Source organism: Lygodium microphyllum, chromosome 16, assembly GCF_053477565.2.
Source record: "Lygodium microphyllum isolate KBCC chromosome 16, Lygodium_microphyllum_v1.1.10, whole genome shotgun sequence".
Taxonomy (NCBI): domain Eukaryota; kingdom Viridiplantae; phylum Streptophyta; class Polypodiopsida; order Schizaeales; family Lygodiaceae; genus Lygodium; species Lygodium microphyllum.
Genome location: NC_141150.1, coordinates 35,098,481 through 35,170,569, shown reverse-complemented (window position 1 = coordinate 35,170,569; position 72,089 = coordinate 35,098,481).

The window sequence follows — 72,089 nt, the reverse complement described above, 5'->3', positions numbered from 1 at the left end:
GTGTTGAAGAAATGGTATGATAGGGAGCATGTTTGCTACCCTTCCACCTATGTCTTTTGTCCATCTCTTTCTCTCTCTAAATTCTAATATGGTATCTGAGTAGACTGTTGAGGTTGAGAGCATGTTGTGCTCCAAGAATTCAATGACTCACAATAGAGCTCAATAAATGAGCAGTGTGACTAGCATATTCTAAAGAGCAGCAAACACATCAAGATATTCCAAGTTCCTAGCTTGAGAGGACTGAGTCTATTTGGAACTACTTGATACTTTTGGGTCCGCGACCAAAACTGATAATCTTTCAGCCATCCAATTGTCAAAGAAAGTAGCACAGCATGGAAGACGATGAAAATGTCAACTCCACCTTCCCACATGCTGCATTTACTAAATCCAAAATTTCTCAAGGGGTTGACCACTTGCCTTCATAGTGACCTAGGAATGCTCAAAACTACAGAGAAGACCCCCTGTTGTTTTCAAGATGTCAACGTGGACAGAGTGTGATCTGTTGATGGGATGAGTCCTATGATCATAGTTTTTGAGAAGCTAGATAGTTCAGAGTAGTCACCACATCACCAGTCAATGGGCGTGTTGTGGCATCTTCTTGCAAGCACATGGCAGCTACATCAATGGCTTGATAAAGACCCCACATAGGATATCAACCTTGCAGTGAGGGGTCTACCATGTGGTGAAACTTATTTCAATCTTTGAATAAAGGACGAACCCAAGAGATGAGATTATGCTCTGTAGAAAATCGAGAACTGTCAATGGCTCTTCTTCCAATGATCAATTCTAACAAAACCATCCCAAAGCTGTAGACATCAAACTTCATTGTCACATTGCCTTTCTTTCACACTGTCTGCAACATTTGATTCCTTCAAATTTTCCATTCAACAACTATGAGCTATCCAACTCTGGTAGTCTTCCTGATGAGGAGTAGAAGATGGCACTGATGTTGGAGGTAGGGTGTCTCCTACTACTTCTATACAGAGGTTCCACTACGGATGTCATTTTGCATCAACCATGTCTTATGTACATTCAGACTGTGATGTTGGATTGGAGAGAGAAAAATAAGAGGTTTCTCATTGAGGGTTGTAAAATTTTCAGTCACTTCTTTTGTGAATGTCTTCCCTTGTCTTGATATACCATTTCAAGGGTACAATTGGTATCAGTGAATACTATTTGAAGCATGTATTTGGCTCATGTTTGCAGTAGTAGTGAATGTATCAAGCAGGCTTGAAGCTCACTGAGTCTAGCATGAAATGTACTTGATTCCCTCTTATGCAATGGCAATGATTAATGGCAGCTCATTGCTGATGAATGGCATACTTGTGGAGAGTATGATGACTGATTAAAGCTCTCATGGATAGGTCAGAAATGCTATGAAAAATATGAATGTATATGAGAAGTCAATTGAAGGAATACTGAGTATCTATTTTCTGCATGTATTGGATCATATGCAGTCATATAAACTAAAATCTATGCAATTTCAGAATTGCATGTCTTTGTGGAGTTCAAGGGTGCTGATTACAGATGTCGATAGTATGGCACTAAATGGTCAGTGATAGACATGTGCATATTCAAGAGCATTGCATGCTCAAACTTGACTTCTATGAGGCTAATTTGATAGATTGCTAACTATTTATAGTTTTATAGAGTGGAGGTTGGAAATGTACGAGCAGTGATACTTATGTTATGCAATTGGGATTCTTCTAAAATGTCCTTCATGTACTGACATTTGCTAGATGTTTGAAATGAGATGAACTGGAATAAATTTAGAATGTATGAGTATTGCTTGAATATATGTCAATTGTGACTTATTAAAAAGACTATTGGTTGTGTGTAAGGAGTTGGGCATTCATACCTAGAAGACTGAACCGAGTTATTTCAGTTTTGCAGACATGGCAATTGGAAGAGGCTATTGGGACCTAGTCATAGATCTTGAAGATGAGCCCAAGCTATCACAGGATAGACCTCCAACACAGGATCAGTTAAAGGCACACATGACTTGGTTGGAAAAGGCCAACAAGGACTTGCATTGGCTGTCGTTATGTGTGTCAGACACAAAGGCCATGCAAATTGCAAACTGTACTTCCCCAAAAGATGCTTGGGACTTATTGATGAACAATTATGGGCATGTCACTCATGCGAGAAAGACACAATTGAAGCAAAAATTCAGCCACATATCTAGGAATGGAAGGTCTATTAAAGACTATGTCAGTGAGATCAGGTCCATTGCAGAGCAGCTAGGTCAATTGGAGCTGAAGTTGAGGATGATGATTTGGTGGCTACTACCCTCCATGGAATTGGACAGGAATAGGTGCTAGAAATGCATATGAAGCTCATGGACATCAAGCTACTAGATGGAAAAATAGGCAACCTCAAGAAAATAGAGGTGCTTCAAATTCTCATGGAAGAGGGGTTATTCAGCTAGAGGAAGAGGCACTTGACAACAGCCTCAAATGAGTCATGGATAGCAATTAAATGCAAATATGCTATAATAAGCAGAATGATTAGAGAGCAAGAGGGAAGCAACATGGTAATTATGTTTTTTCTAGTGGTATGCAGGAGGATGACAGGTTGTTTGCTATGCAACATGTGATGAAAGGGTTGCCTACACAAGACAAAGCAGATGATGTATGGTATATAGACTCAGGGGTATCTAACCACATGACTCCTCATGGAGAGTGGTTTGGCACATTGGTAGAAGGTGCTCATGGATATGTTTTCATAAGGGATGATACGCAACATGACATTATGCATACAGGTATTGTTCCCTTGATGATACATGGTGACAGGAAAAAGAGTCTTTATGATGTGTTACATGTACCATCCATAACCAAAAACTTGCTTTCTGTGGGACAAATGGTTGAACAGAATCTACAAGTTAGATTCAATAGACATGGATGCTCCATTGAAGAGTATGGTCAAGGATGGAAACTCATTGTTGCTAAAGGCAAAAGAAATAGCAGGATGTTTACATTGGATACAAAAATTCCAGCATTGAATGCTGCTATGTACTCACATGACAATGCTACAATAAGGGACATTGAGATGTGGCATAAAAGGATCGGTCATGTAAATATTCAAAAGTTGAAGAATATGCAGCATAAGTAAGTTGTACTTGGACTCCCTAATTTCAAGCATGTGGAATTGGGACATGTATGTCAGTCTTGTCAATTTTGGAAGCAATCAAGGCTTCCATTTATGAGGAATGTAAGAACTACTACTAGATCGTTACAATTTGTACATTCTAATGTATGGGGACCCTCACAGAATGCATCTCTTGGGGGATCATGTTACTATGAGTCAATCATAGATGACTATAGTAGGTACACATGGTTGTATGTGCTGAAACACAAGAGTGATGTCATGGATGCTTTTCAGGACTTCAAGAGACATGTGGAGAAAGAATTGGCTTGCTACATCTCATGCTTGAGATCTAATACTGGTGGATAATATGTCTCTAAAGACAACCCACGAGATTAAAAGGAAATTGACATGCAAGTACTTACCACAAAAAAATGGTGTGGCAAAAAGGAAAAACCAGATGATCATGGAATCTGCAAGAGCCATGTTGAATGAGAAGAGCCTACCAAATGCATATTGGGCAAAGGCTGTAATGACTACAGTGTATGTCATGAATCATACACCAACATCAGGTATACATGAGGTGACTCCTCATGAGAGGCTTTATGGGATAAAGCCAAACATTAGCCATCTTGAAGTTTTGGATGCTTGGCATATGTACATGTTCCAAATGAAAAGAGGAAGAAGCTTGATCCAAAGGAAGAAAAAGTCCATCTTTATTGGGTATGCACACGATAGGAAAGCGTACAATGCTACAATCCTTCTACTCATGAGACATTGGTCTCAAGAGATATAGTATTTAATGAGCTGAAATCATGGCATGAAAAGAAGATCACCTTGATCAATTATGATGATGTTTGTCAAGAGACTTATGTGCATGCAGGTACAAATGAAAGTGCAGAAATTTCTGGGCCTTTTAAAGATGCCACTACATTCATTAGTCCTTGGACAGGTAGATTGAGGACTACAACATCTTTGTCCACTAACACGAGTATGTCAGTGAGGGGGAAAAATGTAGATAAAGGCAAAGGAAAACTTGATGAAGTTACAACACCACTCACTTTTGGTCATGATTCACCTGGCACTGACAACTTGGATAGTGAGTTTGGTATTCCATCAATTGTGACTCTTGGTGTGAGACATAGATATGTACCACCTCATGAAAGAGGAGTCTCATACTGCACTTGAGTTGAGGATATAAAAAAGAGTCAGGAAGGCGGTGGATAGGCTTACATATAGCGGTTATGTAGTGAGGCACTATACATATATGGCAAAAGCAGCTTCAAGGAACCCAAAAGTTTTCTGAAGCCATTTTGGATGAGCATTGGTGTAAGGCAATGGATGAGGAATATTCAGCATTGGCTGAAAATGACACTTGGGATTTGGTTGATTTTCCTGAAAGCAAAATGGCTATTAGTTTTCCAATGGATATACAAAGTGAAGTGCAAATTAGATGGCACATTGGAAAGATACAAGGGAAGACTTGTGGCAAAAGGGTATGCACAACAATATGGTCTTGTTTATGAGGAGACATTTAGCCATGTTGCTAAAATGGCAACTGTGAGAACAGTGATTGCTTTGGCAGCATCTAGAGGATGGAGTATGTATCATATGGATGTGAAGAATTCTTTTCTCAATGGTGATTTTGTTGAGGAAGTATACATGGATTAGCTTGAGGGCTATGTACATCCAGATTTTCCTACACGTGTGTGTAGATTGAAGAAAGCATTATATGGGCTGAAGCAAGCACCTAGAGCTTGGAATGCTAAGATAAGTGCATGCTTACAGAAACTTGACCGCATCTTAGCTATTCAGTTGGATTGATTAACCAATTCATGCAGAAGCCTATGAAGCCACACTTGGATGTAGTGAGGAGGATCTTGAGATATGTGAAGGTTATTTTAGATTGTGGTCTATTCTATGAGCATGGTAAGCCCTTGGAGCTTACAAGATATACAGATGCTGACTAGGCAGGAAGTACCTATGACAAGAGATCTACTGGTGGGTATGCATTTTCCCTTGGCAGTAGTATGGTCAGCTGGAGCAGTAAGAATCAACCTATAGTTGCACTCTCAAGTATTGAGGCAGAGTATAGAGGTGTTGCATTAGCTGCATGTGAGGTAGCATGGCTCATGAAGCTTCTTGATGATTTGGGCATGCAGGAAGTCAGTCATGTCACACTCTATTGTGACAACATGAGTAGTGTGCTCCTAGCCAGTAATCCTTTCTATCATGCTAGGACTAAGCACATTGAGGTACACTATCACTTTATAAGAGAAAAAGTGATTGCAGGTGACATTGATTTGGCCCATGTGAGGACAGAAGACCAAGTTGCAGATATCTTTACCAAGTCATTGGGTAAAGATAAGTTTGTGCATTTTAGAGAGCTACTTGGAGTGAAGTACCCCACTTGAGTTTGAGGGGGAGTGTTGAGATTAAACCTTATTAGTCTTATGTTAGTTGTTTACCTTAGTTGAATAAGGTTAAGTCACACTGACTTAACCATGATTAGATTTCGGTATATTGATCTTTATATGTGTGTAGTACACATAGTTGACTTTAGTGAGAGTGTTGAAGAAATGGTATGACAGGGAGCATGTCTGCTACCCTTCCTTCTATGCCTTTTGTCTATCTCTTTCTCTTTGAATTCTAATAAAATCTCAATAACCTCTTTCAATTAGGAAGTTTTGCACTCTCAACTTCCATAGAGCAAAGTTCTTATTGTCAAGCTTCTCCTCCACAATCTGAGTGATATTATAAGTTCCTACTACATTAGCCATAATGCTACCAGTTCAAGACAATGCAATGTCTTTTCAGCTAGGCAACAATAGTATCTTCAAACAGTCTCCACAACCTTGTTAGAGTTTACTAGTTGTAGTGACAAATATCATTATCTGCTCAATACATAAACCAAGTGTATTTATGACAATCAGTGGTACTTTAACCAAGCTCCAAGTTAGAAAATGTAGTTTAGATTTGTAGCTTAAAAATGCCCATAAAAATATCCATACATGTACATGACAGCTAAAGATTCAATACATCCACTAGAAGTACTTGATTGATATCAAACCACTTTATGGATGATCTATAAATTATATTGCAATTGAAAAATAACAATTTAATTGAGCTCAACACAAGCCCGAATCAACTCAGAAATATCTCATGACATCACCACAATATCCTAGCGTCAAAACATATCCATACGAGCACTAGTAGATGCATAGAGCTCATGCAAACATGAATGAGATCCTTGCCAAGAATAGTAATCCACATAAGGCCTACTATAACCAGTAATAAAACACCTCTAAACTAAGAAAACAATGCTCATCAAGGCATCAAACATTTCAATATAGAAGCATTTGGAGCATGTAAAGAATAAATCTGCAATCATTGTCAAGAATAAATCAATGTCTTCAGGCCTCAGTCGATGAGGTACAACAGCAAAATATCACCTAAGAGCTCCAATACTCAATGTTTACCATTTGTAAGAATTCGTAGACATTTTCCAAACATTTTAGTGACATCTCAAGCCAAAATGAGAGTCCTATCCATTGCTACTGTAAACAACACGTTTGCACACGCCTGTGTTAAAATCTCAAAATTGGTGTAGAATTTGGAAAAAAAATTCTTATACAAAGTTGTAGATCACATTGAAATGGTTAAGGATAGCGAGCCATTTCCACAAACTCCATTTTTGGAACAAGATCTTTGTAAAAAAACGGATTGTTGTAGGGTTTCTCAAAAACTAAAGGTTAATGGACTAAAAGTCAAGTCCAACTCCACAACTCTAGTTCTCATACCAAACTAAGCTCAGATACCATGTTCAAGAGAGGGGAAGAGATAAACAAGAATGGGAGCCATGAATAGAGATCAATACTCTCTCTTCTTCCATTATTCATTCATTGTGTTACATGCAAAAGATTCTTAGTCTAAGTCACACATATAGTGCATGCAAGAAGGTCACTAACTTACCAAACATCTCTAACCTAAGTTAAGCCTGACAAAAAATGCTACAGTTGTACTGAGTAGAGAGTTTGTGACAATACCACTAATGAGCTTGATTTCTAACATATAAGAGTAGTGATGATCATGGGATACATAAAGAAAATTGTAGCAAATAATGTAAACTAAATTAACATATTGAGGATATATCTAGACCTCAAGACCACAAAGAAAGCAGTAGAAGTTATTATCCATGGAGTGATATATTGAGAAGTGCATAAAAGAGGACATAAATTGCACAAGAAAAAAAACCTATGGGTGAAAGTTTTGAGGATGAATCCATGGATGATGATTTTAGCATAACACATGTAAGAACTCTAGGGATAAAGAGTACAAGAAAGCATGTCCCACCACATGCAAGAATAGTTGAAACACCATCTACTACACCCTAGTGTTGAGGAGATTAGATAGAATGTGGCATCTAGTGTATAGATTGACATATAATGGCTTCATGAGGATATGCTATGTATACATGGTATTGTATGTTCACCATGTAGAGCCCACTTGTTTGGAAGAGGCAATTGGAGAAAAAGATTGGAAGAATGCTATGGATGAAGAAATGGAAGCACTAACCATGAACAATGTATGGAATCTAGTTGAGTTGCCTTATGGCAAGAAGGAAATTGGATGCAAGTGGGTATATAAAGTCAAATGCAAATATGATGGCTCATTAGAGAGATACAAGGAAAGGTTAGTTGCAAAAGGTTATGCTCAAATATATGGTTTGGATTATTAAAATATATTTAGTCTAGTGGTGACTACAATGAGATCAATTATTGTATTAGTTTCAATCTATGTCTCAAAATTATACCGATTGGATGTGAAGAATTCTTTTTTTAATGGTACATTGGAAGAAGAAATATACATGGATCAACGAAAAGGGTATGCACACCATAAATATACGTATTATGTGTGCATGTTGAGAAAGGAATTGCATGAATTGAAGTAACCACCAAGAGCTTGGTATGAGAGAATCAATAAGTTCTTATGTAGCATGGGATTTCAGCAAAGAATGGCTGATTATTCACCTTACTTCATATGTACAAAAGATGGAATGGTTGTTGTGGTCATTATAAATACTCTAGAGAGAGAGAGAGATTACTAAAGTAAACCATGGGCTACAAAAGAGTTTGACATCAAGGACCTTGGATTATTGAGATACTTTCTTGGCATTGAGGTGATTGACAATCCACATGGAGTTTGGTTAATGCAATCCTCAATGGAGATGCTAGAGAAGTATGGAATGATAGGATGTAAGCAACTGAATAAACCATTGGATCAAAACATTAGGATGGTGGATAATAGATTGTATGTGGAGTGAAAGGTGAGAAGGATCGAAGCTTGCACGCGAGCTATGGCGGGAGAGCAAGAGCAAGAAAGAGAGAGACAAGAAATGGGAACTCCAACAGTCACAATGTGTGACCGGGCCTTCCTTTATTCAAACTGTCACTAAAAGAATAAAGAATAAAGTGACGTGACGGGCGCCCGCCACCTGCAGTGTGCAGTGGCGGGTACTGTCAGTGTAGTAATACACGGGGCGGCATGGCGGAGGCGCCTTTACCCCCAACAACCTCCCACTTAAAGGCGAATCTGCCCTAGTGAGAGAGAAAAGAAAAAGAAAAGACAGTACAAATGTACATAGGTGAGGAAAGGTGACATCTCATCCAACGCCCATCAACCTCCTGAGAAAGGCAAAGCGCTCAGTAGTGAGGCTCTTCGTGAGCAAATCTGCAGGATTCTCGTCAGTGGAGATCTTGACAAGGTCAACAGACCTGTCCTCCACGACACCACGTATGAAGTGATACCTCACCTCAATGTGTTTCGTCTTCGCATGGAAGACCGGATTCTTAGCCAACTGAATGGCACTCATAGAATCCGAATGCAGTGTAGGTGTAGCATCAATCCCAAGGTCAGCAACTAGACGGCCTAACCATATGGCCTCCTTGCAAGTCTCAGTGGCTGCAACATACTCGGCCTCAGTGGTAGACAAAGCCGTACACTTCTGAACCCTGGACATCCAAGAGATAGCCCCTCCAGCATAGGTGAATACATAGCCAGAAGTGGACTTCCTACTATCTGCATGTCCTGCATAATCGGAGTCAGTGTACCCCACGACCCCTGTATCCTGGCTGCCATAGCAAATACACATATCTGCTGTGCCCTTCAGGTACCTCATGATACCCTTCACGGCATCCCAATGTTTGCTGCCAGGTGTAGCCATATAGCGTGCCACAACACCAACTGCATGTGCAATATCTGGACGAGTGGCTATCATGGCATACATCAAACTGCCCACGGCTGATGCATAAGGGATCTTAGCCATCTCGGCCCTCTGCTCATCTGTCTGTGGACAATCGGCCTGTGATACCTTCACATAAGAAGGTAATGGACAGCCAATAGGCTTTACGTCCTGCATGCGGAAGCGCTCAAGGACTTTATGAATGTACTCCTGCTGTGAGAGATACAAAAGTCCCTGATGCCTATCGTGCTTAATGCGCATCCCAAGTATATGTGAGGCCTGTCCCAAATCCTTCATCTCAAAGCTCTTCTTTAGCTGAGATTTAAGAGCATCTAGCTCATCATGAGCTTTCCCTACTATCAGCATATCATCAACATAGAGTACCAAGATAAGCAAACTGCCATCACGGGCTTTCTTCATGTAAAGACACGGATCCATAGCACTCCTACTGTAGCCCTCTGACTGCATAAAGGCATCAAACTTATGATACCATTCCCTAGGTGCCTGCTTCAAGCCATACAAGCTCTTCTTCAACTTGCACACTAGGTGCTCCCTGCCAGGTTCTGCAAAGCCCTTAGGCTGATCCATATAGATCTCATCATGCAAGTCCCCATGTAGAAAAGCCGTCTTGACATCCATCTGATATAGATCTAAGTCAAGCTGTGCAACCAAAGCCAAGACTAAGCGCAGGGTGGTCATCTTAACCACAGGAGAGAAGACCTCATCAAAGTCCACACCATGTTCCTGCTTAAAACCCTTTGCTACCAATCTAGCCTTGTATGCCGGCTTGGGGTGTCCAGGGGTACTTTTCAGCTTGTACACCCACTTGCATGGCAAAGCCTTCTTGCCCTTAGGCAAGGCAACCAAATCCCAAGTCTCATTCTTATGCAGGGAGTCTATCTCAGACTGCATAGCCCTCTCCCAGGAGTGACTGTCACCCCTGCGCATAGCCTCATCATAAGTGAAAGGCTCTCCTGCATCTGTAACCAAAACATAATGCATAGAGGGCTGAAATCTGTCAGGTGGACGTCTATCTCTAGCAGACCGTCTCACCGCAGGCTCTGCTGCCTGTCTAACTACCTATCCAACATCCTGGCCCTGTGGAGGAACTGCTGCAGGCTGTACTACTGGCTGTGCTGGAGCTTTAGGCTCCTCCTAAAAGATCACTCTGCGGATCTCAACCACCTTCTCAGGCTGCCTGTGCATCTTGTCTTCATGGAAGACGACATCATGGCTGCGTACTATTTTCCGCGCCTGCGGATCCCATAGGCGATAGCCCATCTCTCCTGACTCACCATAGCCAAGGAATATGCATTTAATGCTCTTTGGATCCAATTTACTCCTCTTGTCCTTGGGCACATGGCAGAATGCCTCACATCCAAAGACACGGAGATGCGCATAAGAGGGTGGCTTACTAGCCCAAACTTCCTCTGCAACCTGGAAATCCAATCCACTGGAAGGCGATCGGTTTATGACATGCACTGACGTACTAACTGCCTCAGCCCAAAAACTCGGGGGTAGGCCTGCATGGCTAAGCATAGAGCGCACACGCTCCTGAATAGTCCTGTTCATGCGCTCAGCCAAACCATTCTGGGGTGGGTTGTAAGGGGCGGTCAACTGACGCTTAATACCCCTGTCATCACAAAACTGCTCAAAAGCATGCGAGACATATTCTCCCCCATTATCTGTCCTAAGGCATTTCAGCCTATACCCAGTCTGGTTCTCAACAAGAGCAAGCCATCTCTGAAAAACTGCCAAGACATCGGACTTCTGCTTTATGGGATAAGCCCACACTTTCCTAGAAAAATCATCAATGAAGGTAACGAAGTACTTCGCGCCACCCATAGACATGCAAGGCATAGGCCCACAAACATCGGAATGCACCAATGCCAAGGGCTCACTCATGCGTGGCCTACCCGATTTCTTATGCGTAGACCTATTCTGCTTACCATAAAGACAATGATCACACGAGTCAAAACATGCATAATCCAAAGGCGGAAGATACTGCAAACCAGATAACATTTTCATTCCTTTCAAAGACATATGCCCCAAACGGGCATGCCAAAGTGATACATGTGGGATAGAGCCCACTGCCAAAACATGGTCTACAGAAGACCCAGATACAACAAGAGGATAGAGGCTGCCAGCCTTGGCGCCTCTAGCAAGCACAAGTCTGCCTTTGGTAATCTTCCAGGTAGAATCCCCAAAACAGACATGAAATCCTGCATCATCCAACTGTCCTGCAGACATAAGACTACGCGTAAGCGCAGGTACATGACGTACATCCCTGAGCAAAAAGGAACTGCCAGTGGAAAACTGCAACTGAATATCTCCACAGCCCACAATATCAAGAGACCTGTCATCTCCAAATTTGACTGATCCAGATACAGTACGGTAAGAGTGAAACCACTCATGGTAAGGCGTCACATGGAAGGACGCACCTGAATCCAATAACCAGCACTGTGCATACATACTAGGTGTCTCAGTCAAGTGTGAAGCATCAGAAGAACTAGCTGCAAGTATAAACTCATCACCACCATCGGACTCTTCAGTCTGCGTGACATTAATTTCCTCAATCTTGACGTTGGACTTCGCAGGTACTATGCTGCGATCAGAGGACTTCTCCTGCACTTTATCTTTCCCCTTATCCTTGCGCTTCTCATTGCGCAACTCATGACACTGTGGTCTAATATGGCCCTTTTTCCCACAATGATGACAAGTGACATTTGCATTGCGTCCACGCGACTTACTACGCGAATTGCCACCACGAGATTTAGACCGACCCTTCTGCGAGTCACGGCCTCGGCCATTACCACGGTCATACCTGTCATTCCTGCCTCTAACTGTCAAAGCATGACTACCACGAGAGGCATCCAAGTTTTTGCGATTCACCTCTTCCTGAAGAAGAGCACTCTCAACATCTGCCAATTTTAGAGTAGCACTAGAGGCACAAAGAGCAGTGCGGAATACATCCCATGACTCATTCAGAGTTCCAAGCAAGAAAAGAGGAGTTACTTCCTCTCCAAAGGTGATATCCTGCGAAGTCAGGTTCTTCAGTATAGCATGGAACTGGCTCAAGTGAGCAGACATAGTCGCATTATCCTTCATGCACAGATCCATAAGCTGCTTCAACCAGTACATCTGACTCGCCGGACTTTTCTTATCATAAAGATTCTTGATCTTATTCCATAGATCCCATGCACTCTGTGCTTCCTCAAATACATTATAATGTACCTGTTCAGTGAGAGACAATACAATTGTGGACTTGCATAGCTCATCAAGTTCAAGCCAGTCGTCAATGTCCATAGTTTCAGGCTGCTCCCCACTCAACCGAAGTGGCTTAATCTGAGATTTCTGCACCAAAACCTGCCATATTTGACTCTTCCAGTAAGAGTAGTTGGTACCATCCAACTTTGTAATGTTAAAGATGACACTATCATGCGAAGATGACGCCATTATGCAGGCTGGAAATGCCCAAACAGTCCAAAATTGCTTGCTGTTTTACTATAGAAACTGCCCAAAAATGACCAAAACGGGGTCCAAAGGGTGAGCAAAGTGTGCCAAAAGTTGCTGCCCACTTAGTACTAGGTGCGGTACACCAAATCAGGATATTTCAGCATGAAAAGTTCCTCAGTCCACCAATAACTGCTTGCTGTAATAAATTGCAGGTATGTAGTCTAGAGAGCAAATTGTCCCAAAATAGGATCCAATGTCAAGCAAACAATGCTAGGTCCAAAGCCGGCATGAAACGGACATAAGCAAGGCCAATGACAGTGAAAAGAACATGAGCTCAACACCAAGCATGTCAAAATAACATCTGCCAGTGAAAGGCACACCCCCAGACACTCTAGGCAAAGTGTTCCTGTAACTGCCAAAACCTGACACAAATAGGTATCTGCTCAAAGAGAAAGATCCAAATATGAGACTCAGCTCATAAGCATCCTGTGAACCAAGAGTACATCAATGCATATCCATAAAGATCGGAGTATGATCCCAAAGTCTCAATGTGTATGTAGCTGCTCAAGACATAAACTGCTTCAAATACATGTAAGTGCTCCAATAGCATGCAACTGTCAAAGGTCAAGAAAGCATGTAAAATGCTCCCACTGGCACAAAAGGCGTACAAAGCGAGCTCAGAAGCTCAAACAACCCAAGAGAAAGCACCAGTGATAAGTGACCCTGTCAATGCATCAAGCGCATCCGAGAGAGCATGACATACATGAAGCACCGGTCGTATTAACCATGAAGCAATACATAAGCCCAAATAAGCTCTCGGTCAACTCAATGACATCCAAATAGCAACCAAGATCAGTGATCAAGTAAGCCGGGAATGCTCAAATACATCCAAATCCAAGCTCCAAATGTCGGTATGGCATACACGAACCAAATAGCATATGTCACGAACCAAAGCATGTAATGCAAAAGCCTAACTGTCAAGCAGAGACATGAGGCATAGGCGGTCCACGAGCATGCCGAGTCGGTCCAAATGCCAGTGAAGACGGAGCTAATGCAAAGCTCAAAAGCATCCCATAATCTCATACATATGCTCCAAGTCGTCCCCAAATGTCAGAGATATCATGCCAAAGCTCAAAGCATACATCCGGTATCGGTAGGTAAGTGCCAAAGCATGTAAAGTACCTTCAGCCCACTGTTATTCCAGCATGTATTTACTATTCTAAACAGTAGATTTCAGCCCCAAATTCAAGCCAAAATCATGGTCAAACCAAATGCATACATCCCCAATACATCCGGGTAGGAAGTAGACCGCATACGGGCATCAAACAAGGTAACCGGAGTAGAGTATAAGCATTAAATGCCAATGCCAAGTGTGGCTGCCCTGTTTCCAGCACTGTATAACAGTAAATAACAGTCCCAAATCAGCCAATATTTCAAGCCAAAATCATGGCATAATCATGTGCATACATTCCCAAGGCACTAGGCATCATGTAGACCGCATACGGGCATCAAATAGCACAACCGGAATGGAGTATAAGCAACAAATGCTAATGCCAATGGTGCTGCCCTGTTTTCAGCCTGTTATGACAGTTTATGACAGTCCCAAATCTGAAGAAATCAGCCCCGAAAGATCAAGACCAATACCCAAAGCTTGAATGACATCAAACATGAAGTCTATAGCCCTCTTGATCAAGGTAGAGAGCAAGAAGCAATGGCCAAGTGTGGAGCTGAAGTAGATGAGTGCTCACAGCCTGGAAAAAATGATGCAATCTGCCTTGTTGGTGCTGAACTTGCTGTTGCTCCACATGGGCTGAAAAGGGGGTAATGGGGGGCTCAATGATGGCCCAAGGTAGGCACATACCAAGCCATGAAGGCCCAATGCAAAGGGGAGGGAAGATATGAGCTATGGAGCTCAAGAAGAGTGGCTGCCCTTTGTTCCTGCCCTGTTTCAATCTGAGAATACACTCAAATGCCTGCAAATGCTGAAGCAATACCTCAAGGGCAAGGCCCTGATGAAGCTCAAGAAGGCCAGGATGGAGCTCGGGAAGCCGGGGAGAGTCGGGAGCTCAAGAGGTCGGCTATGGCTGCCGGGATGGATACCCAATGCGTGAAGCGAGTCGATGCGAAGGTCGGAAAGCACCGAGTCGAGCTCGAGCAAGAGAATGCCAAGCTCTGATACCAGTTGAAAGGTGAGAAGGATCGAAGCTTGCACGCGAGCTATGGCGGGAGAGCAAGAGCAAGAAAGAGAGAGACAAGAAATGGGAACTCCAACAGTCACAATGTGTGACCGGGCCTTCCTTTATTCAAACTGTCACTAAAAGAATAAAGAATAAAGTGACGTGACGGGCGCCCGCCACCTGCAGTGTGCAGTGGCGGGTACTGTCAGTGTAGTAATACACGGGGCGGCACGGCGGAGGCGCCTTTACCCCCAACATGGAGGGCGTTACTATGTTCAGAAAGATGGTTGGTATCCTAATCTACCTAATCATTACAAGGCCTTGACTTGACTTATTCATTGGCAATAATTAGTCGATTTGCATAAAAACCATGCAAGTCACATTTGGATGTAGGAGGAGAGTCTTGAGATATATGAAGAAGAGAGCGAGTTTTGGCTTGTTCTATGAGAAAGGGATCAAGCTTCATTGTTTGGCTACATAGATGTAAACTGGGTAGGAAGTATCATGGACAAGAGATCCACTAGTAGCTATGAATTTTCATTTGGTTTAGCCATGGCGAGTTGGAGTAGGAGGAAGCAACCTATAGTTTCTTTATCTAGTATAGAAGCTGAATATAGAGGCATTGCATTGGTAGCATGCGAGCAAACATGGATGAGATTACTATTATAATGTAATCTGGGGATAGAGATAGATGGTGGAGTTATCATGTACTATGATATTAGTAGCATTATGTTTGCAAAGAACCCAATCTACCTGAAGCATATGTAAGTGCACTACTAGTTCATCGAAGAGAAGGTTATGGATGGAGAAATAGAATTGGTACATATCAATGCTAATGACCAAGCCCCAAATATCTTTACCAAAGAATTAGTTAAGGATAAGTTTGAGTAATTTAGAAGTTCACTTGGGATATTATATTTTCAAGCTCATTCTAATCTTGAGGAGAAGTGTTGAGAAATAAGGCATAGGCTAAGTCATAGTCTATGCATGCTGTATTAGTGGAAAATGAGAGAAGGAGAAGAATTAAGATGATGAAGAACAAAAACTCTTGAGCTTCCATATCTTGTGTCATTGTGGTGATGCAGAGTTGAAATTGGCCATGATTGCTTGATGGAGAAATCCAAAAATTTAGGACGCCTTGCAAATGAAAAGACGCCTTGCTTGTTGTTGAAGAATTTTGGCGTGTAAGACCAAAATTTTAAATGGTATTTGGACAAGAAATTATGGATGGGAATAGGCAAGAAAGGCGAGAATTTTTTATGGAAATTTTGTGAGATTTATGAAGCTGGAAAGAACTGCGCGAGAACTGCCTCTATGGGAGAGATAGTCGGCTGTGACTTGTAAAGATTGGCAGAGTCTGTGTATGACATAGAGTAAGAGAGGTTGAAGTTGATCAAGTAGGTTAGTAATATAACTTGCCTAATAAGGCTTTTAAGCCCCCCCCCTCCCCACGAAATTTAAAAAAAAGAGCTTAAGCTTGAGCTAAGATTTTACTTAAGCTTTAATTAAGCTTACTAACCATCTGTAAGCTCCAACTCATCACGAAATATGGTGCCATGATGTAGGAGTGGGTATTCTTCAGTGTCTGGGAAAATAGCATATTCCTTCTCTATTTTTTCAATGGAAGCTCTATTAGTGCAACTATTAAAGCTTTCTATTTTGTTTCTATTATTGAGAGTGATTGAAAGAGAGCATGTGTGTGAGAGATGTGTTGTGTAAGGGATTGAGGAAAGGTGAAGCTCTTCTTAGTGAGAGAGGCTTCTCCCTAGGCTTAAGAGCCCACATTGCTTGTGGTGCACAAATCAGACGTTGGATGCTTAAGTAGTGAGCGTCAGAAGGTCCCCAAGAACAAAGAACTCTACTTAAGCTCAAAAAGCAAGAAAGAAGATTTGCATGACATGAGGCAAAAAGACAAATTGGGTACAATCTCCCCCAATGCCTTGAGTGAGCTCTTCACAAGGTATGTATTTATAAATTTATTCATCTCAAAGCTCAAAAATAGACCAATTTTACAATAAGCAATATGCTTTAGCTTTTGTGTTTACTTTTGTCCAAATAAAGAAAAAAGCAGTTGGGTAGCCCAAAAGTCGGGCTGTGCCCAAATACAATGTCCCATAATGAAATATTTAAACCGTGTGTCCATGCGCATACAAAATAATAAATATTTGTCAAGCACTTCAATAAATAAGTGTGCCTAAATAAATATTAGTGCCACACCTTTAATGATAAGACGTGCATCCATTAAAAAAATGATAATTTCTTCTAGATAATTTGAATACACACTATCACCCAGTGCTTCTTAATGCCACTGCTGCCTGCTCTACACATCAACTGAAGTATTCACAATTGTTAGAAAATAATAAAATTAAATCGACAAAAGTGAATACCCAGTAGTCTTCAGCTACAAAAAACCAAATTTTAGTTGCTTGATAATATTGTCTTTGTTGATGAAACTCAACCCATGAACCAACCACTATGCTACAATCACATTGGCTAGAAGTTTTTTTTAAAAATAAAATGGAAGGATTAAAATATTTAAAATTAAGGAATGAAGTACCATGCTCCCCAATTAATGGCCATTGCAAATTGATTGTGGATGTGGCAGGAGGGCTGGGAGGGAGGGGTCAAGGTTAGGACTCGACGTCTCTCTTTCTTTCTCTCTCCTCTTCATCGTCACAACAAAAATTGCAATAGCCTACAATGTCTTTGTCTCTCCATCTGTCAAAAAGTTGCATGCATGGCTTACCCACTGTTCATAGTGCTCTCTCTCTCTCTCTCTCTCTCTCTCTCTCTCTCTCTCTCTCTCTCTCTCTCTCTCTCTCTCTCTCTCTATCTATCTATCTATCTATATCTCTCTCTCTCATGATAGAGAATCTCTATTACAATGCTTTCTGAGTTTTGATGACTTTGAGCTAGTGCACCCCATGGATGTTGGTCTAAGCATCAACGTGTTGTTGCAAAGAGTCGCAAGCAAAGAAGTAGCGAAAGGGATCATGGATCGTGTGAGATCACCAAAAACAAAGTTAGGGGAGGACATTTACTTAGCTTTGATAGGGTGCTAGTGAAAGCAAACTTAAGTTCTCCTAATGATTGAGAAAAATGATCTCCTTCAGCCTACTTCTATGCAAACAACCTCCCAACTCTACAACGGACACGTATTAGGGGAGTATATACCTTTGGCATATTTGGTTGTATATAAATGCTTCGATCATTTTAGGACATTGCAAACCTCTATTGCATTTAATATTTGATTTTACTTCACAAGGATTGTACCTATTTTTAGTTTTGTCCTTTGTTTTTTTTTTTTGAAAACTTGGAGGGAGTTTCTATCTCTTTTTATGAGTTTGAAGAAACCTACGTAACACAAAGTTTGAACTACAATAGTACATAAAAAATTAAAAGAAATAGAGCTCGCAAGGAGACACAACTAGCCACATGATTAGATTGTTGAATATCCATGTAGCACTGATAGGGCTTCAAAGCTTGCATAGAGACATGGCTATCCATGCAATTAGAATGTTGAATGTCCATGCCATGATTGGGATTTGTGCTATTCTTATTCGTTCAGGTCTGTCCTTCCGATTTTTTTATGGTCTATTCTTTTTGCTCAGTGGTGAGGACTATTGTATCAAGGGCTATGCTTCCTAACATCCTTTGTGATAGGTGAAGGTGTAAAGCTTTAGGCTTTTAGAGTTCTATTTTTCTTATAGCTAATATGAGGCCTCTAGCATTCAAAGTGCACACTGAGGGTGATGAGCCGCACAGTCTCTACCCCGATGCCTAAAAGGACATACAATCTCTTTGGTGAGACCACAAAAAACACTTCGTTTCAGTAGCAAAACAAGTCAGCAAATGAGTATGAGGGATAGGGAGAGTCACATTGTTGCTTGCAAAATCACATATAGTTAGATATAGGATGAATTTTGGACACCATGCAACTAATTAGGTATTTATACATTATAGGGAAAAACAAAAGGGATGAGTACTTAGTACTCACGAAGTCCTACGTTTATAGCACAATAGCTACACGAGGAGTATGGCCTAAGCCTTGAAGGGAAGGTCACTTGGGACATGACCCCAACATTGATCTTCTTGATGAATAATGGCTCACATGCTCAAGCTATATCATCAAAAGAATGCCAAGATATTGTTAGAATATCAAGCTCTCTTTACTCTTCAGTCAGTCTATCTTTATGTGTGTGACCAACATTAGCTAGATACAGTTGTACACGTGTGTGACATTCAATAAGTCGGTGTAGTCAGTGACTTAATTATAGTTAGTCTTGGTTAGTCATACCTATGTGTGTAAGTATCTTTCAATTAGTATGATGGAAGAATGATGAAAGAAGAACAACAATGAGCTAAGGTAGATACTTTTTGGGATATTGTGAGTATTGAAAGTTCAAATTTTGGACTGATTTGTTGTTGGTTATACCAGGGTATTGATTGATTATTATCTGCAGGAAGGATACCTATCATCTTCACTTGACATACATGCAATATATTCTGACCGATTGGACATGTATCAACTCCTGCATAGAGTGGCAACTAAATGAGATGTTTTGGGGCTGTTTTGAGGTTTGAATACTCTTCTTTTAACAGAGAAAATATGCCTGGTTATAGCAGTGGGCTGGCTATATTTGGTATTGCTACTTGCATATAGTACAAACATTGATACTTGTATGGACATAGTTTGTTGTTGGGATGCTTTGCCACTACCATAGATGTTTTGAACTGATTTGAGCTTCGTTTATGCTTAGTTGACTGTGCTTTTTCATTGTTGGAATACATTTTATAGCAAGCAGGTTGTCAGGAAAACTGTCCTGAATTGCAAAAAACTATCCTGAATAGCAGGAAACTGGTCCTGAACTGTATGAAAAGGAGTCAGATACTTACATGTTGTATACATCATTGAATACCTAAGCTGCAACTATGGAAAATGCTCAAGGCACTGACAATATCACTCAAATTGTGGGAGAAAAGATAGACAACAAAAAATTTTCTTTATGAAAGTTCTGTATGAAGAATTTTTTGGTTAGCAGAGGTTATTGGGACTTATGTACAGGTGATGGCTGAACCTAAAATGCATAAAAGGAATCCGACAAATGATCAAAAAAGGACTCATAAGTTATGGACTGAGAGAGCATGCAAGGTGCTACATTGGTTTTCCTTATGTATATCAGATACTATGGTTATATAGATTATTGGATGCAGTTCCCCAAAGGATGCATGGGACATACTCATGAAGAATTATGGAAACGTAACACATGCAAGAAAGATTCAGCTAAAGCAACAGTTCAATAACATGTCTAGGAATGGCAGAAGCATTCAGGCCAACACTACAGAGATTAAAACATAGCGGATCAGCTTGCCACCATTGGATCTTCAGTCTCTGAGGATGATATGATTGCAGTGACATTGAATAGACTTGGCAAAGAGAATAAAACATTTGATACATTTATTTCTATGAGAGTTGAATCCCCTGATTGGGATGAGCTGATTGCTTTGCTACTGCGTGAGGAAGTTAAGCTTGGGCTGAATATAGATTCTAGTACGTCTCAAAGCAGAGACACTGTTCTTTACTCTAGCCAGTGTGGTAGAGGTGGCAGAGGCCGTGGCTCTTTTCGAGGTCTACGAGATACTTGAAACACTTATGGAAAGCATCAATAGAATTCTTGGCATGGCACAAATACACAGGGCCAGCGTGGATCTAGCGGCTTTAGAGGCAAGGGAAGATCACCCCATGGTAGAGGTGGTGGATCTCGTTCATGGCAGTCAAATGATCAGTCAAATAGAGATATGGACTACCATTACTGCGGCAGATATAGACACATTCCAAAGGATTGCTACAAGAAGCACGTAGATATGAAGGCAAAGGGCAAATAGCATGGGCACTATGCATCTTCTAGTGGTGCTCACGATGATAACATATGATTTTTGACATCGAGAAGTGCTTAAAAATAGCCAAAATTTCCAAATTTTAGGGGAAAAATAGGCTTCGTCTAAGGCAGTAGCTGCAATCAATACGATTTTAAGCGGCAATGCCCAAAATGTGCTTGAAAGACCCACTAGACGGCGATGGGTGAATTTTCATAATTTTTTGGCATATTAGATGGAATTTTGGAGATGCCTAGTTGTGGGGGACTTCAAGAAGGACTACCAATATTTTTCAAACTTCATATTGGACGCCGCACACGAGAGATAGGCCGGCCGGGAGGCCAAGATCTAAGGCCAAGTGGAAATGGACTTTAAAAGTCCCAAAGGGTGTGCCTTTTGGGGGACTCCCTTTGGGGGGGACCCTAACCAAATCAGTTTCGGGAGGGGGGGTGTTTTTTTCGGCGGCAGTACAGGGATGGAGGTGCCATACTTCACGCTTGATGATGGAGGGACTAGAGGTGCTGCAAACAACCCCCCCCCCCGCCCCCCCAATCGATTACATGGTTGATCTACACTCTCTCTTTGCTCTTCATCACCGGTCTCCACTCCTCGAATGGCTACCCGGTTGTGGAGATTCAAAACAGTCTTTCTCTCTCCTCCCTCTCTCTCCCCTTAAGAGGCAATTCATGCCCATGAAGAAGATTGAAGAACGCTCGTCCGGCATGGCACCGCGGATCCGTTCCCGGATTGGTGGAGGGCTAGATTTTGCTATTTGGAGGTGGGCTGAGTATTGAATGAGGGCTGATCTGTAGTCCCGCATCAAATTTTAAAACCCGTAAAGAAGGAAAAAAATCGGTAATTCTATTTTACAAAGGAAAATTTCTTGTTTTTGACATTTGATTGAGTCAATGTTGTTCTTATCGAGCAAAAATTGGTAGAAATGCTATCCAATATTTGTTCTATGCTTCCATGATGAAAAAATAAAAAAACATAAATTTAAAATTCTGGAAATAATTTTTAGAAACCCATAAAACATGGTTTTTATGAGAAAAATGGGGTTTTTTGTGTTTCAGGTGGGATAAACCAATACACATGGGATAAAATGTTGATAAAATCTATATTTCTGTTGTTCTAAGAATCAAGAGCCACGGCTCTAAAAATATATCAATTTATAATTGAAAGTATAGAAGAAAATAGAGAAAAATGGGAAAAAATAAGAGGAAAAATAGGAATATGGCTTAGAAAAATACAAAAAATATAATAAATGGTTGTGGATGTATGGTGGGCAAAGTATGAGGTTTGGCCTCGGTTTGCCTTATCTTTTTGTTATAGTGTATGATTTATTGATATTTATATACTAAATCATGACAAAATGACCTTTATATACCTATGCAATAAAGCAAAACTTAAACAGTGAGGGAGAGTAGGATTTTGTGCAATAGTTTGAGGGCTATTATAATAAAAATTCTGATTTGTTTTCTATGTATAGCATTTAGGAGACGGTTTGTTTGGAAAATTAGGGATCTAGTAGCATAAGGTTCGCCTTGGTGCTAGATTCTTACAACGAAGCATATATGCGAATTAGTTGAAATTCATGGAAAGATTGTTTGCGTACTAGCACATAGGCTGATTCTAAAACATAACTATTTTTGCATGATGAGACATCCACTATTGCATTAATCATACATGTGGTATCAACTCCTAGAAATGCATAGAAATTGTTTGCACTATACTTGACCCACGTTTGAGAGATTGAGATTCCCCTTGCCGTAGCTTAGCCGCTCGTTTCGTGGGGAAAATTATTGGTGAGAAACATGGTATCTCCCGAATCTTGCTCACAAAGAGAGGAGTCTTGTGCGAATGTGTTTATATGTAAAAACAGCTCATCAAGGGGCCAATTCCCAAGATGTAGGAGAGCTACAGTGGGATCATGGCAATGAGTTGATGGGGTGTCTCCTTTGTGTGTGATACGTGGCGCTTATTGCCAATATGTGTGGAATACCCCCTCTAAGGGGTTTTGGGGAAGGTACCGTTGGACTCTTATTCAGTTACAAACGCAATATTAGAAGTACCTAGTGTGCATTTAGTTATTACATACGCTCCTGGCCCGCGAGGTCGGGTGGTGGTGGAGGTGTCTGTTGTACACATGAGGTCCAGCTAGTGCTATGGCTAGTGTTGGCCCATTTTTGGTCCCATCAGTGGTGTGTCTGTCGGGAGCCGCCTCAAAGTGGTGGCTTTTAAATCTAGGGTTTCTTGGGACCTACTTGTTAGTTGATGTCCTTTGAAGAGATCCGTCAAGCCAAACTCCAAAAATAGGAGAGAGCCAAGAGGGCTAAATGGAGGGCTGAAATCAATACGTATTATTCTCCTAAAAGGAGTAGTCCTAAACCTATTCAAGGGTGGGGTATTAGTACCCTTAGCTTGAATCAAAGTCCATCCGGAGGTGGGAGTTCTAGTACTTTCCCCATCCCAATTAATCTGCCCACTTCGAGTGGTGTGATAGCTTTGCCTATTCCAATTCCATTAGCAAATCTGATCATTGCCAGGGCACAACCTATCACAATCCCTGCCAGGAACGACGGATTTGCCAGTCTTAGGTTCCCCCCTGCCCAATTTTAATGGGTTAGTGGAAGAGGATGCAGAGCTTCATATAAGGGAGTTCCAAAAGCTTATTTTTAATTGCCACATCCAAGAGGAAAGGCATCTAATGATATTCTTCAATATGGCCCTAAAGGGAAGGGCAGCTATATGGTATCATGGCCTTGAGTTCGGAACCAAAACCACCGTGGATTTATTTTATGAAGCCTTTCAAAGGGATTTCGTCCTCGAGAGAGGTGGCTAATATTGGATGCGTGTGTTGAATTTGACACGCTAAGAACCGCATGAAGATATACGAGCGTATGTCAAGAAGATCAAAGAGGTTTTCCATAAATTGAATGCTTGTATCTGTATTCCACCTGCTACCCAGTTGAAATACTTCTTGCATGGTCTTGATTTTAACATCCAGGTGCAGCTGAGTAGTGTCACCTTGGCAGATATAGACATTGCCATTAGACGAGCGCAAGAAATAGAGTCCCATCTGTAAGCGGCCTATGCTTCTCGAATCAATCCCAATATGGGTCTAGTGTGGGGAAATAATTTACAATTGATCAATGGTAGTGGAAGCCAAGGGATGGGGATGGCCAATCCTAATGGGAGAGGGAATGTGGTATCGAGTGTGCCTTTATTTCCAGCTCCACCTAGTGTGACTATGCCTATGGCTAGTCAGATGCCTCCAAATGTGGGAAGCCAAGTAGCAAACCCTAACGTCATTCCTATGGGTCAGCAACCAATGCAACCAACACAACCAATGCCTAATCAAATTGTGCAGCCAAGGGATTGACGGGTAGATGATAAGGGCTATGAGTCGAGTTTGTTAAATGTCCTTAGTGAAGTCAAGGACATGATGAAGCACTACATGGATATGATCTCTAAACAATATCGACAAATAGCCGTTGACGTTAATTTCTTAAAGAAACCACACCCTTTAGATTTAGCTGCAAATGGTGTGGTGGGCAACATTATCTACATAATTGCCCAAATGTCAAGTGCGACATTTGTTGGAAGTCCGGCCATTTAGTAGCCACCTGTTGGAGCAAGATCAGTTCCCTCCAGTAAGGCAGTTGGCAACTAGGGCCTGTTAATCATCGTGCGCAAGGAAACAGTTTTCAACAGGATGATGGGCCCAAACAAATACTCCAAAGGGGTAAGGCTACTGTCGAGGAACTGCCAAGTGGCAGTGGGGTGAGTCTCATCAAGGCTGTGTAGGTTAATGGCACTGAAGCTTCTAGCCTACGTGCCGTAACAAGAGGTGAAAAACAAAGAGAAGACAACAAAGATAATGTAAAACCTGTTGATGAAAACCCTAGGCAGGATGATAAAGAAACGCAAGTTCTAAATCCCGACAAGGAAGGGGGACCTCTGAAGCCCATAAAGAGTAAGGATAACACTAAGAGAGATAAAGAGGTATCGAGAAAGAAGGTGAGAGCTAAAAAAGAGGCAATAAATTCGGTGTAGTTTCCTAAAGAGTGGATGGTTTGGCACGAGAAGTGAGCTTTAGCAAATTATCACAAATTTGATTTAGCTAGCACCCTTTGCGATGTTAAACTAGATGTGAATCTCTTGCATCTAATCAAGTTGTCGCCACAAGTACGCAAAGAATTTAAAAAGATCTTGCATACAGGGTGTATCGTAGAACCCTTGGGAATAGCACGGGTAGGGGATGACTAGTTTGAACATGCTGAAAAGCACTGCCCAAGGGTTGGAGCCTATGTTGATGGGATTCTAGTGGATAGTGCTATCATCAACACAGGGTCCTCGCTTAATATTATGAGTTTTGAATTGATGGAGAGGTTGTGTCTTGCGATTCAAAAAGATGCCTCCACAATCCTTTGAATGGCTGATGATAGTCTGAGACAACCGAAGGGCTGCATTACTAAATTCCACTTGACAGTGCCAACGTAGAATGCTTGTTGGACTTTAGGATAATCGGGTTTGCAAGGCTTCCAAGTTATCAAGTATTGCTTGGTCAACCTTGGATTTTACAAGTAGATTGTCAAGTAGATATACCCTCTGGTAGATTGATATTTGGTAGAGGTGCTAGACGTGTGGTAGTCGACGCATATCCTGAATCACCTCAAAGTGAGCAAGCTCCCTTGTCTTCTACAGAGTTAGAGACAATGGAAGATGTGTCTGAAAGTGAGACATCATCGACTGACAAATCCAAAGAGGGATTGACCACAGAAGACGTCTATCAAGTAACGGTGAACGAGCCATTAGAAGCTCAAGATAGAATAAGGGACACATATGTTATCGAACTAGACCTTGGTACGCTAGACAATGAGTGGCCAATAAAGCTAGGGTCTATGCTTAGTGCGGAGGAACGGGAGGATTATGTCACTCTAATCCAAGAGTTTCATGATATTTTTGCTTGGAGTTATGATGAACTTAGGGGCATTCCTCCCAGCCTTGTTGTCCATACAATTCCGTTGAAGGAAAGAAGCCATCTTGTGCGACAGAAAGTCAGGAGTATGCCATTTGAGTTGCGGAATGGGCTATTCGAGGAGTTACAGAAATTACAGAAAGTGGGTTTGATCTTTGTTGTGCAGCACACTGAATGGTGTTCACCAGTTGTGATCAGGAAGAAGAAAAATAATCAAATCCGATTGTGTCTGGACTTTCGAGAGTTGAATAAGCAAACAGTTAAGGATTATTATCCATTTCCCTTTATTATGGACCATATTTTGGATTCATTGGCGAGTAGGGAGATATATTCATTCATGGAACGTTTTGTAGGCTATAATCAGATGGCCATTGCAGAAGAGGATAAGCTCAAAACTACGTTCATAACAGTCTTCAGGAACTTTGCATATCATGTGATAGCATTTTTTCTATGCAATGCGCCTGGTTCTTGGCAAAGAACTGTTGATAAGACCTTTGGTGACATTTCCCCTGAGGAGCTAAAGGTATTTATTGATGATTTAAGGGCGGCCACCGTGAGAGAAAGGTAGTTGATTATTTTACGGAAATGTTTTGAGTGATGTAGATAGTTTTGCATAGCTCTCAATATGAGGAAGTGCGTTTTTGGCGTACCTTATGGGCTCCTGCTGGGCCATGTAGTTAGCTCTGTAGGGATTGCGATGGATCCTAAAAAGATCAAAGATATAGTCACTATGAGTCTGCCACGTACCCCCAAAGAAGTCCACAACTTTCTGTCATGAGTTAGATATTATCGGGGGTTCATAAATGCATTGGCAGAAAGAACGTTGCCATTGACAAATTTGTTATCCTTCAACTAGTTGTTTATGTGGAGTGACCCTTGTAAGATGGCTTTCGAGGATGTCAAGTAGGAACTTGTAAGAGCACCTGTGCTGAAAGCACCAAAGAGGGGAGACATTTTTTCTATCTTTTCAGTAGCTACCATGCATAGCATTAGTTGCTATTAAGCGCAGATGTGGGAAGAGAAGTGGTATCACCTTATTGCTTTTACCAATCCGAAAGCTGGGTGTATTTGAAGTTAATTATATGTATATGGAAAAGTTGTGCCTTGCGATGGTCTTTGCGACTAAAAAGTTCAGGCACTACATCCTTTATGAGAAGGTTGTCCTTTATGCGAGGGCGGAAGGGCTACGACTGCTAATGAATAAGCTACAACTGCCCGACCATTTGACAAAGTGATTAATCCCTTTGCAGGAGTTTGACTATGACGTTAAGAGCAAGCAACCCAAGTTGCACGGTAACTTAGAGTGCCTTGTGGACTTTGGGGAGCCAAAGGAAGCTCTGCCTAAAGGTAGTGACGTGACTCATTGTTCAAGATTGACACGACATGTATTCCCTCCTGATATGTGGTGATAACGCATTATTTGTCGATGGGAGAGACTAGAGCTAGTCTATCAAAGTCAGAAAAGCAAAAGATTAAGCATCAGGATTTAAAATTCACAATAATTTCAGGCATGTTGTATTGGCAAGGGGTAGACGATATCTACTGCTGATGCGTAATGCCTGACGAGGTCCCTTTCATCTTAGAAGAATGCCATGACTTTGCTTGTGGAGGTCATTTTGCTAGGCGGCTAGATGCACAAAAAGCCTTGAGGGCGGGATATTGGTGGTTGGCCATCTTCTAGGATGCATTCGAGTACATTAAAAGATGCGACATTTGACAATGGCATGATAGCCGAGAGAATAGGAAGCGACCACTCACTCCTATTATGATGATCCTTCCGTTCGAGAAGTGGGGGGTCCATCAGGAGGTGACCAAGCGTCGGATGAAGAAACTCCATGACCTAAAAGAAAAGAAATATACTTTTAAGAAAGGACAGCTAGTGTTGTACTATGATGCACGTAGATAATTATTTCCAAGAAAATTGGAGCCCAAATGGGACGATCCTTATAGGATTGTCATGATCGGGAAGAATAAATCCACAGCATCATTGGCAGATCTTGAGGGTGTGGAGTTTAAGAATAAGGTTAATCTTAATAAGATTAAACCTTATTATTTCTGATAGTTGCACTAATGACATAAGTTCCTTGCAGGTCTATGCGCGATTGATCAGACATCTGCAAGGAAACAGCGATAGAGGTTGATGGGTCGACTGATCTCTTATTTGGAGCACCCATATCTAGAGTAGCAATATCATCAAGGAAAGCTCATTTGGTGGAGTAAAGGCTATAAAGTGACTAAGAAAGATGACGGGACATTTGTTTGGGAGATTAAGGTCTTCTCTGTTTGTAGATTTTGACGAGAGTCCCTGTAGTCTTTAATGATGAAGGTGGAATGTTATGTGTATGCCTCTTACTATGTATGCAAGAGGTATGGGTTACAACTTGATGTGTTTAATTTAGGGTTGAGAGTCCTATTTTTCCCCTTGGAATAGAGCGTATTTTTGTATATCGGCCTTCTTCCAAGGAGGGATCTATATGAGCTTGTTTGATTAATTTCTTTAGGCCAAGAAGGCCAGTTGTTTTAAGGGTTTAATGTTTGATTCCTTTAGGCCAAGTGGACCAGTTCGTTTGCAATAAAAATGTGCTATTCCTTTAGGCCAAGAGGACCGTATGTTTGTTTGGTGCAGGTATGTTTAATGGGTTTTTGTTTTAGTGATTGCATCATACAGGTTGACGAAGTCATTGAAGGGAGCCTTTGCTATGGAGGAGCTTCTTGTGGCCATTCCAAGTGGTTTCGTCCCCTTTCTGAGGTTTTTTTTTCCTTAAGAAATTAATGATACATATGCTTGTGAGGGTTACTTTCTTTTGTTTGTTGGGGACCAAAAATCAAGTCATGAAGTCCTAGGTTTAGGTTTGGTATGTCTATGGGAGGTCTGAGTAGTCATTGTCTCTTGCAACGGCATTGTCAAGCACTAAAAGGGTTGTTTTAGATGGGAGTTCTAGTGACCCTGTTCTATTGACTTGCTAGGCGACTGATCTAGGAGGTCCTGTTAGTGTGAGGCAGTTAGAGTACTAAAAATACCCAAAAGGGAAAAACACTAAATACCTGAAAGGAAATATATGAATATACAGAGGTGTGTAAAAAGGGGTTCTAAACCCTAAAACAATAAAAAAGAGAAGAATGAAAAATCTTTGAGCGGTTGTTTATTGCCTTGCGAAGGCTTGGTAGGTTCTTGGGGGGACAAGACAAGGCCAAGGGCCAATACCTTGTCTTCCTAGGGGTGGCAACTGGCTGAAAAGCAAAGAATAAAAGAAGGTTGGAGCAAAAATAAAAGTGAGTGTTAAAAAGGGATTGAGTGTTGCCTTGCGAGGGCTTGGTATGTTCTTGGATACCAAGATAGGACATGAGGTCGATGCCATTTTCTCCTTGGGTCACTATGCTCAACTCTCTCCTTTTTACATGCCCGAGTATGGAAAATAAGAGGCTAAAGACCCAATGTGCTAAAAGATAATATTTGTGGATCAGGCAATAGGAGTCCTTGCCTAGAAGGATCTCCTAGTTGAGCTGTCCCGGGTAGGTAATTCAGACCATCACTTAGGATAACCTCTTTGATAGTTCTTTTTAGCTTGGTCGTGTTGGAGCGGCACGTTAGTGACTAGCTCTGGCCTCTTATCAGTTTATGCTAGACCTACTCCTTGTGGATTTCATGCCTTGATTTTGTCAAGGGGTAGGATGAGAGTTGTGATGTGTTTTGTTGTGTATCAACTTGATGTTCTTTGTGGTTGTGTATATAACTCCATATTCGGGATTTTGGGAATTTCCCATCAATATGGGAAAACCAAATCAAAATGGATTTCATGAATTTTGGGAATTTCATTAATTTGGAACTTGGTGCAATTAAACATATTACTGCTTATGGTTGTTTCCAAGAGATTGAAAAAAACTCAAAAAGGTGGTGTTAATAAACACCTTAGTTTTAATATCCTTGAAATATTCAAGAAAAATCTTCAGTCTCGATGGATTCTTGTAGACTTTCTTTATCCTTCAATACAACCTTTGGGGGAATTTTAAAAATTTTGGGAGATTTTGTACCTTTCTTCATCCAAGAGAAGACAATGCTATCTATTGTTTCCCATCCTTCACGATTTTTTTTGTTGCACATCCAATATTTATCTCAACAATTAAAATACACCTCTGCATCTGTAGCATTTTGGTGACTACAAACTGGTGCCCAATATTGTATACATACCTTGTTGAATTTTTTGGAATGTCTATTTGTATCGATCTCACTTTGTGCAACACCAAGCCATATTGGATGTACTGGATCTGAAGGTCTAACAAGCACAAAGTCATCTTTCTTAACATCAAGCATTGGTTCAAATGCATGTTTGGGTCATTTTCTCAGACGACCACAATAGTGATCATTCAACTCTTCCAATCCAATGAAGTCATCTGCATTATCTACATCTATATTGGTTACATCACTTTGTGTTCTTGGCCAAAAATCTATGAAAAATAAATCTTCTTGGACATTTGGAGTTTGAAGAGCGTAGATAATATGTTTCCAATAATCAATCACTGGTGTTATAAACTTTATGAAATCTGCTTCAGGTCCTTGTACATTTGACCATCTTTCCCAATACTTCAAATAATCTTTAACTCCACTTACTACTTCTTGATGATCCTTAATGTACTCAAACATGGGTAGCAACATTGGAACACCCTTTGGAAGAGTAGGCTTTCCTGCAAGGTCTCTCCTCCATAATTCAATGCCACCTTCTCTTGGTAACCAGTTTGGGGACTTTGGATGCATCTTGTATTGCATGATACGTGTATCTCCTTGCATATAAAACCGAAATTGAAGAGGTTTTGAGTGACCAACAAGTGTATCTTTCAAATCACACAAGTATCCCTCAATGTATCTCTTAAAGTCAGGCACATGTGTCAATAAGAAAGGTGTAGGACTTGTCATCTGGCATGATTGAAAATGTTGCATAAGATGAGGAAAAGTGAAGGTTATGCTTGTCCTTAGCTTCTCTGAAAATTTGCTGAACATTGCATCGATGTCTTCATGTGTATGACCCACCATAAGAAACCCAAGCTGAATCATCTTGAATGTTCCTTGTGCAACAAGCAATGATAGATATGCAAAGAGATAGTGATTTTTGTTTTCTGATCCACAATTATCAAGTTGAAGTAGTAAGTTCTCTAGCAATCATTTGAAATGATGATGGTCATCCTGTGGTGTATTATCTTCCATGCATGATTTATCTTGTGCAACACCTTGATGGTGGTCTAGTGCTTTTTTCGAGTTGAGGGCATTTAGTAGCACAGAGGTTGATCTTGGCATTCCATCTACTTGTAGATCACCATTTGCATGCCTGTGTAGTCGCTCCAAGTTCCTAAAGCACAATGACAATGAGGCAATTGTGAAGTTAGGATCATGAGGCCATAGATCGAGTGAGAAATGGCCATATCTACCTTCTCCATGTCCATGTGTAATCATGCCTGGTAAAGAAGCTGGTAGTTGAGTAGATCTTTCACTCTCTTTTGATCAAAGCTTTAACCTAGGGATAGCTGTCTTTTGCTGGTCCATTTTATCATGTATGATGCACAAGTTTTTATCTGGATCTAATGCTGAGGCCAAGCGCCAACTGTAGTATATGTTCCGACAACTTTGTTGCTATAGCATGTGACATTGACGCTTCTTTAGAAGCACATTTCACTCTTGAAGACACTTTGTTGCTGCAAGTTGCTCTTTGATCTCTGAGCAAATACTACATTTGGAGAACTCACTTGTCTTTGCTAAGGTTACATGCTTGAACTCTGTGTTCCAAATATGATTGAAGGTGGACAAGGACATTTGCTTACATCCAATACCACTCAATGTTGTATTTACTTCTGCCCATATATCTACCTACTTGTAAACATCTGGGATGGCCAATTGTGTCTCCCTTGATCCATCTTGCATTGTTCTACTCTTGTGTGGCATTTGCTCTGCATTCTTCTTAACAAAGTCTCTAAGGATGGCTCTTCCCATCTCTGTGTGATCCCAAGCTGCTCTTATTACCCCCTTGTTTCCATGCATTGCCCTCCTCACGCCATGCTCAAATTGTGTTTTGTACCTGTAAAAAGATGTATTTGGGATTCCATGAATCTCATACAATGCCCTTCCACATACCACTTGTCCATTGAAGATAAAGCTGTAATGTCTTGTTTCCAAGTAATCAATCCTGCATGATGATTCAAACTTGTCATAAACATAGTTTGTGCGGTCTTCAAATTGCAATCCCCAAAAGTATTTACATAATTGTTGCATTGCTTCTCTATCAGCAAACTGACAACACTTTTCTTGGCAATAATCAATCATGGAAACCTATGAAATGGAGTCCATAGAAGTCCTCAAGTTTGCACCTTTAGGGGCAATAATTTGAGGCTTTCTATTGACCATACAATATGATCTCTTCTAAACAAAAATTGATTTTTTTGCAAAAACATAGTCTTCATTGGTATCTTCCATGTTTTTGGCACAAGTATTTGTAGAGACAAATTGCATGTATGATTGTTGTTGTAGCAGTGATGTTCCATCATCAAAGGTGACTTGTTTAATAGGCCATCTTTTCAAAGTGACATAGTGGAGGTTGTCATCTATGTATGTTCCTGTGGTTTGATCAAGGGCTTAATCTACCACCACACCGACATCCTCTTCTCCTAGCAATTCAAAGTTTATCACATCATATGGAAAAACTAATAATATAACCCTTGTCTCAACACACACAGTGTTGCCTTCTGTCCATAGCATCACTCTACGTTCTCTCCAACTTTCACAAATGCTCAGCACATCAGTATCCTCAGAAGTTGGGACATGGTCTGATTCGTAATCATCTCCTCCGTCATGAATTTTTATTGAGTTTGAAACAACATCTTTCTTTTCCCATTTTGCAAAACCACCTACAGCTTCATGAACCTTCATTGCATCAATTGTTGGGAATGGCAAATATGCTGCTACATTTAAACATTTATCAATAGCCACTGAAATATATCCATCTTCAAGTGTTTCTCCATGGCATGTCTCATTTGGATGTATTGCATGCACTCTACCAAGTGCAACAATCTCATGATCAACTAGCAAAATCACAGTTTCTCCAAAATAAAATTCGTTATTCATGATACCTGTACAAGTGAGAAAATGGAGATTTTATCATTTGTATGTTGTCACCTCTCAGAAAGAAGAAAATAGTGATGAAATTGCTAAATACAATGAAGTATCAAATATCATTGAAACAAAAAAAGTACTTAAACATTAGATAGAACAAGTCCAACTTCCATAGTAGAAAGTATTAATGGAAACATCGTACAGAAAGAAAGGGATAGATTTGACCATATGGCCAAAAACAAACTTTCTCATGAATTGTGCCGCCCTAAAGTAAATAAGAAAAGTTTCTTCTATTATTTTTAGTTGCCTTGATTTTACTGTATTTTATTAGCTACTCTTTGAGTAAGCAAAAACTTCCTTGTGTGTTCTCATTGGGAAAAGATACAGCAGATGTTCAAAACTTGTACTATATCTATTCAACACGAGAACAATGATTAAAATTATTTATTGTAAGAAGTTGGAAATAGTTAAAATGTTGATAATATGCCATGTCACACTGACATTGGTATATAAGGAGATAAGTTGTAAATTTCCACATCTTTTTGACATATCAATACATTTACAATCTTTCTCTCCCTTCTTGCTCCAAGCTTCCATGGCTTCTTCATCTTTCCTGTCTTTCTCTCTCCAATTCTAGTCTTTCTCTCTCCTCGTCACTCTATTTCTCTCTCTTCCTGCAGTCTTTCTCTCTCCTCTTCCTCTCTCCCTAGTTCTCTCTCTGACATACACAGAGAGAGAGGCACATACACACATGCACTACTTAATTTATTGCTTAGTCAGTAACTTAATTGCTAATTATTTTTTAGTTAATTACTAAATTAATATATAGAGAGAGGGGAGAGAGAGAGATAGAGACGAATGAGAGAATGAGAAAGCAAAAAATACGAGAGAGAGAGAGAGAGAGAGAGAGAGAGAGAGAGAGAGAGATTATATGACGCTTTGAATTTTTGTTTGGTTGAGAAGGGGGTTGCTAGCAACTCATTGAGAATAGTACTGCCAACAACCCCTTCTTGAGACAAAAAAAAAATCATAGGTCTCCTCCATTATTTCTTTGAGGGGACTTGTAAATATTTTTAACGCAAAACATGGGGTTACTAGCAACCCCTTCTCGGTGAAAAAAACTCACAAGTCCTCCAAAAAAAAATCATTGAATAGGGGACTATCAGCAACCCCTTCCCAACCAAAAAAAATTTCATTGGTTCCCTTAGAGAGATGAAGGAGGTAATTTGTGATTTTTTTTTTGCAGAGAAGGGGTTGTCGATAACCCCTATATGGTGACAAAAAATTTTACAGAGATGATGGAGGGCAGTTGTGATCTAAAGTTCTCTCTCTCTCTCTCTCTCTCTCTCTCTCTCTCTCTCTCTCTCTCTCTCTCTCTCTCTCTCTCTCTCTCTCTCTCTCTCGTCAAGAAGGGGTTGTCGACAACCCTTTTCCAATTAAAAAAATCATGTCCCCTTAGAGAGATTATGATAGTGTCACACACACACACACTCTCTCTCTCTCTCTCTCTACTATTTTTAATAAGGAAACTACTACAACATTCAAATGGACAAAGATTTTTTCTTCTAGCTCACATAGAAGATAAAGAGAATTTCAAACTAGCTGATGATATTGAGTCTAAGAAGTTATGCAGTTAGCAACATGGAGACTTCTCTACATGGATAACTTGGTATACTTCTTTAGAAGTATATTTACAATGGTATCTTGTTAATGTGTTCTCTATATGTAATTGAACTATGAATGGTAGGTTCATGTATGTGCAATTTGAGAAGGGGGTGTTGCAAAATTTGCTAAGGAAATGCAGGGATTATGTGTACTTGAAGGAGGAGTAGCTCATATATAAGGATCACCAGATTGAGCAGCAATGGAATGAGGAGGTGTACTGGAGATGTCCTATCTTCCTCCACTATGTAGAGGTGAATTCCCCTCCAATGAGAAGGCATTATACCAAAAATACTTGAAGAAAATGAGGTGGAAGAGATATAAGGATCTAAATTCCTAATAAGTAATTCTACATATATTCTTTAGAATATGTTGCACTTTTATGTCTTTTTCTAAAGAGACTATGGGGGCAATCGTAGAAAAGTGATACCCTTAGTGCATTTATTATCGTAACTCATTCTTTGGGAAGGATTTAAGGTAAAGCCATAATTTCTAAAAAAATTTGATGATATTAATTAGCCACACTTTAGCCCTACAATGATACTATTTTTGGATGATAGCATAAAGAAGATACAATGTAACCCACCTAACTCCTTTATATGTCCATCTACATTTCAAGAAAATCCCATGGATGCCATCCTCTTAAAACACATGCTTCTCTATTTGACTAAGGAAAATTCTATGAATACCATCCTCTTGGAATACGTGCTTCCCTGTTTGACTGAGCTAGTAGGTTTTCACGTGAGAGTTTAGGAATTTGTTAGGGAATACCCATTTCACCCTTTAGCAATGGAGCTAGATTGATATTTAATGTTTGCAATAAATATGTTCATTTGCTTTGTGCATAGTAGTTCACTAACTTGTAAATGCATTTGTGGATTTAGTATTTTTGGTAGTTTTTGTAATAAGTTCATGCTGTACAATGTGAAATGTATCACTTTATTAAAACATTTCATTATTGAAGTTTGGAGTTTAAAATGAAGAATTCTTGGAAGGAATAATAGCTACAGGCAATAAAGCAATATGGAGCTATATTTTACGGCGATTGTGAAGCAATTGCTTGCAAGGGTCTATTGTAAACAAATGCATAACTTCAATCCATATATAAGCCTAATCAAATGAGGAAGAGAGAGAGCAAGGGAAAGAGAGAGAGGAACTCGCAAGTATAAGTGGATGTGTCAATGGTTTGCTTGTGTGTGCATAATTGAAGTATTAACACATCAATATGTAATTACAAAATACGTGCAAAGAAGGGAGAGAGGGGGATGTGAATGTATTAATGTGATATCTCATATATATGCATAATTAAACCATTAACATTATGATGATATTATCAAAGATAAGCACGTAAGCTTAATGTAGTAATGTAAATAAGTTAAGGAGAAAGAACTACTAATGGATTGCTAGAGAGAGAGAGAGAGAGAGAGAGAGAGAGAGAGAGAGAGAGAGAGAGAGAGATAGAGAGAGAGAGAGAGAGAGAGAGAGAGAGAGAGAGAGAGAGAGAGATTAGTATTCAGCCAGCAAGAGGAGAGGGAGATGCGTGTCCTAGATCTCTAATATATGAGAGAGAGAGAGAGACAAGAAGAAGTGTGGATCAGCCTAAAGCTACAAATCAGTCACCTCATGGGCATGTTGTGGAAGAGATTGGGCAGGAGCAAAAACAGGATAACCAGCAAGAGGGCAAACAACTAGGATATAAGTTGCAGTCTGATATTGAGACAAGCATAGATACCTTGGAAGATCTTGTAGTGGAAAAGCCAGCCATTGTATCTATAGATTTTCTTAATGTATCTGAAGAGGTTTACAAAGATCATGTTTTACTTTATGTAGGGACTCCAACAGAGATTGGTGACTTATTGGATACATATGATTTGCAGGATAAAGTTATCATTTCTGAGATAGTTCATGAGCTCGAGGATATGCCTTTAGAGAATGTTAGATGTAATGCTCCACAGTTGGAAAATGTTTCGGATGCTTTGTTAGAGGCCTTGGTAGGCAATTCTAAGATGCTTCAAGATATGGATTACTTCACTATTTTTGGTGATGGTGAGAATGTGTTGGATGCAAGTCATGCTCAGTTTATGTTTGATATGGTACACAATTGCCAATATAAGCAGATTTCTATGCGCTCAACTTTAAAAGAGTAGGCATGCTAAAAATATATTTGTTGATGGGTGCATTGTTAGCATGTATATGGACATTCAACAGTCTCTAGTGTATGATACGCACCCAAAGCCTTATGACCCTAGAGGGGGTACTAGGTATGGCTCAAGACTTGTACAAATGATGAGTATTTTGATCTATGATCTAGGGTGATGCCTTCTTATATGCATGATAAATGACAAGTTGACGCTATGGATGTTTGACCCAGGTGGTATATGGGTGGCACATACCGAAGGATGTGCAGGTTCAGAAGGGGTGGATGTCATGCCACTACGTGGACACAGTGTGAAAAACTCTAGAGTGCATCATCATCTGACTTTCTTATTGATCTAGAGAGTCAATGCCATCTGAGCCATTAGTGCTAGTGTCCATGGCATGGATGGTTCAAAAATACTATATTTTTAGATAGTTTTAGCCCATTTTTTATGTTTTGGATATTATTTATTGTAAATATCCTAAAAAGCTAGGAAAACTTCTAGATTAGGGTGGCATGCAAAAAGCAAGTTACTTTTTTAGTCAGTTTTGGGATTTTTCATGAAAAAGAAAGATTTGCAAAATTGCACGCATCGCGATAGCAGTTAACAAGCAGAAAACAACACTTTGAACAGGAAGAAGAAGAAGGAGTGATCTAGGAGATATCTGGTTAGGTGTCTTAGGGTTTTACCCCCCCTTTCAGAGCCAACGGGAGCTCCAAGAGATCTAATGCTTGGAGATTGCTTCTAAGTAGTGCCAAATAAGGGATTTCAGGTTCTATCAATACATAGTGATTTGATTCATTGTTTTTTGTCTTTATTGTGTTTACCTCTTGTCTATTCTTTTTCTTCTCTTCCATCTCCTATCCTCTACTTCCTTCTATCTCTGATCCCTGGTGGATACAACCTTTCGGCTAAAACCCCTCTGACATCGTGCTTGGCATAGTCAAGGACTTCCCAATAGCAGGCGGTAATCTTCGCTAGCATGCTCCATGTTCAACACCACTAGAGATACTAGAAACTCCACCGTGGCAATTTCTAAAAGCACCGATCTAATGATGTCGAGAGGGCATACTCTCTATTGATTTTCCATCCATCCTAGGAAAGGAACGAGTTTCCCAATCCATCAATCCCCATTGTTGGAAAGTGGCCATTGTGATGATATTTACCCTTGATCTGCTATCAAGCAAGACGTTTTGGATGATCTAGTCTCTACACCAAATAGGAACAACCAAGATGGTCAGGTTGGATAGGGGACGTGCTGGCACCAGCCTGGTGTTGAATCTTCCTCACCGTGTCCTTTAAGGGCTTGGGGCATCATGGCTCCTACTTCGGCTTTTGGTAGTATCGAGCATTGGCTCCTACTTCGGCTTTTGGTAGTATCGAGCATTTAGGTTGAATCATCTTTAGGAGATGATCTTTGAAAGCTGAAAGACTAGGTTGAGTAAGTTATCTAGTGGGACAATAATGTTGTGACAGGGCCCCATCCAATTGATGCTTTGGATGAGTCTAAAATAGTCAAAGAGCTTGGCATGTTCCCTTCCATTGTTATGAGATTCCCCTTGGTCTTCTGACTACCACTGCCATTAGGGTTAGCATCTAAGGTGGTTCTTTGTTTGCCTCTAGGATGATCCTCTAGATTCTACTTTTGATCTTTTCCAGGATTATCTTCCAAAATTTGACTTCTTTATTTGTCAAGATGAGCTTCGAGTTGGTGCGCAGATCGGATGTTGTATGCTCACGTAGTGAGCGCCGGAAGGTCCCCAAGAACAAAAGAACTCTACTTTTTGCACAAAACTCAAGGTAGAAAGCATTCACGACATGAACAAGAGACCAATTGGATGCAATCTCCCCCCATGCCTTGTGTGAGCACTCCACAAAGCATGTATTTTATGTATTAATCATCTTCAAGCTCAAATAATAGCCCAAATTACAAAATAGCATGCTTTTGGCTTTTGAGTTTGCTTTAGTGCCAAATAGAAATAAAGCTAATGGGCGGGCGTCCAAAGAGCCAAGCATACCCAATACAATGTCCAAATACAAACATCATAATCGTGCGCCCATGCGAATACAAAATAATAAATAAATATCCAACGCCTTAATAAATATGCGCGACAAAATATAGGCGCCATGCCTAAGGTATGTGCCCATCAAAATATAAGTGATAACTCGAATATACGCTATCCTCCAATGCTTTCCACCGCCATTAGATCAACCAATATATTATGCAAGCTAGAAGGTCATTGATAGGGAACGGAACTATACAGTGACAGAGCTTGAGTGCTTGGCAAAGGTGTTTGCACTAGAGAAGTTTCGACACTATTTATTGTCAACGCATTTCAAGTTCTACGTGGATCATAAAGCCCTATCCTTCCTGATGAACAAAGCAGATGCTAAAGGATGATTGATGAGATGGTTGCTCCTATTTTAGGAGTTTGATTTTGAAGTGGTTACTAAGCCTGGCCGTTCCTATGTCCTAGCCGATCATCTATCATGGATCCCTCAAACTACAAAAGAGAAATAGGATGATCCAGACCTTCTTGATGCTTCCTTGTTTCTAGTTGAAACAGTTACTCCCTGGTATGCAGACATAGCCAACCTCCTGGCAACTCAATAGTATCCTCCTGGCATCTTAAGCCATGAGAAGAAGAAGCTTCTGTTAGAATCAACCCCCTACATCTTGCTAGGTGGTGCACTGTACAAGAGAGGCAAAGATGAAGTATTGCGAAGATGTGTTGCAGGAGAAGAAATCGGCATAGTATTGAAAGCGTGCATGAGGAACCATGTGGTGGACACTTTGCAGGAGAAGCGATAGCCAGGAAGGCTCTGTTAGCAGGATACTGGTGGTCGACCCTCCACAAGGATGCACATGACTGCTGTAAAAGATGTGATGCTTGTCAGCAAATGGAAAAATCCACCAAAACAAGTGCCATGCCACTGTAACCTATTCTTCCCCTAAAGCCGTTCGAGAAGTGGGGGATTGATTTTGTGGGTCCCATTGATCCACCCACCAGACGGAAGTAGAATAGATACATCTTAGTATGTATGGATTATGTCACAAAGTGGTGTGAAGCTAAAGCTCTGAAGCGGGACGATGGTAACAGCGTAGCCCTATTCATGTACGAAAATATTATCACCCATTTTGGTAGTCCCCTCGAGTTACTCATTTCCTTAACAAAATCATGGAGGAGCTGACGGAACTGTATAAGATCTGCCATCGCAAGTCCACTCCCTATTATCCCAGAGCCAATGGCCAAGTTGAAGTCACCAATCGCATCCTCTGCTCGATCCTGACAAGAACAATTGCCGCCCATCGTTGCGATTGGGATGATCGACTTAGAAAGGCCCTCTGAGCATACAAAATTTCCCATAAGGTAGCTATAGGACAGACCCCTTTCTAGTTAGTGTATGGTACAGAAGCCATCTTCCCTATTGAACTAGAATTGTCCTCTTTGCGAGTGGCAGTTAAAGAACGCTTGGGAGATGATGAGTCACTGCAATGCCGCCTCCTACACTTGGAATGCTTGGATGAGATACAACGGATGGCCCTACAGTGTATGGAAACCACTTAAGCATGACGCAAGGTCTATCATGACAGTTTTATCAAGCACAAGGAGTTCAAAGAAGGTGATCTTATCCTAGCCTATGATTCGAGATTTGACAAGGTTCCTAGCAAGCTTTAACAATGGTGGATGGGCCCATACAAGGTACTTGCTGTCAATCCTAATGGATATGTTTAGGTGTAGACCATTGATGCCTTTGATGATCCTTTCTTGATCAATGGCTATCGTCTGAAGAAGTACTTCCCTCCCTGGGGATCTTGACAATCACAGTCGACCTATCCTCTCCCTTTTGGATGTCGCACTGTCCTTCTCCTTGTGCTTCTGATAGCCCTTATGATTCTCCTCATGAGGCGGTCTTGTTCTACTAGCTCCTCACAGATACATCTCAACCTGATCTTGTTCTCTTCTCGTTTGATCCAATAACGGTGGCGAGGTTAGTCGTGACTCATGGTATTTCTACCATTCTCTTTCTTAACGAATAAAAAACAAAGGAAAACGAAAAAGAAAAAGAAAACAGACAAAACTGTTATTGGAGAAAAGGAAGGAATTCCCTGTCATAATAGGCCTCGTTCCAAGAAAAGGTGGAAACACCCTTGGGCAGGAAGCTGACTGTGGAAAAGGTGGTAACACCCTGCAGTTCAGGATAGCTGACTCATCAACTGCACCTTTTCAGCAAGTAATTTGAAGCCACCTCCCTTGGTGCGCTGTCTCAGCAATATCAGTCCATTTGTCATTCTTAATAGGCGGCCTTTCTTACAAATCATTGAAGGACGAGACTTGTTGGCTGCCTCCCTGGGTACGCCTCGTCTTTAATATCTTGATGACAACAACATCCAACATGATCTTCATCACCAACCCCTTGAGTGATGTGAGCTTTCATCCTAATAGGATAGGGACGTGAGTATGGGCTGCCCTCTGTATCTTTCCACAAAGCGTGAGACAGAGGGTGGGGTGAGCGAGCAGTTTTTCCCTTCAAATCCAATGAGAGGTGAGATGTGTGAACAAAGTGTTGCATGCATGGGATGGGCCTCTTAATGCACAACGCACAATTTGTTCCTATGCATTGCACCATAAGGCTCCCTGGCCTTCCTTCTTGCACTGTATGCTGGCACATGGCGGGATGCATAGTTGCACCATCAAATGCGCACAAGGCATACAACCTCTGCACAAGTGACAATGAGGATTACATCAATGGGTTTCAGGAATGGGCTGCCCTCTGTATCTTTCAATAGAGCGTGAGATAGAGGGTGGGTTGAGTGTGACTGGTGTTTCTTTAATCAATTATCGAGAGGTGAGGATTGAGGGACATTACGACCCCTAGAGTCAGGTACGTTCTCATTTCCCTCTGTACACATGGGATGTGTCTCTGCCATCAGCACAGGACATGTCACTCTATTCTGTACACCGCACTACAAGGCTCCCTGGTCTTCCTGCTTGCACCTATGCCAGATAGGTTGGACGCACTCACGCACCATTAACTATGCACCTTGGCATACTCTCTCTGCACCATTCCCTTGTCGATTCCTAAACCGGGTGTGAGCTTTGAGTTTCATCATTATTCACTCGAGTGATGTTAGTAATGGGGTGAGTGACTGTTCTTTCATTCCATTTGAGTGATTGTGAGTTGAGTGCAATATCCCTCGTCATCGACGAATTTCCTACGATTCCTTCAAAACCAGCTATCTCCCTAGGTGCTGCCACGTGGTCCCTACCATGAAGGACGTGTGCTATGAAGACACCTTGGTACCTCCTGTAGTCGACAACGACACAAGATGCAACCTCGATAGTAGACATTACTCCTCAGCAATATGGGGCAAGTTTTTCTAATCCTACACCTTCTGTTTCTCAGTGACGGTCATGTTTTAAGTGCGGGGATGTTCGTGGTTGGTCTGATGTGTGGTACTATTTGTTCGGTTTACCCTTCTTGTTAAGGTTTTAAGTGTGGGGATGTATCCCTACGCATTTATGTTGCATACCCCCATGCATATACCCTACTATGATCATGCACCTATGCCATGACTTCATTTTACCCTGATGGGGTTCCTTACCCACCCATCCGTCCACTTTTTCCCCTCCCTTGGGGTCGTTCCTTCTCTATTTCCCTTTGTCCTTTGTTTTGATGCTCTTTTATGTGAACGAATCCTACGTTCACCGGAATCCCCATCCACCCTTATCACCCTATTCGTCCCTTTGAACTACCCATTTTTCCTTTTTACCAATCCCTGTTCCGATCGATGGTTCTTGAGTTATTAATTTTTGATGCAATTCTCATAAATTGGATGGTTTTTCCATGTGAACGCACCTTTATTGCTTCAAAGCACTGACCTGATGTGCCAGACCTGCCTTACCCATTCCCCTTGACATTTTTCCTTTTTACTCCCTATCATTCTGATGCACGGTTCATCCGCTATTCTTTTTTGTGGGTTTTCGGGACCTTTTCGTGCGTATTTTTCATATTTTTTCCATGTGAACCCCTCCTCATTCCCCCCAAACTAAGTTTTGATGCACCAGCCTTGTGAATCCCCTTCCCCCATATATTTTTCTTGTTTATTGGACTTTGTTTCGGCAATTGGTTCTTCTTGTATTAATTTCTGCTACCATTTTTGGGTCTATTTTTGGGATTTTTCCCATGTGAACGCATCCTATCTCAATTAGAACTGTGTTTTGCCATGATAGGGTTGTTGGACACATTATTTTGCACATTTTTTCTTCATTCAACACTTTGTTTTGATGAGCATATTTTCCAATATTAATACACATGTGTTTTCGGGTCTGTTCTTTGCATTTTTTTCATGTGAACACCTTGATTTTGCCCCGAAACCCATGTCACATTTTTTTATCATCTTCCCCTTGTCTCTCGGCCCATTTTTCCTTTTTACGGTTTTTCGATCCAATGTCCGGTTTATTTTATTAATTTTTCTTTCCTCGCGTGTGACCGCACTGTCGTACTGCTGCGCATCCGAGGTGTGGAATCCACCAAAAAGTTGTGTGTGTGACATTTGTTACTTTGTACATACTTACTCGTTGTGTTTGCATTTTTGTTCTGCGTGGGCAGTATAGTAGAGAGAGGGGTCTTTTGCTGCCTTTCCTTTCAGCTGGGGTTGCACTTGATAGATCCTCCTTCAACAATGGTGGGCATGATGGGATGCTTTCAGCCTATGTTGAGCAAGGTCAAGTGGAAAGCAGTTTATGGTGCTACAAACAAATGCAAGAAGAAGGTTGTATTCCTTGCAAGGCAACATTTGTCATTAGCCTTCAGGCATGCAACACCCTTTTGAAGAAAGGTGAGCCATATCCTGACCAGAAAGCCATGGACGTATTGGAGATTGGAAGGGCATTGCATGCTGATGCCTCTAGGATGGGTTATAGTGCAGATATTTCTATTTGTAGTGGCCTTCTGACTATATATGGTATGTATGGAGATATGGAGGAAGTAGAAAATGTGTTCAATGGGTTGTCAGAGCACAATCCAATGACATGGCACAACTTGCTTGCATCATATGTTGAGCAGGGCAGATTGGAGAATGCCTTGAGATTGTATAGACAAATGCAAGAAGAAAAGGTAATTCTGAAGCCTCAAGCTCTCATATTGGCTCTTCGTGTGTGTGCTGGCTTTCTTGAAAAAGGGAGTGCTTGTATAGGCTCAGCAAAGGCAGTGTGTTTGGAAATAGGAAAATTGCTTCATGCTGATGCCAAGAGGTAGGGTTTCACTTCAGATGCTTTTGTTGGCAATGGTCTCATACATGTGTACGGCAAGTGTGGAGGGCTTGTAGAAGCAGAGAATATGTTTATTGGGCTATTAGAGTGTGATACTCTGACTTGGCACGATTGACGCTTTCAGCATATGTTGAGCATAGTGAGGGAGACAAGGCTCTACAGCTTTTTTCTAAAATGCAAGATGAACAGGTACCTCTTGATGATATTTTAACAAACTATGTCTTACAGGCTTGCTGTGAAACAAGTAGGTTGGAGACATGTATGGAGTGTCATTTTCAAATAACATGTGCAGGATATGATCACAACTTACTCTTGGAAAACACTCTCGTACGTGCATATGGGAGTTGTGGAAGCATGGAGGATGCCCTTGACTCTCTGCAAAATCTGGATGATCACAGTAGTGTACCTAAGAAACCTAGAAGGGCCTGGATTGAGCTTGACAAGGTAGTGCATGTGTTCATTGCAGGAGAGAAAATTCACCCTCAAAATACTCAGATTATCTCCAAGTTGATGCTGCTAGCTAACCTGATGAGGGAGGATGTGCATGGTCCTGAATGGCCCCTGGAGTCGCTCAATTGGGAGAAGGCTACTTTTCGGTATGTAAAAGCTGCGTGTGGTTTGTGAAAAGGGGGCTTTCTGAATGCATAAAAGCTATAGAAACTGAGAATAGCAGAGGAAAAAGCAAGAAAAACAGGAGATCGAATGAAGGGAAAAGGGGCGCAGGTTTGCAGGGATCGAGGGGGGGAATCATTGCCAGTTTGGAATTTGGATTTGCTACTTCTACTTCCTTGGCTTCCTCCTCGACTACTGGTTGCCTTCAGGAGAAGAACATTTTTTTAAAACCTTCCTTGCCTTCTTGCCATGCATTTGTTTACCTCCTCCTTTCAGAACAGCATGCCTTCTTTCTCTCGTTAATTGCAGTTGTACAAGATTTCTCTTCCATGCAGCGCCTTCCGCATGAGGATCCCCACTCCATTGTTGGATGACCTGCAGAGAAAAACCCCGGAGAAAAGCTTTCAGCACCGGTGCTACAAAAGGCGTCTTCTTAGCAATCTAGTGCTGATGATTCACATTGGATCGGCTCAGGCTGGCAATACCCATCGATGCCCTCCTCTCTCTAGCCTTTGCCAACTTGCAACGGCACTCTCGAAGCTCTCGTGAAAGAGAGTGACAGTGTTGTCAAGATCTGCTTGGATCCTTGCGATGCTATCAACAAGCAATATCATTGATACTGGTCCTTTTATCTAGAGGTACTGAAGCTGCAAAATTAACGGAAATAGGCTTTCAATTCCTGTTAATGGATACAAATTACCAACTGTGGCAAATTGTTCGAGAATACATCTCTGCTGCTGAGATTTTCAGGACAGAGGGATCAACAATGTGGAGCTGATTCGGTTTCTTCTTGAACTTGGACTTCATATTGTTGGGGAGAACAAGCAAAGGGAAAGCACAAAAGATTACTGAAAATTTAGAAACATATTCTCAAACAGAAGTATGCAGCATATGTGGTGCAAAAGTTCCATATCTTTATGCAGAAACAGGGGAATGTGAAGGCATGAATCATTACAAGCTTCCTTGATGTGCAATAACTTTTAGATTATATCCTTCCGATGCCTCTGGTTTTGCAACGATTGTACTAGACGGGCTTCAAAACAGACCCCAGGACCTGACCAATGTTGATGTTCTCACAAGACAAAGAAAGAAGAAAAGACTATCAGTTGTATTTTCAAAAACGGGACTATCACCTACACCTCTTCTTGAATTGAGATCCCATCTTGGTCATCCCACTCCACAGTGTCTAGAAGCTCTTGTAATATATGCATTGCTTGTGACCTGTTAGAGGTGTAGGTGTGGTCAGATCTATATACAAGCAAGATAAGCTCTCCCAATTAGATGTAGCTGACTGTATGTCTCATATTATCTGAAATTGAGCTTTCAAATTGAATCGTGATCTTGCTTGATTGATCTTCTATCTTGGAATTTCTCAAGAACCTCTGTGGTTGCGACTTTGCTTTCGAAACCCCTTCGACAGCACGCATTTTCGGGTTTAAGCCCCTCGTGTCGCCCCATGGCGTCTACGACTCGCGTGTTGCCGTCCCTGCCCTGTCTGATCCTGCTGATGCAAATTTTTTTACTCCCGCCCCGCACATGCGCACGGGACGGGGGTGCGCTCACATTTAAAAAAAAAACAACAACCACAAAAAAAAACAAAATAAGACAAAAAACAAAAAGAAAAAAAAACCCCCCAACACACAACCCCACAATAAATAACCACACCTCACTAAATTTTAAAAACAAAAAAAAAACCAATCAAATACCAAAAACAAAACAAACACACATAATAAAACACAAATATACAAAAAAAAATCATCACACCACAACACGAACAAGAAAAGGAAAAAGACAAAGCAACCGAAAATGAGAAAAAAGAAAGAAAGAAAGAAAGAGAAAAAACAACAAAGAAAAAAAAAAACTTAAAAAAAAAAACTTACCTGTTCGTTGTCCCACAAACATCCTCCTCTCCTCGCTTCCTTCGACGTCCTCCTATCCCTCCCTCCTCCCTCGGCTGCCTCCTCCCCTCCTTCCTTTGCCGTCCTCCTCCCCTCCCTCCTCCGTGAAGGCCTCCTCCTCTCCTTCCTTCTGCCACCACGCAGCACCCCCCCTCGGCCCTGCTCTTCCGCCATCATGGGATCTCCTCCAATGCCTCTCCCACGCCGCCGCCCGTCGCCTCACGCCCCCCCGGCCTTGGACCACACCTCCGCTGCCCATCGCATCCCTCCCTCTCCACGCGCCTGCTCCGCCTTGCTAGCGCTAGCCTCCTCCTCTCCTCCTCCTCTCTTCCTCCACACGCCGCGCTTCCTTTCCCTCGCCGCTTGTGCTTGGCTTTCGTGGCGTTGCTGCCCTCCTCTTCTCCTCTCCTCCTTTCTTCCTCCAACGCCGCCTCCTCTTCTTGCCCCTTCCTTCCTTCTCAGGTACCTTACTTAACCTAATTAATTAAATCAACTTACTTAACCTAACTAATTAAATCAACTCACTTACCCTAACTAATTAAATCAACTTACTTATCCTAATTAATTAAATCAACTTACTTAACCTAAGTAATTAAATCAACTTACTTAACCTAAATAATTAAATCAACTTACTTAACCTAACTAACTTAATCAACCTACCTAACCTAATTAACTTACTGAACCTAATCCACCTAACCATCTTAATTCATTTAATTAACTTACTTCACTTAACTAACCTAAGTTGCTTAACTTAACCTACCGCACTTCGATCACCTAATTAACTAACTGCAACAACTAGCCCCCGTTTCCCCCTATTTTAGCCCCCTTTCTTGCCCCTTCTCCACTCTACCCCCACCCTCCCCACACAGCGCATGCGTCTAGGTGTGCCTGTGCATATGGGAGGGGCTAGCGGGGTGTTCATGCACGAGGACACACGTTGGGTCTTCTTCGTGCGATGGTGCATGCCATCCCTGAGCATACACAACTGTTCACATGTAGCCCGAATATCTCTTTTGATTTTCCACAAATGCGAGAAAAATACCTAATAAACATCTAAAAACACTTAAAAATATTAAAAAAATTCATAAAAATTTAATTAAAAAACAAAAAAATTATTGAAAATTTTCTTACTAAATTGGGTATTTTTTATTGATCTTGCTAATTATAATATAAATAGTTAATTGCAAAAAAAAACTTTAAAATCCTTTTAAAATTCACTAAAAATTGAGAAAAATTCATTAAAAATCCCTAAAAATGAGAATTAAATTTAAAAAAATCACAAAAAATTCCATCAATGCATTTGATTGCTTTTATAATATTTTAAAATAAAAATTATACTCAAAAAAAGAAAAAAATAAAAAATAAAAATTCAAAAACACACCAAAATCACAATTAAAAAATCATAATAAAATAACAATTTCACCCAAACACTAATGGACATTGCCTAAACCAATTGTGATCCCCCTAATATTTCTTTGATATTTATTTAAAAAAAACTAAGGTGCTTTATTTTTCTAGTCAATGGTTTTTACTTTTTTGATTGGATTCCTTGCATTTGGGACTACTCAGTGCGCCCTTAGTCTCTTGCATACACACCCCTACCAGGTATATATTTTTCATGCTTTACTTATTTTGGTCATCCCTTAACCATAGTTAATTTTTAAAATAAACTTTATTCACCCACTTTTTCACGTGCGCTTGCGCTAAATACACATCTTTCTAATAAATTAAAATCAACCCGCTGTTCACTTTGCAGCACTACGTGCACTTCAGAGACACTTTAATTTTTTTAAATAAAAAAGAACCAATCGTCACAAAAATGCACGCGCTGAAAAAGAATAGCACTTCAGACACATTAAATTTTTAATTAATGAATATGCATTTAGAGACTCGAGTCTGGGGATCACAGTCTGGGTTTCATTAAAAGTACCGTTCCACATTAATAAATTGTAAATAACAATTTAAAAATGAAGCGTTGTTTTTTTATTAAGGTTTACAATCTAATAAAATTTGAACCATTGTTAATAATTTATTAAAATAAACCCTTCACTAAAATCATTCCCCTCACTACACTTTTTTTCCCTTTTTAATAAATACGCTTCGTGGGATGGGCACGTATAGTCCTTAAAGTTGATAATTTTTATCAAAATTCTAGTTATGTCCTGATTAGGTTTTTGAGGTATTATGGTTTGATTGTGTGATATGATTACGGGTGCGATTTATAGTTTTTTTCTTTTTTACCTGATACGGGTCTTGGGTGCCTGCTTGTTGCATAGCATGAAGCTTTCGATCGCATATGTGTAGGGGTCATGTCGAATTTTTTCTAAGATGTGGGTTGTTTGGGGTGGTCAATTGGTTAGTTACGTCTGTGTGTGCTTATTTTGATCGATTTCTTTTTTATAGCTATTTTGTTGTTTTGCAGACATTCTCTATGATTGTATGTGTTTGTAGTGTGTGTGAATATTCCATCTGAATGGCGCCTCAAGCTCCTCCTCCTGTTTAGTATGTCCCATTGATCAGTAGGGATTATTCTTCCCTACTGACTTTTGAGCCTATTGCGAAAGTAGACCTTGCAACTTTCATGGCTGCTTCACTCCCTTTGATTCCAGATGACCTAGCCCTATGTGATGAGTTTCTTGCGTCATACAATAAGAAATCGGGCTTTGTTCGCGGTACTTCCATGGTTTTGACACCCAGAGGGTTAGGGAAGGCTTTGTCTCTTCCCTTCAAAGGAGAACCCTTTGTTATAGCTAGACAATTATTCTTAAATGACAAGATTCTCAAGCTGTTACAGAAGCTGACCAAAGAGGTCCTTGATGTCAATAAGGTGATTAATACTTCAGGAGTGTCTTTTTCAATGATCACTGATCCTCTTTGGAAGCTAGTCTGCCAATTTCTCCAAGACAGGACACCATCTCATTATTTGTCTAAGGAGCTCTTCACAGCTTTCAGGATAGTGTTAAAAGGGGTTGCCATTGATTGGAGTACTTACCTTCTTACGAAGATGGACCAACATTTTGTCAAGGTGAGTAGAGGGAATGTTAACAATGTAACCTATGGTTTATATTTATATGCTTTCTTGACATACTCAGGCCTTAAGAAGGGTGTGCTTCCTCCTCCTCCATCTGATCCAGTTCCTCCCCCTCTACCTTCAGAAGATTCAGAACCCATTGACATAGAGGATCTTGATTCCCCTCCTCCATTGGTCATTCAGCAGAATTTCTTGAAGCGTGTGGCAGAGAAAATTCTCCCAGTCATTCCTTCAGTAACAGTTCTTGCTATCTCTGAAAGTGACCTTCCTGCCTACCTCACATGCAACAACTTATTCACGACACATCAAGAGGGTTCTTTGGAAATATCAGTTCCTTCGCTGAACAGTTTAGTGTCAGGGATGCCATTTCTTTCCTTTGTAATGACATCCAGAGTTCTATTGAACTCTCAGTGAGACAGCTTGTGTTCAACAGCTATATACTTTTTTCTATGAAGAATGGATGCAATCCAAAGACCAGATGCATAAGACAACCACAGAGTTAGTCTTTGCTAAAGACACTCTTGCCGATCTGTTTAAGCAGATAGAGCAGCAAACACAAATGATTGAGATCCAGAGAGAAGAAATATCTTCTTTGAAAATTTAGTTAGCAGAGGCTCAGTCAGAGGTTACTAGAGTTTCAGAAGAGAAGGAGAAAATGTCAAAAGAAGCTCAAGAGTTTAAGAATCTTTTAGATACGAAACTGTCAGCTTTGCAGACTACTCACAATACATTGGAATCCCAAGCTTCCCAGATTAAATAGTTGCAGGACCAACTGGCGTAGTCACAGTCCATTCCTCTAAGTACCAGTGTTCCTATGATTCCTTCTATATCCTAGTAGGACTTGGCAGTTCTCTAAAGATAGGCCACATTATGTCCGTTGTTTCAAGATAAAGTGGAAAGATTACAGTCCAGGATGGATTTATTATGGTCTACATTTGAGCACTTTCAGGAGTATATTCCTCTGGACCACTCCTTTTTTTGTCCATTATCAGTTGTAGAAGTTGGCATTCTATATTAAGCTCTCAAACGATGGATCTCCATCTTCCAGAGGATGGTTGGAGTGGGGCTTGGTCTTTTGATTTGCTGACAGAAGTTGTCCGTATGGTCTTTGAAGATTCTGTGATGACGGATACCATGTTGCTATCTTATATGTATCTACGAGGTGATCTGTTAATTTCGGATGATGTAGATCTGGCTTGGTATGTGGGGGATGTGGTCTTACAAGCTGCCCTATATGTCAACCATTTGGATTTGAGGATAGATGACATGTTCCAGTGCTATTCTTCTAAAGTGGCTACTTGCCCTGACACTTTATGGCATTCAATGATTGATTCTATAGTCTTGAACCAACGTCAGAATACAACTTCTACTTATGTGCACACCACTAACCAACTGAGGGTGGATCTCCTAGCTTATCATCCATTTGATTCATCCTTCTTTGATGCCTACCATCGACGATCTGTTTTAGGTCCCTCTGTTCCTAGCTTATTGTACTATCAAAAAATGGCCCATCACTATGATGCTTATTTTTTCCTTTATAAATCCAACTCAGTAGCTATCTTACCTCTCCTTTTCCAACCTCAGGGTTTTCCTCATATTCCAATCTTTACCTATTGTTCTTTCATTGAAGATCGAGTTTTTTCCCCTTCTCCGCCATGCCCTTCTCCATCTATCCATATACCTTCTACTTTTCCTGCTTATCAATTGACACATTTCCTATAACTGATTTGCTTACATTTTCAGCCACTCCTTCTTTAGCTTATTCCTCATTTTATAATTTTGCCTACCCATCTCTTCATCCTCTTTTACTTATTCCTCTTCCATCTCCTGCCACTTCTATTTCTCAACCCCCTCAGTTTGTTAGTGGGTACGAAGGATTTGATCAGCAAATTCTGAGAAGAAGAGGATGGAGCTCAACTGATTCTCTCATGGGACCACAGATTAATTGGCCATTAATTCCAGGGGGCTTGACAACTGCTAGTCATGCATACCAAAATTACCTCCATTTTTCTCACCAATATTCACAATCTCTAGATCCTTCAATGAGATTGACATCCCATTTTGCTTGGTACCTAGCATATATGCATAGGCATTCCCATAACGATCAAAAGGCCATTCCAAAGCTTTGTATGAATGTCAATGTGAACATTGATTCCCAATAGTTGGATGTCCTATATTTTCATGCCGTTTGTCTACCTAGCAGATACCTTGTTTTGCTAGAACGGATGTGCTGCCTTCAATTCTTTCAGAATCCTCCAAAATCCTCCAAAATCCTTTGTAGATGAGTCCTTATCCCTGGATCACTTTCAAAATCATCAAGCCTTCAAGAGGGATCATCTTCATTGATACCCCTGGATGTATCTTCTGTGCTTCTTAATGAGACATATTTTGGAGGTGCAATTCAGATGGTTGTGTTTTTGTGTGTGTTGTAATAATTTGTATGTGATGAGTTCATGTTGGTTGAATAATTTGTTCGAGAGCTCTCTTTTCAACTATTGATGGTGATGGTGGATGGAAAGCCTATGATGGAGAGCTGAAGAACCTCTTATATCCTTTACAAATTTGTTATGACTTTTTATTGTTTATCAGATGTGTTAATGAATAATGAAGTTTTCCTTTAGTAGTATTCTTTTCTAGAGATACAAGTGATAAGTTGGGGTCGTGGTTTGGAGTGATTATTGAAGATACTATAGAAGCTTAAATTGAGCTCTTTAGTGAACTTATATTCTTCTTTTCCTTAGGTCACGAGGACACTTCTTTTCTAAGTGTGGGGATATGTTGAGAAGGTGATTTGGATGTGCAGGGAGATGGTCCAGTTGTTGTCATTCATTGTGACAACATGAGCAGCATACAGTTAGCTAGGAATCGAGTGTTCCATGCTAGGACAAAATACATTGAGGTGCACTACCACTTTGTGAGAGAGAAGGTACTTGCAAGAGAGATTGACTTGGTATATGTCAGCACACATGATCAGATAGCTGACATTTTCACAAAGGCATTGGGGTGTAGAGAAGCTTTGAAAGTTTCGAAGCTTACTTGGAGTTGTAGAGATAGAATTGAGCTTAAGGGGGAGTGTTGAGATGGCAAACTCAACAAGTGTGGACATTGATGATGGACCGCCTGGGTAGATGAGTCTGCATGTCTACACTTAGCACGTTGGTGATCATTATGATACTCACATGGCCACTGACTCATCACTTATTATATTTAGTTTGTTACACTGTTTGACTTAATTAGTGTAGTCGGTTATGCACTGTTTGACTTAAAAGGCCACTTTCCTTTATGTTGTATCTTATCTATACTTTATGTACATTGTATACCGTGTGGAAGAAGAAGAAGAAACCAGCAAGAAAACGTTTTGGCCTCCATCTCTCTTCTTATGTTCTCGAGTGAGCTTCCTCTTGTGTATACAGTGTGTGTTTGGCGCAGCATCTTAAGCAAGTCCCCCCACCATGCCATTCTTGACAATAGTAGTGCTACTTGCCAGTGTTAATCATGAACCATATGAGAACCTTGTTTCAACACTAAGTAATGTTCCAGTCTCTCACTCAAAGATATTGAGCACTCATTGCTTGATGGAGAAAGCAAAGTTAAAAGCAAAGATGTAAAAGAGACCAGCTCAAGGGAAAATCTCTTATACACCAAAGGAGTTATTGGACCTGAAGGGGATGCAACGGTAGTGGAGAAGGAGAAGAGGAAGATGCGGGAGAGAGGAGCACACACAATGTAGGTATTGTCCAACTGAACTGACAACTTTATTGCACTATCATATTATATATGAATAAAGAATGGGCGGTCATAGTGTACACGGTGTCGTGATGTTATGAGGACACAGTGTGAAAAAGTATAGCATGCATCATCATCTAACTTCTTTATTGATCTAGAGAGTCAATGAGATTTGAGCCATTAGTACTAGTGTGAGTGGATAATTTTAGCATATTTTTGATATTATTTATTGTAAAAATTTGAAAAATTTAGAAAAAGCTTCTAGATTAGGATGGCATGCAAAAAGCTAGTTGCCTTTTCATCCAATTAGGGAAATTTCACAAGAAGGACAGATTGACAAAATCGTGCACGTCGCGATTGTTGAAAACAGGCTAAAAACTACAGATTGAACTGAAAGAAGAAGGAGTGATCTAGGAGATCCGTGAGTAGGTGTCCTGGAGTTTTATCCCTCTTTCGGAGCCAATGGAGCCATCAAATTTGGGTTCTGAGCAGCAAAGAAAGAGCTGATTTTTTTGATCCACGTTTTTGGTCTACGAAGGAGCTCCAAGAGAACTAATGGCTGGAGATTTCTTCTGAGTAGTGCAAAGATTCCAGGTTCTTTCAATACATATTCAATTCATTGTAATTTGTTTTTGCCGTGTTTACTACTTGGGTATTCTCTATCTTCTCTTCCATCTCCTATCTCTACTTCCTTCTACTTCTGATCCTCGATGGATTCGACCTTTTGACAAAAACCCCTCCCACATTGGTAAACTAGATGTGAAAGGTTGTCAGAAGAAGAAAAGACAAGATGATCTTCGAATACATTCTCTAGTAATGTCTTGCAACAGTTGGTGCAAAATATGAATATGCTTATGCAGATACATGTTACTGTTTATGAACTGAAAGCACGGATTACTAAATTATACTTGCAGGATGCAGACTGGGTAGCCTTTAAGAAGACACTCAGGGAAGAATTTTACATTGAGGATACCAGTTGATTACGCGCAAGACTTTTCAAGAGTGGGTTATATAACCCAATAAGGGTCTTATGACTACATAATTGTTGAGAGAATTTGAAAGTCGATTTGAGCAGTTGGATCTTGCAGAACAACAAGCTCTTGCAAGTCAGAAATTGAATTGTTTCTACAGGCAGCTGATCCTGAGCTTCAAGAGAAGCTTGATGATTTGCTGGAGGATTAGACTATAGAGACATGTTTGAAAACAGAGTGGAGACATGTTAAGGAAGCTGTTACTGCACTTGTGAAGAAGCATGGAAGAAGAGAAAGATTGCATGTCTCTAGCTTACCCACTGTTACGGGCAAAACAATTGAAGTATCCAGTAAGCCACCCACTTCTGTGGCTAACCCTATGGCTGTACCTGCTATTGTTCCCTCTGTTAGGGAAGATGTCTTGGATGAATTGGTCAAAGGGATGTGGGATCTTCAATTGAAGGTTGCAAAATTGGATGAAAAAGGACAAAAGGAAAGGGGACGGGCAGCAGCCCCTAAACTTGGAAAAAGATGCATGTGGTGTGACAGTTTGTAGCATGAGAGAAAGGATTGTGTTGCCTATCAGGAGACCTTGGCACGATAGCTTATCTTTTGGAAAGATGGCAGGATCCATGCATAAGAAATGGGATTGCCTCTTGCTTTGAATTTTGGAAAGGGAGGTATGCAGAAGTTGTTAGAAGACTTGGCTGTCCGAAATGCTTATGCGGTAGTACATGCTTCTACTTTTGGTTTATAGTTGGATAAAATGCATGGCCAAGTGATGGTTGGTCCAAAGGTTGAAATATGGACACATGCTTTACATGCAGCTAAAAAGAGAAAGGTCACTGATAGTGAAATGTCTCATGCAGGGCAAGACATTCGTGGCATAATTGGTTGGGAATCATTGGTAGATGCATATTCAGTGTATGCATATTTAGCAAAGGTACAAAACACGGATGTACTTGTGGAAGAAAAATGAAAAAGAGATGAAGATATTGTAGGGACATCTAAAAGAATGACAAGAAGAAGTGTGGATCAGCCTAAAGTTGCAAATTAGCCACCTCTCGAGCATGTTATGGAAGAGGTCAGCTAGGCGCAAAAATAGGATAACAAACAAGAGGGCAAAAAGAAGGGCAAGTAGCCAAGATATAAGTTGCAATCTGACATTGAGACAGCCACAGATCTTAAGAAGGTTCTTGAGGAACGGATCTTAAACAGTCGGGTGGAATTTACCTTGGGAGAGGTGCTTGGCATTGCCAAGCGAGAATTTCATGATGAGATCATTGACATAATTAAAAGGAAGCGTTAGTTTCTTGGTGATACCACTAGTGCATTGCTGCAATTTGAAGAGGAAACTGGTTTGTTGGGTATTTGGGATGAATATGAGCATGAAGTAAGAACAGGATTGTCTATGCATGATGCTAATAATCAATGGACAGCATGTGGAAAAGAGAAGAAAGTGGCTGAAAATACATTGTCTTGTAGCAATATGCATGGTGGAGTAAGGCAAATACAACAATATGGAGAAAAGACTCTAGGATTTATTCCTCGAAGTCACTACACAAGAAATCATTGGGCTAGAGCTACCACTGAAAACGGTAGTGAAAATAGGGGAACGTTAAACTCCTTGTGTTGCTTTACTTGACCATGGGTCAGAGATAAATGTCATTGAGCGTGGATTGTATGAAAATGGTGCATGGCCTGTGGACACTGATCATGGTTGGCGTATGAGGGCTGCAAATAATTCTTCAAGGGAGCTCCATGTTGCATGTCCTAATGTAAAAGTGACGATTGGTGATGTACAGGAAGAGCAACACTTCTTTGTGCAAGATAATTCCTCATATGCAGTGATTTTGGGACAGCCCTATATTACATGTGTGCGTATGGAAACAAAGGTGCTTGATGATGGTTTTGCTTATACAAGAGTCAGAAGCAAGGATGGGAGAAAAGCAGTCCAATTTCTTACTGTTTGTGTTAATCATCCTAGAAATCGTGATACGTTTTGAGAGTCTCCTTTGGTTCCAAATGCAAGGGGATTCAAAGACCTGGATTTTCATTAAGGACTGCTGTAATGCGGGGCTACAGTAGTGCTGATCAGAGGGTGTACTCGCCTCTTGATGAAATGAAGCATGTATTTACTATTAGTAATTCTCAGTTTACAGCAAACAGTTCATGTTGGTTTAAGCCTATGGAAGCTATTTGTAGGGCTGAACGCATATCTATGAAATGGGATATTAAGAAATTAAGAGCATTGGGGCTGTTAGTAGCTGAAAATGATGGCATTCCAGGCATCTTTTATGGGATGAATATTACTGACACTATGGCTGAAATTTCAGCAACTATACATGCAAAAAATGAGGCTGAAAACAGAGTGTTGTCGGTATGTTCTTTGGATATGTATGATGTTGTAGCATTGTTTGCTCAGCCGGAATGATTAAATGGGCTGAAGCACTTGTGGAGACAAAGTACAAGACAAAGAACTTGTGGAGACAAAGCACTTGTGGAGACAAGGTACAAGACAGTTGACAAAAAAGTGAAACCAATTGCTTTGCCACTTCCACCAGAGAGTGAGGGTATGTATGAAAAAGTATCAAGGCAGCCAAGCTTACGGGATCCTAAAGATATAGGTCATCAGTTTACATCTAAAACATTACAGGAATTGAAAGTTGGTGCAGAAGGTTTTCTTTTGCCTGCTGAGAGAGACTGTTTTATGCGGATGTTGGCTAGACATGGGAAGGCATTTGCATTTTACCCAAGTGAAATAGGTTGTGTGGATCCAAATGTTGTCTCTCCTATGGTCATATTTACTGTGCCACATGTACCATGGAACTTGAGGCCTATTCTAGTGCCTAAAGCTTACTTGCCAAAGTTGATGGATTTGCTAAATGAAAAGATTTGCACGAAGATCTTGGAGCCTTCTTCAGCCTCGTACTCAAATCGTTGGTTTACTGTGCCCAAAAAGAATGGGGCTTTGAGATTTATTCAAGACATGCAACCGGTGAATAAAGTGACCATAAGAAATGTGGGCGTAGGTCCTATGGTTGATGCATAGGCTTTTGTAGGCAGAGCGATCTATTCTTTGGGTGATCTTTACTCGGGTTATGATCAATTTTAGCTTGCAATTGAAAGCAGGGATATCACAACCATGAAGACTCCTTTGGGGTTAGTACAGATGTGTACTCTTCCACAGGGTGCAACAAACCCAGTGGCACACATGACAAATGCTATGAATAGGGTACTCAGGGATTTTATACCACAATTGACTATGCCCTTCTTGGATGATGTTCCAATCAAAGGGTGTGTAGTGGATGAAAAGAATGAAGAGATGGATGGTCATGGATGCAGACAGTTTGTTGCAGACCATATTGTGGATTGTGAGAGGATTTTGACACATCTATAAGAGGTGCATTTGACTCTTTTTGGACAAAAGTTTGTCTTTGGAGTTGAAGAGGTTTTGATTGTTGGGCATGGGCGAAGGCCATCACTAGCAAAAATAGATGGGATTGATAGAATGCAAGATGTGCACGAATATATTAGAGGTGCATAGATTCTTGGGTGCATGTGTGTTCTATTTGATATGGATTCCTCAATTTGCACATGTAGCCGATGCTCTTTATCAGCTTCTAAGGAAATGTCAAAAATTTCATTGGGAAAGGAAGCATAAGAAAGCAATGAAGAAATTGAAGCAACTCTTAAAATCTGCTCCTACGTTGAGAAAGGCTGACTATTCACATGGAAAGGCTATCATTATTACTGTTGGTATAAGCCCAATCGGGATTGGATAGGCAATTGGGAAAGATGATGAGGAAGGGAAAAGATATGCAATACGCTTTGGTACAAAAGTATTGACTGAACAATAGAGAAGATATCCACAGGTAAAAAGAGAATTATGGGGAATTGTGACAGCCCTTAAATGTGATAAGGAGTATTTTATGGGTGCTCATGTAGTCATTGAGACCGATTGTTTGCCGGTATTGGGTATGATTACTAGTTGTGCTACTCCAAACATTGCTATGCTCCAGTGGTGGATTACATACATCGAATCTTTGAACCCTGAATTTCAGCATATTGCAGGAAGAGATAACCCAGTGGTGGTAGACATGTTATCTCGAGCACGTTACGAGAATGAAGATGGGATGATGGATGAGGAGGAGGAAGATGACTTTCTTATGGCTGAAAATGATGTTGCAAGAGTGAATTTAGCAATGCAAGGTGTTGCTACAGCATTAACAGAAGCTTGGACAACAAAGAGAAGACACTTTAGATGTTTTGTATCTTGTGTAGAAGTGTTTCTAGGAGACAAATATGCAGGAGAGTGGCTGAGAATTGGTCAATATCTCAATACATTAACAAAGAGAGATGAATGGTCAGAGGAGGAGTTTAAGAAGATCAAGAGGAAAGCTTATGGATTCTTCTTAAAAGATGGATACTTATGGAAACATGTTAAAAAGAAACGGGGTATGCCATTGCGAGTTTTCGGTGATAGAGCTTCACAAGTAACTGTTATGCAAGAATTTCACGAAAGCTTATGGGCTGGTCATAGAGGTGTTTGGGGTACTTTTACAAAGATCAAAGAAAGATATTGGTGGCAAGGTATGTATAAGGATGTTGCTCACTTTGTGGAAACATGTACGACATGTCAAATGTATTCAACTGTGAGACATCGGGATGGATTGCAACCCACATATCCATTGTATCTTCATTTTAAGTGGGTGAGGATTTGGTCACAATGCCTACAAGTCTTTGTTGGAAAATGAGGTATCTTATGCTTGCTTGTGAATACTTGACTAATCAAGTAGGAGAGCTCTACATACTAAGACGACAAATGCTATATGTACTTTTCTCTTAAAAGAGATCTTTTGTCGATATGGCTGTGTGGGAAAAATTACAGCAGATAGGGGTGAGATAGATGCAAATGAAGCTCATGATTTCTTTTCACGGTTGGGGATAAAGCTTGCTTTAACTTCAGTCTATAAACTTGAAGGAAATGGCAAAAGTGAAAGAGGTCATCCACCTATTGTGAAGGCATTGGCAAAAGCATGTGGAGAGAAGTTAAAAGAGTGGCCACGATTGCTCCCTTATGCTTTGTGGGCCGACTAAACAACTCATAATGCTGTTATAAGATATATGCCTGCTGAATTGATGTATGGTCAAAAACTTATCATGACGATAGAAGAGATGACAGTCACATGGAGTGTGCTACCTTGGGAAGAGGAGTTGAATTGAGAGGAGTTGTTGGCCTTGCGCATTAGACAGTTGGAAAGAAAGTCAGAAGACATAGAGGTAGCTATTGCAAAGTTAAGGGCAACAAGGATACAGAACAAGAAACGGTTTGACAAAAGACATAGATTGAGGCCAAGAACCATACAAGATGGGGATTGGGTATTAGTTTATGATCGTAGTTTAGATAACCAGCATAGTGCCATGCGTAAAGTTTCCAAAAGATGGTTTGGACCCTATGTGGTAAGACATGTGTTTGATAATGCTACTTATGCATTAAATGAGCTGGATGGGACATCCATAAAACTTCTGGTAGCAGGAAAAAGAATCAAATTATCCAAAAGGTGAGAATCTACTACCTATGAGTTGCCAGAATTGGAAGAAAATAGTGGCCATGTTACAAGGGCTGGCCAGGAAGATATGGAAGATGAAGAAGCAAAGGATATGGTTGCAGAGGATGAGGACTTAGAATCCGGTGACAACTAAGATTTTGGCACATACCGAAGGATATGCAGGTTTAGAGGGGGTGGATGCCGTGATGTTATGAGGACATAGTGTGAAAAAGTATGGAATGCATCATCATCTGACTTCTTTATTGATCTAGAGAGTCAATGAGATTTGAGCCATTAGTACTAGTGTGAGTTGCATGGATTATCCAAAGATACTAAATTTTTGGATAATTTTAGCCTATTTTAGATATTATTTATTGTAAAAATTTGAAAAAGTTAGAAAAAGCTTCTAGATTAAGATGGCATGCAAAAAGCTAGTTGGTTTTTCAGTCAATTAGGGGATTTTCACAAGAAGGACAGATTGACAAAATCGCGTGCGTTGCGATCGTTGAAAACAAGCCGAAAATTGCAAATTGAACTGAAAGAAGAAGAAGGAGTGATCTGGGAGATTTGTGATCATGTGTCCTGCAGTTTTACCCCCCTTTCAGAGCCAACGAAGCCATCAGATTTGGGTTCTAGGTAACAGAGAAAGAGCTGATTTTTATGATCCACGTTTTTGGCCTACGAAGGAGCTCTAAGAGAACTAATGCCTGGAGATTGCTTTTGAGTAGTGCAAAGATTCCTGGTTCTTTCAATACATATTCAATTCATTGTGATTTGTTTTTGTCGTGTTTACTACTTGGGTATTCTCTATGTTCTCTTCCATCTCCTATCTCTACTTCCTTCTACTTCGCTGATCCTCGGTGGATTCGACCTTTCGACAAAAACCCCTCCGACAATGGGCAAGCCCAGAGGCCTTTTACCCTAAAAACCTCCCACTAAAAGGCCAATGTGGCTGGGGAGTGAAAATAAAGAAAATGAAAAAACAGACAAGGTGAGGAATCATGACATCTCACACAATGCCCAATCGGAAAGTGAGCTGTGCAAGAAGTGTCGGGAACCTCTGCAAAAGAAGAGTCAAGCATCCCTGAGTCCATGACATCCAGGAGATAAGCGATCCCGCAGCTCCATACAATGGAGCAATCCAAGAATGCTTCTCATGAAGCAAGCACAACTCATCAGTGCACGACTGTAAAGCATCAGAGTCACGCATAGCATCAGTGTGGCACATACAAGATAGTAGAGAGCAATCAAACTCTCCAGAGTCAACCATTGAAAGAGAGCCAACATCCCGGACACTTGTCCAATGGGGTCTCGAGACTACATGTTGTCTTAACGAAGCGGAAGATTGACATATGGTTGGCTGTCTAGCTTGCAAAACTACAAGAAAATGGCTCTCATGAACCTGCAAGGGTTTAGCAATTGACAATCAACATCCTGACCTTGACTGCTATGCATAGCTATGTCATTTGGGCCAATAAGTGCCTCATTTTCAGCATAAATAGCTTGCTCTAATGGCATTGTACCTGCTGGAAAATTACCCATAAAGCGTATAAAATCATACTATTTGGTACCATACCCATAACACTCCCAAAATGGCACAACAAAAAGGGAGATTGCAATGTGTCTAAATGCCTTTTCCATTTTCTCTTCTTGAGTGTTTCTCCTCCACATCATTATCTCTGTTACTCTTCATGCCAAAGTAAACTCTTTCTCCAATTCCAATATAACACCTCGTTTCATACCTATCCACCAAGGGTAATGCTCCAATTTCTATCCAAAGATCCTATGCATAGGAAGGGACACATAAAACCACCATCATTGCTTTTAATGAGAAACCAAACCTTTATCCTTATCGGAATCACAATAATGCGAGATTCCTCCTTCAAATGATGAAAAAATATACACATATACAAGCAACCCAAACTATGATGTAAGACTTTTACTTTTAGGCACCAATGTATGAAATTCTTTATAAAACATTGAGAACAACACATGTACCTCTAAACTACCCTTTGAGGAGCCAAATTCACTAAGTCCAAATTCTTCAATGCTTTTAATTCATCTCCTTTCTCCTTTGAATTAGTACAAACTTCTAAGGAGAACAAATGTTTTGTTTCTTCAAGCTTGACCTCCTCAAAATAGTCAAACAATGAAAAGTTGCATGTAATGTTCACATCCCTAGCCTACATCCACAAAGTCAAGCATGACACTTTGGCCCTTTTGAAATATTTTCTCCACCATCACCTCTCTTTTTATGCATCTACCATAATAAAAGAAAGAACATCCTTAGTATGTCAATTGTCAATGCCCAATGCCCAATGCACAATAGTTAAGACTCTCGAAGCAAGTATATAACATCTACAATCAATAGTGATGATCATCTTGAGGAAGGCCAAAGGATATTCTAGTTGCCTTATTTGATTCAATTCATATGTCTTTGTTTCTAAACAAACATTGCAAAGGAAAGCATATTTAACTTCTCCTATGTGACATAACTGTCTACATCACACTTAAGAGAGAAGTGTTTCCCGCTGATGTCCTAGCTTGGGATCAAGGATATTAAGAATATACAATTGGTTGTTTATTCAAAGAGACATCAACAAGAAGAGCTTAGCTCAATTTACTTAGCAAGAAAAGATACTCAATTCAAAATACAAAAAAACACCTAAAATAATTACCTTTAATCATATATTCAAGAATTTGGGAATTTTCACAAAGTTTGGGAATTCCTACTGTGATTAATATTTGGACACATGGTCAAACCTTATCCCCTTATTTGAAGGTGAATTTTCCCTAGATACTGTATAAGAAATCCCCCCAAGTCCCACTCTCAAATATGGGATTAAGATTTAGCCACTTGGTCAAATCTTTACTCCTTATTTGAAAGTGGAACTTGGGAGATTCCCAAATTTTCTAATACGGTATTCTTTAGTATCCTCTCTCCATAATGTGGGGCTATCTCATTGCCATAGGTCTCTTGTGCCTTCTTCAACTTACTTTGCAACAAACTAAGCTTTAGTTGATCCATTTTCTTCCTAAGAGAGTGACTTATTTGAACCTTTTCGAGACAAATAAAAACCATTGAACAAATAAGATGGTGCAAAACAATTAAGACATGAGAATGTGTATTGCATACTCACATCATAAACAAGTTTTTCCATGTCACGCCTTGTTAAGAGATACCATGACTTGATACCTTTTGTGTTCTTCTTCTTGATTTTCAAAATCAACTTCTGATCTCTATTTGGAAAGTCTCTATATAGTCATCTATGCTTGCATTGTAGATATTTGCACAATTGATAATTTCCCCCTCAATGTTGACATCATAACTAATTTATGTGTGTTTAAACTATTCAACTAAACAAACCTAGTGAGCCACGAAAAAAGAAAGACACCACTAAAAAAAATGATTTTATCTCACTTTTATGGAATCAACCACTTTGCAGAGGACCCAACAATACTCAAAGTGGACGGATTGATTGAAAGGGGGAAAGTACTAGAGCTTCCTCCCCCCAACGGATTATGCACTGAGCTAGGGTCACGAAGACCTCGCCCTTGCAAAGATATTGGACCACTCCTTTGAGGAGAATATCTTCTATTTTATTCGGCCCATCGTCTAGCTTGTTTAGTGTTACTAAATTGATTGCTTACTATGCATTCTCTATTTAGTAAATTTTATGTCAATAAATTAATGACCCACTTTTCTTTAAGTGTTGATGATGATCTAGCATGGCTATGAGACCATTTGGAGACCAGTATTCCTAGTGCATCAATCAATGGGGTGATTAGAGCACTGTGACGGGGATATTTGGTACATGCAGTACAAGTTATGAAGGGGGAAGGAAGTGTCTGCCAAGTGTAAGAGTGTACACAAGAACCAAGGAGTTACACATAAATGAAGATGGATTGAGTTCTAAGAAGAGGAAGTGCATTAGCATTGTGCATATGCATTTATGTATGCATTCGGGGACACCTGGGGAATGTTTACTTGTGTGTGATGAGCATTGCATTCATTTGGGTCATCTTCTCCCTTACAAGTTAAGGTTTAGGGTATTTAATCTCTTAATGAATTAAGGAGAGAAGTAATTCTTTCACTAAGAAACACGAGAGAGGTAATTCTCTCACTAAGAAAGATGAGAGACGTGATCCTTTGGAAGTGAGGAGAAAGTGATTTTCTCTTTCTAAGGTCTAAGATGATAGAAGCTTTTGTATGGAAGTCAATCTTAAGGTTGAGGCCCAAGTCAATCTAATGAACTCTCCTTATCTATGGCTAGTTGCATGGACCATAAGTTAAGAATAGAGTTTAAAAAGCAGTTTTTCTTAAAATAGACATGGTGAATCCATTTTTAAAATATCTTGGGATAGAAAGCTGATCTCTAAAAATGGCATACAAAACTTATCAGAAACAACGAGATCTACAACTTTTGTGTTGGACATTTTTTCATCTGAGTAACGCACAGAGAGATATTCCAAAATTGGTGCTGCAGAGTAGGTCCTGGAACAGCCACATCTTGCATGAAGATCAACTTTTCCAATCTTGGCACTCAAGTCTCTCTCCAAAAAGAGAAGCTATTGGAGCCTATAAAAGGGAGGCTCTCCTTGGGTGTGGAAGAGGTGAAGGAAGCATCACTTTGCATGCATGCAAGAGGAGAGAAGGTGCAAGTGTTGCGGAAGCTCTGCTGAAATCAAACACCAAGAAGAGAGCACTACACATATTGTGTAGGAGAGAAGAAGAGAAATCAAGAAGATCAAAGGATCCAACTTTCAAGTTGTGCAAATGCTCACTGATTGTATACCGTGCAAGGATCTATGTAATTTCAAGCTCGCCAACCCTCAAATTGTGCAAGTGCTGCAGAACCTCTGTAGAAATCAAGTTCCAAGAGGAGATCCCTAGGAGAGTAGGTGCAAGTGTTGTGAAAGCTCTACTAAAATCAAGCTCCAAGAAGGAGAGACTCAAGAAGGATCAAAGGGTGCCAACTTCCAAGTTGTGCAAGTGTTAGCTGGTTGTATACCATGCAAGGAACCGTGATCTTGTTCCCAAGATCTAACTAGATTTGGTTGCCCAAGATCATGAGTAGCATGGGCACCCCTAAGCTGCTAACTCCTAGCACCTATCTCGAGAACCTTTTAAGCCACCTAGAACTACCAAGCTAGCTGAACTAAAAGCCACCAAATCCATAGAGCCTCAATGAGTCTACCAACCAAAACCGTAGCTTGTTGCCCCTAAACCAATTCAACTCGACACTCCCCATGTCCCTATTGATGTTCAATAAATAGGAAGCACTGTAACCTCAAAGCCCTAAGATAAGCCCCTCACACAAGTTGCTGATGAGTGCTCTACTAACCGATCTACACACCAAGCATTAATTGCAGAGTTATCTAGGCGGGTCATCAAACCCCAAACTCTTGCAGGCCTTAGATCCTCTCATGAGCGTTGATCTATTTTCACTTTAGCCTCGGATTCAGCTGAAAACACAAGGGATGAATTGGTCATTTGCATTAGATGTTTGGATGCCACCTTCACTATGCTTGCTAAAAGCTACGAGCAGTTGTGGACTTAGGTCTCCTAGAAGAGCCTTTAGCAACCAATGTATGCACACTACCATGCACATGGAAAGAATATGAATTCATGTTTATTAAAGTCCCCATGGTAGCCAAGGAATAGATCACCAATGAGATTTCTCACGAGCAAGCTCATAAACGGAGGGTAATCACCTCCTATAGCAAGAGCAAAGTATCTGCCACAAGCCAAGAGCTAGAAGAACTTAAAAAACTGGCCATGAATTGACTCTTCCTTTCTATGTAAATGGTATGCTCTACATCTCCAATGGGAACAAGAGGGCTACCTAATTATGACCAATGCCAATGAGCAGAGACGTGCTGTCGGAGGGGTTTTTGTCGAAAGGTCGACGCGAATCCACCGGGGATCAGAGGTAGAAGGAAGTAGAGATAGGAGATGGAAGAGAAGAAAGAGAATAGACAAGAGGTAAACACGACAAAGACAAAGCAGAATGAACTGAATCAATATGTATTGAAAGAACTTGGAATCTTTGCACTACTCAAAAGCAATCTCCAGGCATTAGATCTCCTGGAGCTTCTTCATAGAACAAAATGTGCATCAAAATTACAACTCCTTCTCTGCTGCTCGAAACCCAAATCTGATGGCTCCGTTGGCTCTGAAAGGGGGGTAAAACCATAGGACACCTCCTCATGGATTTCCCAGATCACTCCTTCTTCCTCTTTCAGTTCAAACAATAGTTTTCAACCTGTTTACAGCGATCGCGACGCGCGTGATTTTGCCAATCTGTCCTTCTTATGAAAATCCCATAATTGGCTGAAAAAACAACTTGCTTTTTGCATGCCATCCTAATCTAGAAGCTTTTCTAACTTTTTCGAATTTTTACAATAAATAATATCAAAAATAGGCTAAAATTATCCAAAAATATACTATTTTTGGATAATCCATGCAACTCGCACTAGAACTAATGAATCAGATCTCATTGACTCTCTAGATCAATAAAGAAGTCGGATGATGATGCATTCCATGCTTTTTCACACTGTGTTCGTATAGCATCATGACATCCACCCCCTCTGAACCTGCACATCCTTTGGTATGTGCCACCAATGCACCACCCGGATGAAACACCCATAGCATCAACTTGTTGCTCATCATGCATATAAGAAAGCATCCCCCTGGATCATAGATCAAAATACTCGGCATTTGTACAACTCTTGAGCCATACTTAGTATCCCCTCTAGGGTAATAAGGCCTTGGGTGCATATCATACATCAGAGGTTGTTGAATCTCCATATACATGCTATCAATACACCCATCAACAAATACATAACAACATGCTTGCTCTTTCAAAGTCCATCGCATGGGAAGTTGCTTCTGATAACCTTTTTTCTCCTCATCCAACATAAACTAAGTATCACTTGCTTTCAACACATTCTCACCATCACCGAAAATAGTGAAACAATCCATAACTTGAAGCATCTTTGATTTGTCTATCAAGGCCTTTGTTAAAGCATCTAAAAAAGTTTCCAACTGTGGAGCATCATATCTAACGTCCTCTAATACAGGCATATCCTCAAGCTCATGAACAGTCTCATAGGTAATAACTTTATCCTACAAATCATGTGCATCCAACAAGTCATCAATCTCCCTTTGACTCCTTGCATCAAGTAAAACATGATCTTCGTAAATCTATTCAGATATATTAAGAAAATCTAGAGATGCAATGGCTGAATCTTCCAGTACAGGATCTTCCAAGGCATCTATGCCTATCTCAATATGAGACTGCAACTTATATCCCAATTGTTTGCCCTCTTGCTTGCTATCTTTTTTTTTCTCTTGCTCAATCTCTTCCATAACATGCTCGAGAGATGGCTGATTTGTAGCTTTAGGCTGATCCACGCTTCTTCTTGTCATTCTTTTAGATGTCCCTGCAATATCTTCATCTCTTTTTCATTTTTCTTCCACAAGTACATCTGTGTTTTGTACCTTTGCTAAATATGCATACACTGAATATGCATCTACCGGTGATTCCCAACCATTTATGCCACGAATGTCTTGCCTTGCATGAGACATTTCACTATTAGTGACCTTTCTCTTTTTAGCTACACGTAAAGCATGTGTCCATATTTCAGCCTTTGGACATCACTTGGTCATGCATTCTATCCAATTGTAGACCAAAAGTAGAAGCATGTACTGTCGCATAAGCATTTCGAATTGCCAAGTCTTCCGACAAATTCTGCATACCTCCCTTTTCAAAATTCAAAGCAAGAGGCAATCCCATTTCTTGTGCATGCATCTTACCATATTTCCAAAAGATGATCTGTCGTGCCAAGGCCTCTTGATAGGTAGCACAATCCTTTCTCTCATGCTGCAAATTGTCACACCACATACATCTTTTTCCTGGCTTAGGGGTTGCTGCTCGTCCCCTTTCCTCTTGTCCTTTTTCATCCAATTTTGCAACCTTCAATTGAAGATCTTGCATCACCAATTCATCTAAGACATCTTCCCTAATAGAGGGAACAATAGTAGGTACATCCATAGGGTTTGCCACTGAAGTAGGTGGCTTACTGGATACATCAACTGTCTTGCCCGTAACAGTGGATAAGCTAGAGACATGCAATCTTTCTCTTCTTCTATGCTTCTTCACAAGTGTAGTAACATCTTCCTTGACATGTCTCCACTCTGTTTTAAGACTTGTCTCTGGGTTTGTGGTCTGCCAACATATGCTAAAAATTCAATTCCTTAATTCTAGGGAGCCCACAATCACTAATTGGGAAGAAGAAAAATTGACTCTAGGGACATTGAAGCTATATAAGTAGCTCTTTTCTTATGGAAACATTCATTGGCTGTATGGCCAGTCTTGCCATAGTAATGACATATAATCCGATCCTTGTTGTTGTTGGTGTTGAGTCCTCAATCACAACCTCTTGCTCCATAAGTGCCCTTGGTGTACAAGAGACTATTGTTGGTGGTGTTTTCCTTTGCATCCTTGCTTTTAACTTTGCTTTCTCCATCAAGTAGTGAGTGCTCAATATCTTTAAGTGAGAGACTTGGAACATTACTTAGGGTGGACATAAGATTCTCATATGGATCCTTATTTACACTTACAAGCAGTACCATTATTGCTTCATCTTGATCAATATTCTTCTCAAGAGTTGCAAGTTGGGTTTTATGCTCTTGAACTTGTTAATGTGTATGATCATAGAAGCACTATCTTTGATATCCAATTTATAAAACTGCAGGAGTAATTTTACCTTTGAATTTTTTACTTGGGTACCAAAGATTGTGTCAAGCTTATCCCAAGTAGCTCTAGCATCTTTGATGCCAGAGATATGATGTAGCACATCATCACTTAGTCCCCAGAAAATGATGCCTAGTGCCTTGTTATTTATCTTCTTCCATTCTTTAGTTTTTAGTGGAGCTACCGCAAGGATCCTGCTTTCTAAATCTTCTTTCCGGCCATCTGCATCACCTTCATCATCTTTAAAGAGATCCCAGAGGTCTTTCCTCATGATGTGGTACATGGTCTTTTCCTTCCAGGAATGGAAGCCTTCTCCATTGAGCTTTGCTATTTGTTTGAGCTTTTCCATTTTTGATCAGCAGCAAATCAGCTAGCAAAAGAGTTGTACTTCAATGTGTCAAGAGACACAAGATTATTAGTGTTTAATAACACTGCATGAGTATAAAAAAGATACTATCTTGGAGCTCAATGTCACATGTTGATGCTTGATCTTCTTCTTTCTTACTAATTTAGTGTGATACTTTTCTAGAAATTAAGTGCTCAATAAGAACAGAGTGATAGAGTCTTTAGTGGACTGAGAGGAGTAAGAAAATGAAAGGTTTTATGACCTTAAAGGTCAATGGCTATGGTACCCACAAAGATGATAGTTAGGGTTTCTCAGATTGTGATCAACACAGGGAGTATTTTGGGGAACCCGCTTGGGTGAGGTTAGCCCACTTGGGGTGCTACCAAAGCCCTATGGTGGCAGCACCAAATTGCACAGTGTGGAGATGATGGCAGTGGTATGATTAGTAGGGGTACATTTTAGGACAACGAGGAAGAATTTTGACAATGCCGGCTTGTGCAGTACTCAATGTTGACGTATAAAGTGAAAGGATGGTACACCCTGAGTAGAGGGATAGATCTCTAGAAGATATCATGTGGATATATTGATTGTAGAGAGAGATCTAGGTGCTACAAGTAGACAGGGTACTGCTATCCATGGTAGCCATGAAAGCTCTAGTGAAGTCAAAGGTGAAGTTGGCATAGGAAATGAAGTCTTGAGCTGATACCAAGCTGGTAGAAGTAAAACGGAGCTGGAGAAGTAGAGTAAGAAGATGACCATGCTCAATTGAGGTCTGATAACATGTTCAAATGTTAGATCTAGAGAATGGCAGGAGCTATGGAGGTTGGAAGATGAAGACTACATTCATGTTGACATAAACAATGAGTAGACAACTGTTACACAAGTGAATTAGGTTCCAAGATGGAAGCTTGGACTCATAAAGACAATCTTGTGTATTGGACTGACAATGACAATAACTAAAATAGAAAATCATCATGATATTGTATTCATCATTATGAAAGTGATAGTCAAGAACAATGCCTTATAGAAGTTGAGTTGTTCCACTCTCCTCACTGTGCATATGGGATTCAGGACATCTCTTCCTAGAGCATACATCATTTTTCTATTTCTCAACAATCTCCTACCCATGCAAGTTGTAATAACTCACTGATACTTCAAGCTTGTCAAGTATACTAATCTATTTTTGGTCATAGAATGAGTTAGAAGATCCATGACTAACTAGAAGGACCACAAAAGGGGCATGATGTCCAAATGGGATGGAAAAACCCTAACCATAAGTTTTATGTATTTAAAATATGAGAAAGAATATAATAAGCTATTCATGCGTGTGTGAACTTTGTGTTCTTAGTTCCTTCCTCTTGCTTTTGCATCTAGAGAGAGACATAAACAAAGACAGAGATAGAGGGAGAGGGAGTCTGGGACCATGGCAAGTGGGACATTACATTCTTCCCTCCTTAGAGAAATTGAGATGTCCTCATCTTGAGAGAAACTAGGGGTATTCTTTCATAAGGGTTACCTCATCGACCCAAGTGGCATCCTCTTTAGGATAATCCTTCCATTGTACTAGGTGTTCTCTTAGGGTCCTATTCCTAAGGATTCATTCTTTTACATCCAATATTCTGTTAGGTTGAAGTTCAAGTATGGCTTGGCTCGGTATTACAACTTGTTGATCATCAAGAATATGATCAAGATTAGGTACATAGGGCTTCAAGAGACCGAGATGGAATCCATCATGAACTTTTAGGGTTTCAGGAAGTTGCAGCTTATAAGCATTAGGTCTAAAAGCTTTTAGACTTCGTGAGGTCCACAATATCTTGGGCTTAACTTCTTGAATTTTCCCAAGGATAAAGAACTCCTCTTTGGACATATACGAATAAAAACCTTGTCCCTTTCTTGGAAGATCCACTCTTTTCTCCCTAGGTAAGCATAGGCTTTCTGCTAATCCTTGGCAACTTGTATATCTTGCTTGATGGTTTTGACTTGTTTGTCCATCTCTTGAAGCATCTTCTTAGAAGCTTCAACCTTCAAGGTAGGGTTAGAGAAGCTTAGTAGAGCTAGGCATTCTTGCCCATATAGAGCTTGAAACAGGGCCATTTGAATGCTCTAATGATAGGTCGCATTGTAAGCAAACTCCACCAAAGGTAGATATTGTATCCACCGTCTAGGTTCTTTGCAACAATATGACCTAAGTATGTCTTCAATGACCCGATTTACACGCTCTATCTGCCCATCAGTTTTAAGGGTGATAAGTTGTACTAAAACAAAGTTGTGTACCAAGAGCTTCAAATAATCCCTTCCAAAAATGCGAAGTGAATAGAGAATCACGATCGCTGATAATTCTCTTTGGTAGTCCATGAAGTCTAAGGATTTCTTTGACAAATAACCTAGCAATATTTGAGGCCTTGTAGCTAGTTTTGACCAGAATAAGATACCACCTTAGTCAACATGTCCACAATTACCATGATTGAGTTGTATCCTCCTTGAACTGAGGGTAATCCAACAACAAAATCCATACTAATGAATTCCCATTTCATTTGAGGAATATCAAGTGGTTGTAGCTTTCCTAGCAGCTTAACTCGTTCGGCTTTTATTTGTTGGCAACTCAAGCATTTGGTTACGTATTTAAGTACGTTACTTTTGTGCTTTTCCCAATGATATCTTTTCCTAACTGCATTGAGAGTTTTGGCATAGGCAGGATGTCCTAAAAATGGGGAATCATGAGCTTCGCACAGTATCTTCTTCTTAAGTTCTTGACTTGAAGGAATACATAATCTTGTCTTGAAGTAGACAAGACCTTTGTCAACAAAGAAGTTAAGATACGTTGTCTTAAGCTTGGGATTTTGCTCTTTATTCTAAATTTCCTTTAGCATTTGCTGATATTTGGGATCATTATTTGCCTTCTCCTTGGCTAGTTCGATGATGGGATTGCTATAGGCATTGATATCATTGTAGCTAGTGTTTGAGATCTAAGAGGTTCTTCTGAGATAAGTGCATTGAGAAAAGATTTGCGGCTTAAAGCATGTGCAATTACATTCTCTTTGCCCGGTCTATATTTGATCTCAAAATCATACTCTTGTAAGACTTCAATTCTGACATTGCCTCATATTTAGATTTGGTTGAGTGAAGATCCATTTAAGACTTTTATGGTTGGTTACCAGTTAGAATTTCCTCTCAAGTAGATAATGTTTCCATAACTTAAGAGTGT